This window comes from Malaclemys terrapin, chromosome 8 (genome assembly GCF_027887155.1).
Source record: "Malaclemys terrapin pileata isolate rMalTer1 chromosome 8, rMalTer1.hap1, whole genome shotgun sequence".
NCBI lineage: Eukaryota > Metazoa > Chordata > Testudines > Emydidae > Malaclemys > Malaclemys terrapin.
In genome coordinates, this window is record NC_071512.1 from 2,927,300 (window position 1) to 2,986,941 (window position 59,642).

Here is a 59,642-nt window from a genome sequence, read left to right on the forward strand (position 1 = left end):
CTGGCGGCAAAGCACTGATAAGCTCATAAGCATCCTGGAGCGCCAAGCGGACGCTATCCAGGAGCTGGTAGCCATGCAGAAAGAGGAGCAGTACCGCAAACGCCGCCACCCCCCCTACAGCCCTTGTCCCAAAACTCTGTTGTGCCCCATTGTCACCTCCAATCCACTTTCCCTAACTTCCGTGTTCTTTATGCCACCCGCTGCCTCCAACACCAGTATCTTCACCATCCAGCCCTGAAAACCACGACCCCCTTACCCTCTGCACTCAACCCCCATCACCATGCAGTATAGCTGCCCTGAAATGTAGCACTCACTGCCCAGCACACCAGACAGGACATACGTGAATCTGTGATTGTACCATTCCCCAATCCACCCCCTTGTTTCTTTTCAATAAATAATTTTTTTTTTTTTTCAATAAATGGATTCTTTGGCTTTGAAACCATTCTTTATTATTGCATAAAGTAAAAGACGCCTTAGCACAGGAAATAAACAGGCACTGCAAGTCTGCTTAGCAAACACTGATTCCTAAAGATTGGAATTACTGCACTTCACTCCCATGCAGGGCACCAGAAATCACTGCTGGTTTTCAGCCTCAAATTGCTCCCTCAAGGAATCCCTAATCCTTGCAGCCCCTGTAATAGCCCTGCTCTCAGGCTGTGCAAATTCAGCCTCCAGGTGTTGAATCGCGGAGGTCCATGCCTGAGTGAAGCTTTCACCACCTCCCTTCACAAATATTATGGAGGGTACAGCACGCGGATATAACCGCGGGGATGCTGCTTTCGGCCAAGTCCAGCTTCCCATACAGAGATTGCCAGCGGCCCTTTAAATGGCCAAAGGCACACTCCACAGTCATTTGGCACCGGCTCAGCCTGTAGTTGAACCGTTCCTTGCTGCTGTCAAGGCTCCCTGTGTAGGGTTTCACAGCATTAACGGGTAAGTGGGATCTCCAAAGATCACAATGGGCATTTCAACTTCCCCTACAGTGATCATCTGCTCTGGGAAAAAAGTCCCGGCCTGCATCTTCCTGAACAGCCAAGTGTTCCGAAAGATGCATGTGTCATGCACCTTTCCGAGCCAGCCTGTGTTAATGTCAATGAAACGCCCACAAGCGCCTGGAGAACCATAGAGGAATACCCCTTCCGATTAACGTACTCGGATCCTAGGTGGGGTGGTGCCAGAATAGGAATGTGCATCCCATCTATCGCCCCTCCAAAGTTAGGGAACCCCATTTGTGCAAAGCCATCCACTATTTCCTGCACGTTACCCAGAGTCACGGTTCTTCTGAGTAGGATGCGATTAATGGCCTTGCAAACTTGCATCAACACGATTCCAGTGGTCGACTTTCCCACTCCAAACTGGTTTGCGACCGACCGGTAGCTGTCTGGAGTTGCCAGCTTCCAGATTGCAATAGCCACCCGCTTCTCCACTGGCAGGGCAGCTCTCAATCTCATGTCCTTGCGCCGCAGGGTGGGGGCAAGCTCCTCACACAGTCCCATGAAAGTGGCTTTTCTCATCCTAAAGTTCTGCAGCCACTGCTCGTCATCCCAGACTTCCATGACGATATGATTCCACCACTCGGTGCTTGTTTCCCCGAGCCCAAAAGCGGCGTTCCACGGTGCTGAGCATGTCCGTGAATGCCACAGGTAATTTTGTGTCATACGCGTTACGCGGCTCGATAGCATCGTTCGACTCCTCACTGTCACTTTGGATCTTAAGGAATAGTTCGACAGCCAAACGTGACGTGCTGGCGAGACTCGTCAGCATACGCCTCAGCAGTTCGGACTCCATTTCCCCGCAGACAGATCGCGCTGCACACGAACTGTTGAAAGATGGCGCCAAAGATGGATGGAAACAAAGGGATTTCTGGGATGCGAAGTGATGCATCACGGGGCATTGGGACAGGACCCAGAATGCCCAGCACCCACGCTCCCTTCCCACAATCCACGGCGCCAGAATGGGAAGAGGTGCTCTGTGGGATAGCTGCCCATAATGCACCGCTCCCAAGAGCGCTGCAATTGCTGCAAATGTGGCCATGACAGTGCGCTGGGCAGCTGTCAGTGTGGACAGACTGCAGCGCTTTCCCTACTCAGCTGCACGAAGTCAGGTTTAACTCACAGCGCTGGACATCTGCAAGTGTAGCCAAGGCCAACATCTCTCAGAGGGGTGCAGGCATTATCCCTATTGCACAGCGGGTAACTGGAACAGACAGGTTAGACATCTTGCCCAAGATCACATAGGTCACCTACCCTGCTAGGAAGAGAATCCAGTGGCCTGGGCATAAACAATTTTTTTATTTTGGGAGGGTATGAGCTAGAATTAAATAAAACAGCTGCTGAGTATCACTTTAGTGAGTACCCTGTACCACAACTAAATTGGTCCACTTTTAATAAAATGAGATGAACTAGTTTGGAACAGAGTCTCTTTATTTATTGATGCAATCCCTATTTTTTTACTCCCCCCTAACTGCCAGTTGTCTATGTGCGAGTGGTCTCTACCCACAGTCTTCTGCTCTAACCACTAGGGTAAGAGCCCCTCGACACACAAATTAACAGATCAAAAAAAAAAAATCCCCTTGGAACAACCAGTGTTACACAGATTTTTATTGCTTTGCAGTTTCAGCACTTTTATACAAACATTTGTATTTGGAGAGCAAATTCCTTGTTAGAATCAGAGCAGCAATTCCTTCCTAGAAACGAAATGTTTAGGAAGACAGAGAACGATAATTATGAGCAAGTTATACACTTGTTTATAACCATTTTACCAGAGCATGGTATTCCGGTTGTGAAATAAAAATTTGCAGTCACTCCAGGTGTAGCCTTGTAGACACAAGTGATTTCAAGACTGAAGTGTTACAGCTGATTGCTGAACATCTCTAGTGTGCCATGACAAGACTAAAAGGTCAAGTGGCTGAAGAGGACAGATAACCTGTGTATCTGCTTCACTTGTTGTATTATGGCTTTAAGAATACTTGGCATTTATATAGTGCATACCTGTGAGATAAGCAGCTGTGGACAGTGAGACAGAGTGGAAGTAAACTTGCCACAGCCATGCAGCAGGTTAGTAGCAGCAGTAGGATTAGAACTAGGCAGCTCTTCACTCAGGCCTGAGTTCAGTCCATTAGATCATGCTGTTCTTCACGTATAGAGCTTAATATTGTGGTACCTGATTAGCAAGTCCCAACCCATTCAGCTACACTGGATACAAGCACTAGCAGAACCAAGGTCAGCCTGCCAACTCCCCTAATAATGCCCATTTTAGGTTTTAAATAAGTGGAACATTTCTCTCCGTTTCTAAACTTCAAGTGATCTATCAAGTAGAAGATACAATGATACAGCTGCACTTTGCTCTGAAGCAATTGCTAAAGGAGCAGAAACAGCTTTCATTTCTTTCCTGAGGGAGAGCTCCAATCTTTTGAGAGGAAAGAAGGATGGATATGTTTTTACACAAACTGATCAAACTACTTTTCATTCTCAACGAATACAAGGCTGACAGTCTCAGGTGTACTAATTTTCTTCAGCTATGTCATCCTACTGTATGCTATGAAGCTAGAAGCTAATAAAATAGCTATCCGGGAACATCAGAAGCCATTTCTCCTTCCTTGACAGGCTTTCAGTTCTGTCAGCTGAGAGCAAGAGCACTTATAATGACATCTAAAAGGGCTTGTAAACATCATGAGACAAGCCATCTCTGATGTTCCCCCCACTGAAGTAGTCCTTTCTCCTCCATCCCTAGCAGGGCTGGCTCCAGGCACCAGCTTGTCAAGCAGGTGCTTGGGGCGGCCGCTCCGGTGAGGGGCAGCACGTCCAGGTATTCAGCGGCAATTCGGCGGACTTAGCCTGGGAGCGAAGGACCTCCCGCCGAATTGCTGCCGCAGATCGCGATCGCGGCTTTTTTTGTTTTGTTGTTTTTTTGTTTTGGCTGCTTGGGGCGGCCAAAACCCTGGAGCCAGCCCTGATCCCTAGGAAACAAACAAGAATCACCAAGACACCAGTCTATCTCTAGTGCAAAAAAGACAAATTTGCTTACCTGCTTTTTCTTTTCCCGATGGGTTTCCTCTGCAAATTTTGGAGGCAGGATCAAACATGTCAGTTAGCAGAGATGGGGCTTAGCTGTATCCCCTAGAATCACTGCCAGAGTGTGTGTTTCATGTGCTGTAAAATACGCAGAGAACTAATGTCATGGAAGTCTTGTAGTTGAGAATGCTTTCCCTTAACACTTCCTACGGTGTCTGCAGAGCATAAACCACCTAATGTTGGCCAAATTACATTAAAATCTGAGGAGGTTAAGAGAAGAAAAACTGTTGTCAGATAAAGAAATATCTCTCCGCTGTACTGGTATCTGGCTTTACCATTTCTTAGAATGGAATTTTAATGCTGGTAAAATCCAAAGGATGGACTAAGGGAAGCGGCAGATCTAGATGTACAGGAAGGAATTTGGGGTGTGGGTGGAGAGCGTATTATTGCATGCAGTACCTGTCCAACAAAAGCAGCATCCGTCACCAAAGTCTGTGCATTAATTGTGCAGTGTCCATATGGCTGGAAGACCAGTTGGCTCCCTTACCAATCTTTTCATAGTTGGCCTGAGATTTTCCTGCCCAGAAAGCTGATGGGGATCTGGTCTGATGGGCAATAATAGATTATAGAAAGAACGTGTGCTTAGAATGATAAACTTCTTCACTGCATAATTTCAGCCATAAGACAACTGATGACTTAAAGGCCCTTTTTCCCCATTAGCGATATATGGCACAGACAGCTGTGGACTCTCTGAAGGTACTTTTGAAATTTACTTGGAATGAATGGGTTTTCCTTACATCCAGCTGATACTATTTTCCTCTTGAGGTACAGAGTTAGGACAGAAGGAAACAAATGCAACCTTGTGACCTATGAAGAAGTATTTATTTCAAGAATGGTCTAATCTTAGGACCATTTTGTAGGCATGCAACGCACAGGACTGGCTTCACAGACAGACTGTCACGCTGACGTAATGTTACTTTGATGGCAAGACAAAGATAGTGGCTGAAGCAGTTTGAGTGCCATTTTCATTACGGCATTGTAACTAACTGTTCTGAACAGAGCATACACACACACACACACACATGTTCCCTAAAGCCCAGACTTACCCCCTCGGGGGTTTGACATTTTTGGTAACAAAAAGGAACATGGACCTCACCTTAAGTGAGTTTCCTTGAGTTTGGCAGTTTGAAGATTTCCCTGCAGTGCCTCTGTCCCTGCTTCCCTCTGCCTTCAAGTGAAGCACTCCAGACCCACATGCTTCCACACTGGAGTTAATTGGTCACAACTGATCTGTCCTCAGAGTGACTCAGCAACAATTACAGAGCACTTTCTGCAGAGCACCTGAGAAAAGGATGAGCTGCACAGGTCTTAGAATCTGCCACCTTTTTGAAGGCATCAAAATACCAAGTTAAGCATCCGCAGTGCTACTTGGTGGATCTCTGAAGATTAAGCAGCAGGGCTGCTCCTCTCGAGAATCTTCTGATGCAAGATTAGTCAACTGCTCCCCCGTAGGATAGTGACAGGAGGCAGGTTTACGCCGCGTTCTATCTAGAACTCATCTGTCTGATGTGAAGGCATAGATTCCGCAAACTGAAGGAGTCTGTCTCTCAAGGGCTCTGGTCCGTGGGCAAGTGGAGCAGAGTCAGGTGGCATTTTTTTTTGCTTACTTGTGGAACTGGCTTTGCTTCTAGACTTCTCTACATTAGCTGCCATCAAGCCCTAGAAAACTGGGAAGAACTGAAGCCTTGAACGGAGTATTTCCCTTTGATAGGATGGTGTGAAATCTCTTTTCTACTGACTACAGAAGGGAAATATTTCTTATTTCTGTTACTGTTCTCCAGTGGTTTCCCAAAGAATTTTCCACCTGCACATTTTGAGAATGCTATGAGATGTTTGGCTTAGCCCTCTCCTTCTCAGGAACATAAGTTACCATAGCGGTCTCTTTGCTACTGCAGTGTATGCCAAGGACTCCGAGGCAAATCTCAGGGAGCCCAAGCATGAAATGAAGCTCACTTTGGTGGCTAAAAACTCTGTGTAGCACTGATTTCAGGTCTCTCTTTCATTTGGGTTTATTTTTGGACAAAGTCTCTCCAGGGTAGGTTCGACCCTGGAAAGTAGGCCGAAAACGTGATGTACACCTTTTCTAACAAACTAGGAAATTTCTCTCTATGGGAGGGGGAAAAAACAAAACAAAACAAAAAACCCTGCAGTTCACTCCCGACAGGTCAAAGAGCAATCCCAACTAAGGATTCTGCCCAAAGGCGGAGTTTAGAAAGTTTTGCCCAATTGCTCTGTAAGAAGGGGGTAGAAGATCCAACAGCCTATGTCTCTGTCTGGTGCCCAGTGCCTGCTAAATGTCAAAACCTATCTCCAAAATTTGCACAAGGGAAACTCATACCTAGAAATAGTGAACGTGGCCATGGAGAATGAATAGATTAGACACCCAGTAAAAAATACCTGGCAGGAGATAACAATGAAAACCTTTAGTGAGCCATCTACAGATAGGCTAATCTGTTTAGAACAGGAACAAACATTTTACACTTTCTATTAAAGCTGGTTCCATTTTTTTGGATCCATTTATTCTAATACAAGAGCCACATTTAAGCGACAGCTGATATCACAGAAGGAAAACGGTGGAAACAGTTCCTGCCCTGTCCACAAGGAGAACCAGAAGCACAGCACCTTCACCTGTACCTTACACTCACAAGAGACAAAAGTTCATAAGAAAATTTTGCAGATGGGTTTTAAAATCACAGAGTATCAGAAAGAGGAGGAGAAGAAAGTGCCAGCTCTAGGACTATAGCAAGAAGAGGACAATATTTAGAAACCTGTGCAGATATGAAAGGGGCAATTAAAGGAAGAAGGACCAGATCAAGCACTGAACTGTAAGAAAGAATTTTTAAATTGACAGCACAGATGGACCGCAAGACATTGAAATGAAAGCAGCAGCAACATGAATGGTGAGAGAGAGCAAAACAGTACATGTATTGGGTGGTTAGTCAACTGAGGTGGCGGACGAGATTTTGAAAAAGCAGATCGATAGCAATGCAGAAATCAAGGCACAAAACAAGCAACTCAAGAATGAGGATTTTTACTGTAATGTAAATAAGAAGCCTACAGAGAGATGTTAAACCTTGCAGATATCACCTTCTAAACAAGAGAAAAGGGTGGAAAAAAGTTGTTAGTTGAAGATATCAAGACTCATAGAAGCAGCAGCAACCAGATTGATGGGAGTATTATCAACAAGTAAGCAGTGGAGATGAAGAGAGAACATTCATCTTCATCATATCTAATTTAAGGCAAGTGGCTTTAGTCCAAGTGGAAATGGACTCAAGCAAGGTAGAAAGAATTATGGGTATATGAGAAAAAGGAAAGGAAAGAACACAACTAAATGTTACCCTATGATTGGGCCTGAACAGAGATGATCACACCCAGCGAGTGAGTTGGAAGAAAGACTAGGGGACCAAGAACAGAGCCCTTTGGCTGAGACAGAGAAATGGTTGTCCCAGGATACCCTAAATAACAAAACGAGATAAGAAAATCATTGGACTACAGTCAGAAAAAACAACTGAGGCAATGAAAAAAAGAAGTCAGTGACTCTCAGATGCTGAGAAGTCAAGAACAGAAGTAAAATTTTTGGCTGCAACCTCAAGCAACAATAAAGTGACCTGATAGAAAGCCAAACTGGAAAGGCTGAGTGAATTAAGGGCAAATATGAAAATAAGATTTCTGCTCCAAGATTTTAGAAAGGACTGCAGGGAGAAGGAAGAATCAATAGAAGGCTTTTTAAGAATAGGGAAAATAGCTCAAAAGAGGGATGGACAGAGCCTGAGACCAGAGAAGTCTTTTCAGTGCCCAAATTCTGAGATTAGGCAGAATCTTATTGAATTTGGTTTATTCCCACTACAGTCTTCAGTGACAGTGATTAATTCCATTTCATTTTCAGTCCTTATTATTGCAGACTGGATTTGAACTGGCAACTCTGAGACTTATCCTATCAGTCATCCAAGCCCCAATAGGTGCTTTATTTGAAAGGTCTTCAGAAGTTTCAAACAGCACCCCAGACAAAAGGCGGTTTTGAATGTCCAGAAACTCCTGTGTATTAGATGTATTCCTAATTATAAACAATTTATACATCACTTTTAACAGCAAAATTATACTCCTATGGTTTTATATAACCAGTAAATTCCAGGACTGACTTTTTATTGCATTATGACTCAGGGTATAAAGCATTAAGTTGTTCTTGCATCAGAATGCTGGACAGTCTTAATCTTAATTTTTAGTGGGGAAGTTGCTATGCAGCATCAGATAACTGAGATCAATACAGGAGAAATGTAATGGCCTATGATATAGATCCCAAGGCCAGAAGGGACCACTGTGGTCATCTAGTCTGACCTCCTGTAGAACGCAGGCCAGAGAACTGCCCCAAAATAATGGCTAAAGATCTGCTCTAGAAGACAGCTATTCTTGATTTTAAAAATGGTTAATGATAGGGAATCCACCACAAACCTTGATACATTGTTCCAGTGGTTAATTACTCACTGTTAAAAATTTACACCTTATTTCCAATCTGAATTTGTCTAGCTTCCACTTCCAGCCATTGGATCATGTTGTACCTTTCGCTAATAAACTGAGGAGCCCATTATTAAATATTTGTTACTCAAACTGTAATCAAGTCACTTCTTAACCTTCTCTTTGTTAAGCTAAAGAGATCAAGCTCTTGGAGTCTATCACAAGAAGGCAGGTTTTCTAATCTTTAATCATTCTCATGGCTCTTTTCTGAACCCTCTCCAATTTATCAACATCCTTCTTGAATTGTTGGCCCTGGAAAACACAGTATTCCAGCAGCAGTCGCACCAATGCCAAATACAGAGGTAAAAATAATCTCTCTGCTACTCAAGATACCCATTTATGCATCCCACGATTGCATTACTCTTTTGGCCACAGCGTCACACTGGGAGCTCGTGTTCAGGTGATTATCCGTCATGACCCCCGAATCTTTTTCAATGTCACTGCTTCCCAGGATAGTCACCTCATCCTGAATGAGGTACATTCTTTGTTCCTAGATGTATACATTTACGCTTAGCCATCTTAAAATGCTTGTTTGCTGGCACCCAGTTTACCAAGTGATCCAAATCACTCAATCAGTGACTGTCCTTTTCATTATTTACCACTCTCCCAATCAGTGTGTCATATGCCAAGAGATCAGACTAGATGACCTAATGGTCCCTTCCAGCCTTAGGCTCTAGGAATTTACCAATAGCTGTTGAACAGTTTATACATTGCAGTGGTTTGAGGCTATTCTTCAGTGATTTAGATACAAGGAGGGGGAACACTACTGAAATTAAACCACTGATTTGCTGGGGCTTAGCACTAATTGTTATGTTTCATAGAAACATTAAGTACACCTCTGAAATTCAATTCAACTGGAATTAGAGGGAGCATCATTCATAAAGATATACTATCCAGAAAGAATCACTAAGACTTGTGTTCCCCTTAGAACTGCTGGAGAGGCAGCATCTCACATTTCAATAGAGGGAACGTCAAAGGCGCTTCGATACAGTACAACTGTGCTAAGTACAAGCTATTTTTCAAATCTGACAAGAAAAGTACATAGTATAACAGTGCAATGTGAGACTGTGGCAAATGGCTGATAAATACAAAAGACTGGAGTATGATTTCTTGTGTTTCATGTAGAAGTTCCCAGTAAGAAAGTTATTGGATTGACTACTTTAACTGCTGGCTGGTGGTGCAGGCAGAAAGCAAGGCAAGTGGGGAAAAGCACAAGCTATGCCAATGGACACAAGTTCAAATCCTGACAAAGAGGGTTTCCCCCACCCCCACCCCTCCTTATTTAGATACATCAGACCACCTCAACATTCAGTCTTTGTTCAAAAGACAGGCTTGGACAACAGAGGGTGCTGCAGCTCAGGGTTGGGGTGCATTTACAGAGCTGTGCCCGCCACAGCAGGACACGGATGGTTAACGCCATTGCAGTTGTCCCTCTTTTGCATAGGCTGTTAATTCCCTTACAAATTAAGATACAAGAGTTATTCTTTGCCAGACTTTAAATTAACTACTAATATTACATAAGTTGTTGGTTTCATTAGAAACCAATGTCTCTTGCAATTATGAGACAGTATTTAGCATTGGTCACTGATTTTAGACTTGTATGCTGAGTCGCATGCTCTTTAAATGTGGGGTGACTATTTTGTCCCATAACCAAGCACACCGATGTCACCCCTCAACCCTCTTACATTTAGCCTGTTAAGAAGCCTCCTGTCCTGCCTTGAGGATTCTTCTCATTTCCTCATCTTGCAGAAGCAAACTCTTGCTGAACTTGCCTTCAACCCCTTGAATGGAAGAGGTCTAGCGAGGCTGATCTGGCGGCTGGCTCAAGATGCAGCAATTTCCCCTATCCTGTTATGGCTGAAGGAAGGGAACCAGTTATGATATCACGGTACTTCACAACAATGCTAAGTAGCACAGAGCTGTAGCTGCAATTCATGCTATGCGTTAAATATACTGACTAAGGCTCGGCCAAGTCAATGTGCTAAATGAACAAGCAAGACATTCTCTCCTCGGATAAATATCTGGTTTATATGACGTGTAAAGACCTGCTGATAATCCACTTTGGGCCTCCGTTTTTTCCGTGGCTGGCCTTTTGCATTAGCACCCCCTGCACTAGTACCCTCTGTCTGGGCAGTCCTGCTTGGCAGGTCAGCCTTATTCCTGACTGCCAGATGCAAGTTGTCATTAGTTGTCTTCTTTTCTTCAGCTCCACTCAAAAATTTCTGCATCCCACACTCGTCCTCTGCTCTCCCCCGTCCTGACCCAGCTTTCCGTCCAAACGTCTTGGATTCATTTGTCAGGGCTAGCTCCTCTGCTGCAGTCCTCGAGTCAGCTCCCTTCTTGATCAAGGACTCCTGCAGTTTGAGTCTGTCAAACAGCTGCAAGGGAACATTCAGGTAAACGATCACATTCATGAACAGAGGCGGCTCATTCTCCCCTCCTAAATGAAGCACTGAGCACCTGGCCCAGAATCAGCAGCCAGGACACAAGATTGGTGGAGAATTTTATCATCAACCGATATTAGATTTTTGCCAGAGTTAGACCAAGAAGTAAGGTGAATGGGTGTCTCACGCATACAGATCTGTCAGACTGACTATGCAAGAGTGCCTTTAGCATCTCATGACGAATAGGGAGTTTGGTTTTGCAGGGGCAATACTGCCGTGGAGGCAGTACTCAACACTATGGCAGGGAAGACAGGAGTCAGCATGTTGTTCAATGACCTCTAAACCACCCTCTACCCCAAAAACAATCAGATAGTTCTAAAAGAATCCCTATCCTCTCTGCCTCAGCCAGGAGACAAACAGCTGTGACGTGGAGCCTCGATATGTCAGGACTTCGTTCAGGGAGAACAGATCCTTGGTGCCCCATTGTCTCATTAAAGGAGCCCCAGAAAAGGGCCGTTTTGGGAGGTGAGTGGCCAAAACCAATAGTAACTATTCATAGAAATGCCTAGGATAGCAGAACTGATAAATAAAGAGTTAATTACTCTGAAAATGTAAAGGTGCTGAAGTTGGAAAAGAAATTATTATGCTGACATGTGAAACAAACACTGGATTGCTTGGCATGTCCAACCACAGGGTTTCTTAATGGAACCACCCCACCCCCCCCCATATGAATGGGCTTAAAAGGAACACTGGCAACTTGAATATTTAACTGATAGATTTCAAAAAAAGAGGGGGGGGGAAGAGGGGAGGAGAGAGAGAGAAGGGGGAATCTATCCAAACAGATTTAAATAGTATGCCCCCAATTTAAAAACAAATTCCTTATAATAAATTTGTTCAAGGATTTCTCGGCTCCTCTGCAGAGGTTTAGAAAGTCTTTTGAGCAGGTCCAAAGCAACAACATTAAACATGCATCTCCTGTCCCCCCTCATCCTCTTCCTCGCTGTTCATGTGTGTCTACTGCCTCCTCAGTTTCAGCTTTGCTGTAACTGGTAAATGCCCTCTTGTGGTGCTTGGGAAAACAGCAAGCATGTGAGCTCCAGAGCAGGACATGAGAGGGATATTCAGATATTCAACAGACTGACATTCAAATGACTACCAAATGAACAGTGAAACTGACTATAAACAATGCTGACAAATGCACAAAATAAACAAATTGTAATAAAAGTGTGTGTGGGGGGGGGCGGGGGAGTTTTCTCTCTGAGCTCTTTCAGTTCTAGTAATCTTCTAGGGTTATCTGTAAAAGTTACTACAGGTCTGTCTCATCTTACGCTGGGGATACATTCCGCAGTCAGCGCCTAAAGCGAAAATCGCCTATACTCAAAATTACATTGAGTGTAATGGCGGGCGGAATCGTCCGCGCTACAGAAACAGTATTTAAATTGTTATTTTTCTCTTTTTTTTTTTTGGTTTTGTTTTTGTTTTGCTGACCATGTAAAGCTGAAATCGCACATGTTAAATGCGCCTAAGATGCGACAGACCTGTACAATTTCAGAGGCAAATGCTACCTTTTTAACTACTACAAAAATAAGACATAGAAAGTCAGTTGTTAAGCTATTAGAAAGCTATTTACCCTGGTAAGAGTCAGCTGAGGTTCACTGTAGAACGCTTTGCCCAGTACAGGCTTTCTGTAGGTCTCATCTACATCTGTCAAGGCCTGGAAGAAGACAAAGGGAAAAGTTCAAGATAAAGTTCTAAACACTCTGACCTTCAAAACAGCTTTGTATCATACCTTATAAAGCCATCAAAAAGTGTCTGGTCTCAAGGACAATCTAGGAACAAGCACTACAGAGGAATGTGTTTCTTTAGGTATAAAAACAAAGGACCTGTAGCGCCCAGCAGATTCTTCTACATTACTTCTACATCCTCCCCATCGTCCTCACACACACATCCTTTTGTTTTATATCCCAAGAGAACACTGATTTTTCCCCAACCTTCTCCCACCTTCAGGGCTCAAAACCCTTTGATGGCTGCCTTCCCTCCATCCAATTTCCCCTCTCAAAATCTTGGGGCAATCTTGCCTTGCTCGCCTTTTGTAGCACTGAAACATGGTAGTCTGTCCCCTTTAAGGAAATGTGGCCTTGGGGTCAGCGCACTCTCCATCACCTGGTGTGGCCCTTTGAGATTTTGAGAGGTCTGATATAACAAAGGTGTAAGAGATTTTGGTAGAGAGGAAGTGGTCACAGGAATAGGTGGTGTTTGGGAGGAAATCCCATTACTGTTTCTTTAAGGACCTGGAACCAGGAGCCTTTCAGAATGGACAAATCAAGACTCCCTTTTCTCCCAGCCAACTGAGATGAGCTTTAGGAAACAGACCAGCATATATATGCTGCCTCTTCCCTCATAGCAGGAGTAGGCCTGCTTGCTGAACTCTTTGACCCTGAGAACTAACTGAGGAAGAGGGCCCAGCTGACAGAGAAGATGGCTAAGGCCCTACAGCTCTCCAAGGGGAGAACTGGGGAACTCTTGCCTTCAGGAGAGACAGAGGGACTGCATGAAGCACTACCCCAGCTCCATGGAATATGTGGAAGAAGAACTTAACATGTGGAAAAGACAGTAGTTTAAGGAGTGACATCAAATGAAAGAAAATCAGTCTCCTGAAGGGGGAAAAAAAAAAAAAAAAAAAAAAAAAAGAGAGGTTCAGAAGATCAAGGTAAGGAAAATGATCGGGGGAGGGGGGTAGGGGGGCAAAATGAGCAAGAAAAATTGTTTTGAGGCAAGACGGGAGTAGTTTCCAACACACCATGCCTAGATCCTGCAGAGAAGACTTTAGAAATTTCTGCTATCCCTTATATTCTAGCTCCCTGTGTTTGGTAACAAACTTTGGAAACTGTGAAATACATCCTAGCATTCAGTACAAGGGCAAAATGGGTTCATGACTGACAATACTACACTCCCACCTCCTCCAAATTTGCCAGTTTAGTCCCTCTCCCAGTGGATGTTTAGGTGTTTCCAGTGCAGAGGTTGTAAGTTAAGAAGTAGTAAAATAATTACCATATTCCAGAATTTGTCGAACGCAACCAAAAACCCTGTGCAGACTCCTCGCAGCCCCTTGAAAGTTCGGATGTGGACATTGACTTTTACACCATCTCTGACACAACGATGTAGCTCGCCAAGAGGGCTGCCTTCATGAACTAGAACAGATATGAAACACCATCAGTGAAGTGTATATTTTATACACAAACAACAACAAAATACAGAGGGCTCCGTTCTTTCTAGTAGTACGGAGAACCTGCTTGGAGGATACTATTTTATAACCAAATAAAATGGAAATCCAGAATTGTTACAATGTATTGCATTAAGCCAACTGTAATTCCCAGTGGAGCAGACCTCTACTTACAGTGGGATAAAAAGATTGTGGTATAGGACAGTCTCAATGCACACAACTGACAGTCAAAATGGCCTGACTATGGGCTTGTCTATACTGGCACTTTACAGCGCTGCAACTTTCTCTGCTATGGAGTGTGAAAAAACACCCCCCCCCCGAGCACAGTAAGTTTCAGCGCTGTCAAGCTCCAGTGTAGACAGTGCACCAGTGCCGGTAGCTACGTCCCTCGTAGAGGTGGGGTTTTTTAGAGCACTGGGAGAGCTCTCCCCCAGCGCTGTGCCACGACTACACAAGCCATGTTAAAGCGCTGCCACGGTGCTTTAACATTGCCAGTGTAGACTAGCCCATAGTGAGGACAGGAAACAATTTTGCTATGTCTGAAAAACACCCACTTAATCTGAATGTTCAGATAAAAGGAGTTTACAAGGAACAATGCATAGGGCAAGAATCCCATCCCTGCCTAGAATGCTCAGGGTACATGTTCCATGTAAAAACAAGTGTAATGATGCAAGTCCCAAGAAGGCAGCCATCTTATGGGAGTACTGCTTCTCTTTACAAGGAAGCTTTGAAATAGTGGCTCACTAGAAGATCTTTGACCAACTAAGTTGAATCAGTGTGTAACTTACAGAGAGCTTCTTGGTTCAACTGAGACTTAGTGGCTAGCAACCACTAATGCAGTACTCTCCCCAGCATCATACATCCCTCAGTGTATTTCACAGTGGGTTACTTGAGTGGACCATGCTGCACAGTATTTATCTAACGAAGGTTTACTTCATTCCTTGAGGTAGAAGGGAAAGGACTAAACTCCAGCCCCAAATGAGAGTTTGTTCAACTGCAGAACAGCACTTGTTTTAGCCTTAGTGAACAGCCATTAGCGAGGAAGCAGAGCCAGGGAAAACTGCATAACATACCTGCCACAACATGCAGTTTGTCTACACACTGGCCCAGTAATTCACCTGGGGTGCAGCTCCATGACAATACAGTGGTCTGCATACAGCTGTCACCTACACTACCACTGGTGAAGCTGTACCAATGGTGAATTATAGCTGTCAAAATGTAGCTATGAATTAGCCATGCAATTTTCATTAACATTCAGAGGGAAACTGCACAACTTAAAACCTCAAGACTCTGCATATTTATTAATAACAATACTACCTAGGAAATGTACCCAATCATGTAGCTTCTTGTAAAACCTGACCCCAATATTGTGACTATTTTAGTCTAACATGTACAATTTATAAGTTAAATGCACACAACTGAACTTAAACTTCATTTGACAGACATGTGATTTGGTTTTTGGTACAGGTGTCCAAACTGAGCACCTTACTGCTCACAAAACTACAATGCTGTTCCCCTGACTGTGTGTGTGAATTTATATTAACACACTCTGAACAATAATAATTATAGTTCATGAATCTTTGATCTACAGTTCTATCATCATGTCACTAGACAACTCAGCACTGTATTTATGCCCCTGGAATGTACAGTTACTGACCAAGAAATAGCAGTGTGTCACAAACACACTGTGGTTATAATTTAACAACTAGCTGCACAGGATGAGATCGGATGCCTGACACACAAGTAGTATTTTTCGAAGGCACAGCAGCTGCTTTTCACAAATTAGTCACCTTAAAATCAAAGGGGAGAAAGTAACGACAGTGCAGAGACCTCTTTTAGTGAGCAATGTGTTTGAATTATGCTGTTGTCCACATCAAGCAACTTGTCCAAGTTTCCCCACAGCATCCAATCACGCACAAGTTCCCCACCCCCAAACTTCACCAACCCCCCCCTTCCTAGCCAACTCCACATTTGAATCTTACCTAGTCAGTTCCGCTACCTAGTTCTCCCAGTTGCTGCTCCACTCAATACTCAAAGCTCTCCAGTACCCCAGCATGCTCCTTTGCCCCACCAACCAATTCCCTGCCTCTCCAACCTACTTCCCTACCCCTGCCAGTAGGCCCCCAGATCCCCTTCCCTTCTCACCGATCCAATCCCCCACAGCTCCCCCTCATTGCTTCCCCATCCTAGCCTGTATCCCCCCAGCTCGCCTTCCCCTCACACCTCATAACCCCCTCAACTGTTCCCCCAACTGCCCCTCACCCAGCCAGTATCACCCCACAGCCCCCTACCCCATCCAACACTTCACAGCTTCTCCTCACCCCATCCCTCCATTCCCATATACATCTCACTACCCACCCCAGCCATTCTCTCTCCATCACACCCTGCCCCATCCAATGCCCCCAGCCATTATCTGCATACTCCTTCCCCTCATCCCACCACCCAGTATCCCCCACCCCCAGTCCCTTCTCTCCACACCCCACTCCTCACCCTGTCCTGCCACCCCCAGGCAATATCCACCTCCCCCCACCCAATATCACCCCAGCACTCCCAGGCTACAACCCCCACAGCCCTTATCCCAGCCAATACCCACAGACCCCTTCCCTCCACCCCATCCAACACCTCCCAATTCCTCATCACCCCCCTCCACAGCCAACAACCCCATACCTTTCCCCCACCCCGCTGCTCCCCCATCTCCCCAGAGCCAGCACCCCAAATAACCCTTCCCCACCCCACTGCTCCCCTCCCTCCACAGCCAGCATCCCCATAACCCTTACCCCACTGTTCCCCCTCCCCCCACAGCCAGCCCCCCATAACCCTTACCCCACTTTTCATCCTCCCCCACCCCACTGTTCCCCCTTGCCACAGCCCCTACCCTCATTTGCCTCCCCCCACAGCCAGCATCCCCATAGCCCTTCCCCCACACCACTACTCGCCCTTGCCACATCCCCCACTGCCAGCACCCCCATAACCTTTACCTCACTGCTCCCCCTCAGCCAGCCCCCCCACAGCCCTCCCCCCACAGCCAGCCCCCCCATAACCTTCACCCCCGTTCCCCCTCCCCCCACAGCCAGCCCCCCCATAACCTTCACCCCCCGTTCCCCCTCCCCCCACAGCCAGCCCCCCCATAACCTTCACCCCCCGTTCCCCCTCCCCCCACAGCCAGCATCCCCATAGCCCTTCCCCCACACCACTACTCGCCCTTGCCACATCCCCCACTGCCAGCACCCCATAACCTTTACCCCACTGCTCCCCCTCAGCCAGCACCCCCGTTCCCCCTCCCCCCACAGCCAGCCCCCCCATAACCTTCACCCCACCACTCCCCATAACCTCCAGCCCCTGTTCCCCCTCCCCCCACTGCCAGCCCCCCATAACCTTCACCCCCCGTTCCCCCTCCCCCCACAGCCAGCATCCCCATAGCCCTTCCCCCACACCACTACTCGCCCTTGCCACATCCCCCACTGCCAGCACCCCATAACCTTTACCCCACTGCTCCCCCTCAGCCAGCACCCCCGTTCCCGCTCCCCCCACAGCCAGCCCCCCCATAACCTTCACCCCACCACTCCCCATAACCTCCAGCCCCTGTTCCCCCTCCCCCCACTGCCAGCCCCCCATAACCTTCACCCCCCGTTCCCCCTCCCCCTACAGCCAGCCCCCCTATAACCTTCACCCCCGTTCCCCCTCCCCCCACAGCCAGCCCCCCCATAACCTTCACCCCACCACTCCCCATAACCTCCAGCCCCCGTTCCCCCTCCCCCCACAGCCAGCCCCCCATAACCTTCACCCCCCGTTCCCCCTCCCCCCACAGCCAGCCCCCCCATAACCTTCACCCCACCGCTCCCCATAACCTCCAGCCCCCGTTCCCCCTCCCCCCACAGCCAGCCCCCCCATAACCTTCACCCCACCGCTCCCCATAACCTCCAGCCCCCGTTCCCCCTCCCCCCACTGCCAGCCCCCCCATAACCTCCAGCCCCCGTTCCCCCTCCCCCCACAGCCAGCATCCCCATAGCCCTTCCCCCACACCACTACTCGCCCTTGCCACATCCCCCACTGCCAGCACCCCATAACCTTTACCCCACTGCTCCCCCTCAGCCAGCACCCCCGTTCCCCCTCCCCCCACAGCCAGCCCCCCCATAACCTTCACCCCACCACTCCCCATAACCTTCACCCCCCGTTCCCCCTCCCCCCACAGCCAGCCCCCCCATAACCTTCACCCCCCGTTCCCCCTCCCCCTACAGCCAGCATCCCCATAGCCCTTCCCCCACACCACTACTCGCCCTTGCCACATCCCCCACTGCCAGTACCCCATAACCTTTACCCCACTGCTCCCCCTCAGCCAGCACCCCCGTTCCCCCTCCCCCCACAGCCAGCCCCCCCATAACCTTCACCCCACCACTCCCCATAACCTTCACCCCCCGTTCCCCCTCCCCCCACAGCCAGCCCCCCCATAACCTTCACCCCCCGTTCCCCCTCCCCCCACAGCCAGCCCCCCTATAACCTTCACCCCCCGTTCCCCCTCCCCCTACAGCCAGCCCCCCCTATAACCTTCACCCCCCGTTCCCCCTCCCCCCACAGCCAACCCCCCCATAACCTCCAGCCCCCGTTCCCCCTCCCCCCACTGCCAGCCCCCCCATAACCTCCAGCCCCCGTTCCCCCTCCCCCCACTGCCAGCCCCCCCATAACCTCCAGCCCCCGTTCCCCCTCCTCCCACTGCCAGCCCCCCATAACCTCCAGCCCCCGTTCCCCCTCCCCCCACAGCCAGCCCCCCCATAACCTCCAGCCCCCGTTCCCCCTCCCCCCACAGCCAGCCCCCCCATAACCTTCACCCCACCGCTCCCCATAACCTCCAGCCCCCGTTCCCCCTCCCCCCACAGCCAGCCCCCCATAACCTTCACCCCCCGTTCCCCCTCCCCCCACAGCCAGCCCCCCCATAACCTTCACCCCACCGCTCCCCATAACCTCCAGCCCCCGTTCCCCCTCCCCCCACAGCCAGCCCCCCATAACCTTCACCCCCCGTTCCCCCTCCCCCTACAGCCAGCCCCCCTATAACCTTCACCCCCGTTCCCCCTCCCCCCACAGCCAGCCCCCCCATAACCTTCACCCCCCGTTCCCCCTCCCCCCACAGCCAGCCCCCCATAACCTTCACCCCCCGTTCCCCCTCCCCCTACAGCCAGCCCCCCCATAACCTTCACCCCCCGTTCCCCCTCCCCCCACAGCCAGCCCCCCCATAACCTTCACCCCACCACTCCCCATAACCTCCAGCCCCCGTTCCCCCTCCCCCCACTGCCAGCCCCCCATAACCTCCAGCCCCCGTTCCCCCTCCCCCTACAGCCAGCCCCCCCATAACCTCCAGCCCCCGTTCCCCCTCCCCCTACAGCCAGCCCCCCCATAACCTCCAGCCCCCGTTCCCCCTCCCCCCACAGCCAGCCCCCCCATAACCTTCACCCCACCGCTCCCCATAACCTCCAGCCCCCGTTCCCCCTCCCCCCACAGCCAGCCCCCCATAACCTTCACCCCCCGTTCCCCCTCCCCCTACAGCCAGCCCCCCTATAACCTTCACCCCCGTTCCCCCTCCCCCCACAGCCAGCCCCCCCATAACCTTCACCCCCCGTTCCCCCTCCCCCCACAGCCAGCCCCCCATAACCTTCACCCCCCGTTCCCCCTCCCCCTACAGCCAGCCCCCCCATAACCTTCACCCCCCGTTCCCCCTCCCCCCACAGCCAGCCCCCCCATAACCTTCACCCCACCACTCCCCATAACCTCCAGCCCCCGTTCCCCCTCCCCCCACTGCCAGCCCCCCATAACCTCCAGCCCCCGTTCCCCCTCCCCCCACTGCCAGCCCCCCATAACCTCCAGCCCCCGTTCCCCCTCCCCCTACAGCCAGCCCCCCCATAACCTCCAGCCCCCGTTCCCCCTCCCCCTACAGCCAGCCCCCCATAACCTCCAGCCCCCGTTCCCCCTCCCCCCACAGCCAGCCCCCCCATAACCTTCACCCCACCGCTCCCCATAACCTCCAGCCCCCGTTCCCCCTCCCCCCACAGCCAGCCCCCCATAACCTTCACCCCCCGTTCCCCCTCCCCCTACAGCCAGCCCCCCTATAACCTTCACCCCCGTTCCCCCTCCCCCCACAGCCAGCCCCCCCATAACCTTCACCCCCCGTTCCCCCTCCCCCCACAGCCAGCCCCCCATAACCTTCACCCCCCGTTCCCCCTCCCCCTACAGCCAGCCCCCCCATAACCTTCACCCCCCGTTCCCCCTCCCCCCACAGCCAGCCCCCCCATAACCTTCACCCCACCACTCCCCATAACCTCCAGCCCCCGTTCCCCCTCCCCCCACTGCCAGCCCCCCATAACCTCCAGCCCCCGTTCCCCCTCCCCCTACAGCCAGCCCCCCCATAACCTCCAGCCCCCGTTCCCCCTCCCCCTACAGCCAGCCCCCCCATAACCTCCAGCCCCCATTCCCCCTCCCCCCACAGCCAGCCCCCCCATAACCTCCAGCCCCCGTTCCCCCTCCCCCCACAGCCAGCCCCCCCATAACCTTCACCCCACCGCTCCCCATAACCTCCAGCCCCCGTTCCCCCTCCCCCCACAGCCAGCCCCCCATAACCTTCACCCCCCGTTCCCCCTCCCCCTACAGCCAGCCCCCCTATAACCTTCGCCCCCGTTCCCCCTCCCCCCACAGCCAGCCCCCCCATAACCTTCACCCCCCGTTCCCCCTCCCCCTACAGCCAGCCCCCCCATAACCTTCACCCCCGTTCCCCCTCCCCCTACAGCCAGCCCCCCCATAACCTTCACCCCCGTTCCCCCTCCCCCTACAGCCAGCCCCCCCATAACCTTCACCCCCCGTTCCCCCTCCCCCTACAGCCAGCCCCCCCATAACCTTCACCCCCCGTTCCCCCTCCCCCTACAGCCAGCCCCCCCATAACCTTCACCCCCGTTCCCCCTCCCCCCACAGCCAGCCCCCCCATAACCTCCAGCCCCCATTCCCCCTCCCCCCACAGCCAGCCCCCCCATAACCTCCAGCCCCCGTTCCCCCTCCCCCTACAGCCAGCCCCCCTATAACCTTCACCCCCGTTCCCCCTCCCCCTACAGCCAGCCCCCCCATAACCTTCACCCCACCGCTCCCCATAACCTCCAGCCCCCGTTCCCCCTCCCCCCCACAGCCCCCGTTCCCCCTCCCCCCACAGCCAGCCCCCCCATAACCTCCAGCCCCCGTTCCCCCTCCCCCCCACAGCCCCCCGCCCCCCTTACGCGGCATCCTGGTGAGGACGTTGCGCGGGGCCCGGCGGGGCCCGGCCCGGCCGCGAGCCGCCGCCTCGCGCTCGGGGTCCCGGGGCACCATGAGGCTGCGGAGGCGCTGGAGGCGCTCGGGGTCGGCGGCGGGCGCGCGGCGGCGGGCGCGGCGGGCGGCGGGCGGGCCCCGGCGGGCGGCCGGGCGGCGCAGGCCCCGCTGGAAGCTCTCGTACTCGGCCAGGTTGTTGAAGCAGGGCGCGCCGGGGAAGGGCAGCGGCGTGCGGGCCGAGTACAGCGCCAGCAGCGGGTCGAAGCGGGCCGAGCTCACGTCCAGGCGGCTGGGGCTGGGAGACCGGCCGGGCTCGGGCTCGGGGCTGGAGCCCGAGCGCCGCCGCCACCGCCGCGGCTCCGCACCGGCCGCCTGCTCCATGCTCCGCTCGGGCCGGGCTCGGCGCCGGGCCCCGTGTAGCTCGCCGCGGCCGCCGCTAGGGGCCGCCCTAGTGCCGCCCCGCGCCCGGCACCGCCCCCAAGCTAAGCAGGCTCCGGCCCGCACCGCGCTGGGATGGGAGACGCAGCGCGGCCGGGCTGGCGGGAGGGCGACCAGATGTCCTGGTTTTATAGGGACAGCAGGGCCGGCTCCACCATTTTCACCGCCCCAAGCAAAAAAAAAAAAAAAAGTCACCACTGTGCCACCCCTTAGCATGTCACGTATCAGGGGGTAGCCGTGTTAGTCTGTAGCTACAAAAACAACAAGGAGTCTGGTGGCCCCTTAAAGACTCACAGATTTACGTGGGTATAAGCTTTCGTGGGTAATGCATCCGAAGAAGTGAGGTTTTTTTACCCACGAAAGCTGATGCCCACATAAATCTGTGAGTCTTTAAGGTGCCACCAGACTCCTTGTTGTTCCCTTAGCATGTGCCACTTCAGGCATGTGCTTCCTCCGCTGGTGCCTGGAGCCGGCCCTGAGGGACAGGCCCGATATTTGTGGCTTTTTCTTATATAGACTCCTATTACCCCCTACCCCCGTCCCGATTTTTCACATGTGCTGGCTGGTCACCCTCGCTGGAGGCCAAGCAGGCATACTGCAGGGACAGCCACTGTTGGAAATAGCGCACATGGCCAGAGCCCGGAGGCCTTCAACAGGCTCCCTGCCCCAATGCAGTGGTTATCAACCAGAGGCACATGTAGTCCTGGGGTACACCGAGCAAAGGTCTTCTAATCTAGGGCGTACATCAGCTCCTCTAGATATTTGCCTAGTTTTACAACAGGCTACGTGAACTAGACTTAGGTCAACACGAACTAAAATTTGATACAGATGACTTGTTTCTACTGCTCTGTACGCTGAACTGTGCCTACAATATTTATAGTCCAGTGATTTTATTTTATAATTCGATGGTAAAGATGAGCAATTGTTCAGGACTAGTGTGGCTGTGACACTTTTGTATTTTTATGTCTGAATTTTGTAAGTAAGTCGTTTTTAAATGAGGTGAAACTTGGGAGTGCGCAAAACAAATCTGACTCCCGAAAGGGCTACAGTAGTCTGGAAAGGCTGAGAGCCACTGCACTGATGGTTTCAATACAGATGAGCCTTGCTCTGTGCTTATCACTTCATCTAGTTGAAAATCAGGCCAGCAGCCCCAGCCCTCCTAGCTGGTAATCAAGCTCACCAGCACTCAGATAAAGATGCTCTAGTTTTAATATGGCTTCTCTAATTGCTGCCCCTTTAATTAATTTCTCATACCCAAACCCCTCTGTGTATCACAGCAGCTGTGCCCGTGTAAAACATCAAGTCCCTCCCCCAAGGACCTTTCACAGGTCATGCACTGGCTCTTTCATATAGGTGAGCACTTATGTTGCACAACTGAAAGGCAGCTGGGTAAAGGTCAGTACAAAAAGCTTTTTGTTATTTTTTCCTTACAGTACATATTGCAGAAGTGTTTTCTGCAAAGGAAAGTGACACAGTTTCAGTCCCTGGAGCCCATTATAGTCACTTTTAAGAGACTGCACCCCCTGCTATTAAACTCTATAACTAGTTCCCAAAGGTCAAATGCTTCATTTTATGGCAATAAAACATAACTGAGAAAAGTCCTCTGAACAACTTCAAAAGGAAGGGTCCATTTCTTAAGTGGGTCACAGTGAAACTTTACCTGCTCTCTAGAGGCACGGTGTGAACACAGTATTGGGCCGCTGGCACATACTGGTTCTAATTCTGTCCAACACTCATCCAGCTTTTTTGACTTGGGCATTTTCAATTTCCTCTCGTTTTGAATAGCAAACTTTAGATAGGGCCTGATTTTTGTAGGTCCTCAACACCATTTACTTCAGTTAGTTATTTGTTCAGCACCTCTCAAAACAATGTGATCCAAAATTAAAGGCCATTTTTGAAAATATGACTCTTACCTATGGCCTGCAGTTTCCACCTATCTGTGAAAGGGGACTATTTATCTATTCTACACTATTCTGAGGATTGGTTAATGCTTGTAAAATGCTCTAAGGATATAAAGCCCCATGTGAGTGATAAGTATTATCAGCTGGAACTATGTTCTCAAAAAATTCTCTTTCCACTTTATTCTGGAGTGAAAAATCCAAATTTTACTATATTTTTGTTGAAGATTCATTTATTATATGAAGAGAAACCTCCAAAAGTCAGTTACTGGATACTGACATGAGACATTCTGGAGTCTAATGGAGTTTATATCTCAGACCAAAAAAAAGTATAGAGGGCTCACAGATGCTAGGAAGACTCTAAATAACTTTGGTGTAGTGATTAATTTGGAATGAATGATGTGCTGCCCACCCCACAATCCCCCAAGTCTGCCTTTTCCTATTAGCTTCTTGGTGATCCCGTATCCATACTACACATTAAGAAAATGGGATTATTTACACTCGCTTCTATTTAAGTGCTTATGATCCAGCTGGCTTGAATGTATTGTTTTCATTATACCCAGCCTATCCCCTTAACAGGAGTGGGGGTGGAGAGGGAAATGGCCACAGTAGTAAAACACCTTGACGCCGTAAACTTTTATTAGAGCTTTTCAGGCAGGTTGTGAATAAATAATAGTAAAAAAAAAAAAAAAAAAAAATGCATATTGCTGTAGATCAGCTCCCTTCCTGGGGGAAGGAGGAGGAGGAGAAGTGGCTGGAATGTTAATTAATGAGAGACAAGTCCAGTGTCAACCTTCTTTAGTCATAGTTGCTCCTTGCTTTCATTGTCTATCCCCAGCCTGCGAAGCATGAACAATCCCTTACCAAGTACTTGTCACCATAGTTTAACCAGACCTAAAGAAGAGTTCTGTGTAAGCTTAAAAGCTTGTCTCTTTCACCAACAGTTGATCCAATAAAAGATATTACCTCCCCACCTTATCTGACAGTTAAACTACACTTCTACCCCGATATAACGCTGTCCTCAGGAACCAAAAAATCTTACCACATTATAGGTGAAACCGCGTTATATCGAACTTGCTTTGATCCGCCGGAGTGCGCAGCCCCGCCCCCCCCCGGAGCACTGCTTTATCGCATTATATCCGAATTCATGTTATATCGGGGTAGAGGTGTATGTCATTTTGAAACCAGTATAGTTAAAATGGTACCATCCCTAGTATGGATGCTTGTATATCAGTATACAGGTATAAGCACTTTTATAGCTTATCCCCCTAAATATACTGGTATAACTGTGTCCACACTAGGGACTGAACTGATTTAACTACTTTGGTAACAAGTATTCCTCTAACCGAAATAGTTAAATCAGCACAAAAACTGTGTGTGAGCCAGGCCACCAAATTCCTTCAGGTACCCACTCCACAAGGTAATTTCTCCCCATCCATCCCATGACTCATCTCTGCCTCCTTTTGTAGCAGGAATTGTCATCAATACCACTTCATGGATCAAACACAAGAGTAACATAAGACCTTCCCAACTATAAGCAATAAGATCTTCTCTCCCTCTCCCCCCTCTCTGCTAGTTTCCATAGTCCTAGCCAGCAGGAGCCAGGGAGTTTCCCAGTGAGCAGAAAAATGAGAGCATGACCTACACACACCTCCTACCGTGACAGAAGACTGTATGAGAATTTTATTACAACATTTGGCCATTTGAGACCGTCACTAATAACTAGCAAAGCTACAGTGACGATAAAGTCTGAAGAATAAACATGGGAGTGGAAAGGGGAGAATTACATTTCTGCATCTTTAAAAAAATACAAAAGTAATTTACACATGAGAAAAACCCTTTAAAATTAGTTACAGCAAATTGTTGGGCTACTTTGTGTATCCTCGATATGGGCCTGAGATGTTGACTGCTAGAGAATTTTTGTAACTAAGCTCCCTGGTTATGGAACTTGATTCAAGGCACTATTCCAAGTCTTTAGTCTGTTTCAGAGTATAAAACAAAGCTAAAGAAATAATCTTTCTGCTGCTTTTAACTGTTCCAAAGAGTGGATTGTTTTAGGTGAATAACTCTATAAAGCACCCTGTGACTTTAATGTGAAAGATGCTACATAAATGTATGATGATGATGTTATAAATCAATGCAAATATGCATTTAACAAGGGTTAAATTTTGTAATTTTATATAAAAATTCTTCCCCTTTGAAAGTAACATGATTTTAGCTTCTGCAGGCAGATATATCTACATGACAGGCAAGGACACTGTTTCTAAGACAATATCGCTCAAAATGTGGATGCTGAATTACAAAGTTAAATTATCCGAGCCTCACCGCACAGTCCTCACTTCCCAGAAGCTCATGCAGATAAGTTGTTTCCTGTTATTTGCACAAGAACTCAAACTGGGAAGGTCAGCTATCAGCTAGGATTTCTGGATACTCCTCCCAGAACTGGTCCCCAATGATGTCACAGTGCAGTGGGACAGCTTTAGTCCTGGTCCGTGCCACTTCAACTTCCTTCTCTTCACTTTCCTTTGGCAGTTTTATTCTTTTTGTAGTGACTTCGTTAACCTGCAAAGATAGTTGACACATGACTGCATTTATAAAAGGGTTTTGAAGGTTTCATAAATTGTTGGTTTTGCCTTGTTTACATATTAACCATAAGCCACCACTTTGTCCCCTCTGCCTCATGACACCTTTTAATTTTGTACCAGAACCTGCAAATCTAGGCATATGGTGTCACTCAGGTACCAAAAATAAGTCATACTGAAACAATTTTTCCAGTCAAAACTCATTCCATGCAGGTCATATATTTACAGGGTTTTGCTACTGAATGGATCAGATTACAAGAGTGCCACTAATTAATGCCATACTGATGATTTTCACAGTAATTGTTTCAGGATTCATTTTTCATTCAATATCTACACCTGAAGTTTTTTAGCTTATCACATGAGTATTTTCAGAAAGACAAAAACAAAGGTGCAGGTGAGCTGTTCGCTCTAAGCCAAACACTGAGATGACGTTTCAATATAAAGGCAAGCATCCCCAGGTGTATATATTACTATATGGTGAGACACTCATTAAAGGCATTTATTAATATAATCAAGAGATAGGTATTCATGCAGGTTAGCCCGCTGGATAAAGAAACAGATGAAACAGTTGGTCATTCTCACATGGTCTGAAGAGAACACCTATAAATACTTGGAAAGCTGGGAAAGAATATATTCACTTTTATGAAAAAAGTAGATATAAAGCCCCCCAGAAGGCCTCATATTGTCGAAGAAAGGGATGTGCAAGAAACAAGGAGACAAGTGGAACACTATGTCAAACCAAGGAGTCTCTCCCTATAATATATCAGTCCTCTTGGTAAAGTGCCATAGAAATCACCAGCCACAAAAGAAAACTGAGTTAGCTGTTAGTCATTCTTTTTATATATAACAAAAAGTAAGAACAGTGAGAAAATAATTGTGGCAGACACTCAACCAACATTAGCTAGGCCCTAATCACAAGAAACACACACATGCAAGACTGACTTCTGTAACACATGCATCCACAGAGATGATAATAAGTCTATGCCTAGGTAAACAGTTGTACAGATATTTTATAAGTGAGTCAGATTTCAGACACCAGTTTTCATATTATTCAGTTAGACAGATATATCTATAACACCTCAAAATAACTCATTTTTAACACCTTTTGTTCAAAACCCCCATTTCCTTAGTATCTAGAATATATATATCTATAGATAGACAGTCATAGCCACAGAATCTGAGGTCACGACATGTAATCATAAGAAACATCAGGGGTGGGGTTATACTGTGGTTTGTGAACTGCACATAGTTGTTGTTATTATTTATATTGTTGTAGCACCTAGGAGCACTAACCATGGACCTTGGTGCTGTACAAAGAACAAACAAAAAGATGGTCCCTGCCCCCAAAGAGTGCAATTTAAGAATAAGACAAAAGACAACAAATGCTTAAACAGACTGATGGGAGAGTACAAGGAAACAATGAGACAATATTGGTCAGTATAGTAGGTGGTGGTCCCAGCTCATGAACAGCCTAATTGTTGTCAATATTTTTGTAGGCACCATGGCAAAGGAGAGTTTGAAGGCGGGATCTGAAGGCGAATGAGGTAGTTTTACAAATGTTTATGGGGGGCTCCTCCCAAGCCGGAGAGAAAGCACAAAGGTGCTTGTTTGAAAATTTAACCCATGGGCAATGGAGGCTGACATCACAGGCCAGGGGTGGCCAACCTGTGGCTCTGGAGCCACATGCAGCTCTTCAGAGGTTAATATGCGGCTCCTTGTCTAGGCACCGACTCTGGGGCTGGAGCTACAGGCACCAACTTTCCAATGTGCCGGGGGGTGCTCACTGCTCAACCCCTGGCTCTACCACAGGCCCTGCCCCCACACCACCCCCTCCCACGAGCCTGCCTTGCCCTCACGCTCTCCCTCCCCTTGCCTCTTGCACACCACGAAACAGCTGATCGGGAGGTGTGGGGAGGGAGGGGGAGGCGCTGATCAGTGAGGCTGCCGGTGGGTGGGGGTGGGTGGGAGGAGCTGGGAGCGGGAGCTGATGCATTACTGTGGCTCTTTGGCAATGTACATTGGTAAATTCTGGCTCCTACTCAGGCTCAGGATGGCCACCCCGTCACAGGCCAACTGGAGGCAGGAGTCTACCTGTCTATATCGAACGAGAGATGGTAAGTAGTGTGGGGGGCTAGGCATGCAGTTAAGATGCTTTTACCTTCTGCCATATTAGTACAGTTCCTTTCCTATACATCAAGGGCTCATTGTTGTAGTTAATGTTGAATTCAGAAAATAAAATCTCATTCTTGTCTCCAGCCAAAGTTCCCTGAAATTGAGAAAAAGACAATAAAAAGTGCACCTTATAGCCTCAATTTATTTATAAATATTATTTTTTATAGCACAGAAACAAGTGGGGTAAATGTTGAGTGTAAGTAATTAATAACAACAACATGTGTACATGCATCTGACGAACTGGGTATTCACCCACGAAAGCTCATGGTCCAATACATCTGTTAGTCTATAACGTGCCACAGGACTCTTTGCTGCTTTTATGTACACAGGGTTTTTTTAATCTTCAAACAACTTCTTATCCTCACAGCATCCCCATGAAGTAAGTAAGCGTTCTCTCCTTTGGTAAAATGGGGATAGATAAGCAGAGCAAGGTGTGTTCTTCTTGATTTTATTAGGGCTGTCAAGCGATTAAACAAATTAATAGCGATTATTTAAATATTTTTGGATTTTTCTACATTCAAATAGACTGATTTCTATTACAACACAATACAAAATATACAGTGCTCACTTTATATTTATTTTTATTACAAGTATTTGCTCTATTAAAAAAATAGTATTTTTCAATTCACCTAATAAAGAGATTGCACTACAGTACTTTTATCATGAAAGGTCAACTTACAAATATAGAATTATGGACAAAAATAACTGCATTCAAAAATAAATGTAAAATTTTAGGGCCTGCAAGTCCACTCAGTCCAACTTTTTTTTAAGCCAATCACTCAAACAAACAAGTTTGTTTACATTTGCAGGAGATAATGTTGCCTGCTTCTTCTTTACAATGTCACCTGAAAGTGAGAACAGGCGTTCTTGTGGCACTGTTGTAGCCGCCATCGCAAGATATTTACATGCCAGACGTGTTAAAGATTCATATGTCCCTTCATGCTTCAACCACCATTCCAGAGGACATGCAACCATGCTGATGACAGGTTCTGCTCAATAACAATCCAAAGCAGTGCAGACCGACGCATGTTCATTTTCATCATCTGAGTCAGATGCCACCTGCAGAAGATTGATCTTCCTTTTTGGTGGTTCGGGTTCTATAGTTTCCGCATCAGCGGTGCTCTTTTAAGACTTCTGAAAGCATGGTCCACACCTCATCCCTCTCAGATTTTGGAAGGCACTTCAGATTCTTAAACCTTGGGTCAAGTGCTGTAGCTATCTTTAGAAATCTCACATTGGTACCTTCTTTGCTTTTTGTCAAATCTGCAGCGAAAGTGTTCTTAAAGTGAACATGTGCTAGATCATAATCCGAGACTGTTATAACATGAAATATGTGGCAGAATACGGGTAAAACAGAGCAGGGGATATACAATTCTCCCCCAAGGAGTTCAGTCACAAATGTAATCAACATATTATTTTTTTAACATGGAAGCATGTCCTCTGGAATGGTGGCCGAAGCATAAAGGGACACACGAACATTTAGCATAGTGGCATGTAAAGACCTTGCAATCCAGCTACAAAAGCGCCATGCAAATGCCTGTTCTCACTTTCTGGTGACATTGTAAACAAGAAGAGGCACCATTATCTCCTGTAAATGTAAACAAACTTGTTTGTCTTAGCGATTGGCTGAATAAAAAGTAGGACTGAGTGGATTTGTAGGCTTTGAAGTTTTACATTATTTTGTTTTTGAGTACACTTATGTAACAAACAATCTACATTTGTAAGTTGCCCTTTCAGGACAAAGAGATTGTACTACAGTACTTGTATGATGTGAACTGAAAAATACTATTTCTTTTATCATTTTTATAGTGCAAATATTTTTAATAAAAATAATATACACTTACAACACAGAATACAATATATATGAAAATGTAGAAAAACATCCAAAATATTTAATAAATTTCAATTGGTATTCTATTGTTTAACAGTGCGATTAAAACCGTGATCCATTTTGTTAATCGTGATTAATTTTGGTGAGTTAATCATGGTAGTTAACACAATTAATTGACAGCACTAATTTTTATATTTGTACACAACAAAAGAAGGTGGGGAACACCACCCTGTAAAGGCAAGAAGAGGAGAACAAGATTAATAAAGTGACCTGCCCAAGACCACATACTGAATCATTGTTAGAGCTGGGATTAGACTTCAAGAATTGCTGACTCACAGTTTTACACCCATACCACATCTATTTGAGGACAGTAACATTTCATATACACATTTTTAGGCATCTGATGCCATTAATTACGAAGTTAAAATCCTGTTTGGATTCTTTGCCAGTCAGGTTAAGATCTTTTCAATTCAACAGCAAAACAGAAATCCAAAACCAACATCATCTCCAGAGAAAAACAAGCACATACTGGGAAAAATGAATTGGTATACAGTGAACATATAAGCCAGCTGGCCTTCCCTAATGAGCAAGACATGTCTGCATAGGGCTGGGTAATTGGAAGTACTTGGCAACTGGGTTCTGTGTATGTTCCCTGTACATCGCTGATGTTAAAAGACAATGAATTTAGAAGGAGGTTCCTACCTTTAATCTGTCTTGTGCTTGGACTGGTGTCAAGCCACTTCGCTGCACAAGCATCCAAAACACTGTATTATAGAGGTTATTAACGTGGCCTGCAGAAATAGGAAATGGTGTCAAAGGACAAACAGACTATTTGCAAAGTCTAGATGACTAGTCACAGAATGGTTTTCCATTCCCACAAATTCCTGCAGCTAGATTTTTAAAATACCATTAGTAATATTTGTAGTTATGTAATATCATCGTAATCCAATCTCACACTTCATGGCATACTAGATCTCTGGAATGGTCAGAAGATTGATTCCTCACAGCTACATAAAGTATTTCATAATTGTTAAGTAAGATGCATTATGGCAGACAGAGTTTACCTTCCTCTGAAGCAACAGGTGTTAGTCACTGCCATAGGTTTGATACTAGCTTTGCAACAATGACCTGATCTGGCATGGAAAATCCTATATTCATCATTTGACTGTTGTAATTTTGCTACACAATATTGCTGAATCAGAATGTTTATACCCCTCAGTTAAAAAAACAACATTCAAGTGATGTTTCTAAAATTTTTGGTATTGACTCATTTTTAGTATTTTAGTGATGACAATCCGGTATCTGCTATGGATCCCATGTTATTAATGGCTGTGCTTGTAAAAATAATATGAGTATTAACACACAAAATATGTAACGTCACAGATAACACGTTGCTCTTTCTAAAACAGTGTCAGTGAAGTTAAAAGGGTAATAAAAATACAAATTGGGATGTTTTTGGAAAATTATTGTAGAATGTAAAATAATCTGCTTTCTAAGAACGTCAACCAACTCTTCTGCAGCTTAACAGCTCCAAGGATGTGTTGTTAACCAAGTAAACTAGAATCCCTCTGACATGCAGCAGCTTCTTTTTCACTGAGTGCACATATGCACACTGGCAATAAGGGGTTTGAGGTTTTCATCCCAGAGGAAAAAAACACCTAACAGTTATAAATTGTTATGCTAAAAATCAACTGTTCTCGTTTTCCTGATATCTAAAGATGCTTACAATCTGCTTGTCTCCAGCTGAGATAGTCCTTTAAATTCTGGTTACTGGGATACAAGACAACTCGTCCATCAAATCCTGGTGGATACAGGAGCGGCTGGTCCTTAAAATAATCCTTCCAGTAGAAAACATAACTGGAGGCAAACTGGGAGACGACGTGAGTCATGAACTTACTTGCAAACGCAAAGCCAACAGACACAGAGAGAGGAGAGAGACAGAGAATACATTAGATATTAAAAGAATTCTACCTTTCTATCTGTAATTATTTGGGTATCAGTGGTAAGGCTTCTGGTGGACAGCAGTGCTTTTCATACCGTGGCTCTATGGACCACCAATGGCAGGTAGAACCTTTTTGAGTGGTTGGTGGAATTAAATATGTTAAGAGCCAAGCAGTGGAGATTGGAAGAGGAGATGTTTTTTTTCAGTAACCTCTCTTTTGTAGAAGATGGTTTTTATTCACCCTTTTGCTGTTTGTTTGTTTTTAACTTTGTTATTGAATTTACTTTTCAAAAACATCATACACAGAAACAGAACATCAAATAGTCCGTAGCTAATTACAATCTTATATTATTTTTATATATATATCACCCACAAACACAAGTGAATTGCGTAGTTTTCACCTATATTGTACGGGTAGCATCTGTACACGTGTAAGGACAAAGATAAACAATAAGTGCACATGCCAGTTCTCAGAGAGAACTATTAAACATGGGGAAACTGGTAAGCTCAAAAGGAGAAATTACCTTGCTCTTCTTTTAAACCAATTACTTTTCTTTTTAAAAACAAAGCTGTATTCATCACTCTGTCCATAAGCCATGACAATATCCTCCAGCTCTTGCATCACAGTCTGGGCACACTTAGTCATCAGATGGAGGGCACGGTCATCGTTAGGCTTACTGAAGCCATGCTGCTCAGCAAAGCTTCAAAGAGAATAGAGGTTCAACAGGAAAGTAACCTTATAAAAGATATTCAAGAACCTAAATATTTGTTTTCATCACATTTCCTCAGAACATCGTTGGCATGAACAGGATTTTTGGAAGTCAATGAACTCCCTCCAGGTGTCAAAACCACTATGAGAAAATCTGTCTGCTTCTGAGTCCCATATACCACAATCTCCTCCTCAACAAGATCAGACACCAACTATTTAACTGCCCTTCAAATCAACTGGTGCCCCTATGTTATGTGGAGTCAATGGGAGGCGTATGGCTTGTCACTATTATGTCACTTTTTTGCTAAAGCACATTCAGACTTTATTCAATGGAGGAGACACATCAGCAAATTACCAGAGCTTGAGAACTTCACTGAATTTGTACAAAGTAAGAGTCAGCTGTGTGAGTGGTGCAGCCTGTGGAAACTATGGGCTGGTCCCCACTTAGTCCGGACTTCGGACTAAGGTACGCAAATTCAGCTACGTTAATAACGTAGCTGAATTCGAAGTACCTTAGTCTGAACTTACCGCGGTCCAGACGCGGCCGGAAGTCTCCCCCCGTCGACGCCGCGTACTCCTCTCGGTGAGCTGGAGTACCGGCGCCGACTGTGAGCACTTCCGGGATCGATCCGGGATCGATTTATCGCGTCTTAACCAGACGCGATAAATCGATCCCAGAACATCGATGACGTGCCGCCGGACCAGCCGGTAAGTGAAGACTAGGCCTATAACTACAGTGAAGAAGTGCTCCATCTGACTCTGAACAGCCTGTGGGAGCAACCCACAGCCTTATCACTTATGGAGATGATGGTCACACTCTCCCAAACCCACACACCACCAAAATAAGTCATTCCACTGCACACATTTCTGTCTTGGGGGAGAGGAGGAGAGAACAAACAACACATGACAGACATGTAGTCACGCTGCTTAATGCTCTACAGGAAGGCATTCATGGTACATCTGTACTACAGACACTAGAGCATCATAGCTTTAAGCACTGCAGCTGTGCCGCTGCAGCACCACAAAGCAGCCTTCCATCACTCCATCTCTCTAAGAGACGGTAGCTACATCAATGGAAGAATCCTTCAGTCAACCTAGCCATGTCTACACTGGTGACCAGGTCAACCTATCTACAGTGCTCAGGGCATGAAACGTTCACAGCCCTGACCGATGTAGCGAGGTCAACCTAAGTTTTAGCTCCAGACCAGGCCTCAGATCCTATGGTGATGAGCACAGTACAAATACCTATATAGAACGGAAAACATCTGCCGAACCCAGAGATAAATGTTCCCCGTGTATCAGTCCCACTCTCTCCTCCCTCCCCCCAAGGCAACAGTCATGACATTTCCCCGCTGCCTACAGCGGTTCCCAGCTGCCCCGAGGCCTATGACAACACGACACAGAGGTAGTCAATAAGCGGTGCGTGGGCCAAAGCCAGACCGCCAGGTGCCTCTGAATGGATCACAAAAACTTTTTCATGTACGTATTATCCTTGTTGCGATTGGTTTTGTATGATTTTCTCTGGTGGCTGGACCTTGACAAAACAGTTGATTACCAAGCTGAGTGAACGGACGGGCACCTCCGGGGACCCGCTGCTGCCCCCTTACCGAGCCCGTTAGCTACACCCAGGGTGGGACCAGATTCCCAATTTTATAGGGACAGTCCTGATATTTGGGACTTTTTCTTATATAGGCTCCTATTACCCCCCACCCCCTGTCCTGATTTTTCACACTTGCTGCCTGGTCACCCTACTAGACACAGTCACAAGCGCTGCCCGCCCCCCGGCCTGAGCCGCAGCACGCGGGGACCCGCCGTCTCCATGGGAACGGGGGGGGGGGCTGCACGCGCCCCACTCCCCTCAGGAGAAGGGAGCCCCGAGGCTCGCTCCAGGCCTGGGGCCCCGCCCTCACGCCCATAGGCTACAGCGTCGCCTCGGCAACCGCCCCTGCGCCACGCGGCCCCGCCATTGGCTGCCGCCGGCCCCACCCCTCCCGGAAGCGCCCCGCCCCTCGCACCGGTGGAAGTTGCGGCCGTCCAGCCGGGTGACCACCCAGCAGTTGGGCAGGCACGTATCGTCCGCCTCGAAGTCCCGCACGTACTCGAACTTGCTCTTCGCCATGGGGGCCCGGCCGCCGCTCAGCCGCGCCCTCGCCCCAGGCCCAAGCGCGGCAGCGGCAATAGCCCGGGCAGCTTCCCGCAGCCGCATGCGCTGCACCGGAAACCCACCCACCCACCGGAAGCGACCTCTTCTAGCCACCGGCTAGGCCACCTCTATGGTGTGACGCCTCGTTGGAGGACCGCTGCTCGCTCTAGAAGCGGGGGAGCGTCTGGTCCGTGCCGCTGGCCCAGGGCTCTGCGCAGGGGGGTGGACGAGCCGCCCCGGGAGCAGAGCCATCAGGCCAGATGCAGCCCTGACTCCCCTCGGCTGGGACTGGCCAGGCTCCCCACCCTCTGCTGTGGGGCCGACGGGGCCAGGGGATGCGTTAGCACGACCGCAGCACGGGCAAGAGGCGTGTGTGTCCGGGTCCCGCGTGTACCCCAGAGCGTGCCCGGCGGGGAGCCCGCAGGCTCCGGAGATAAACGCTCAGGAATTAAAATGCCCCGGAGGGCCAGGGCGCGCCACGGCTCAGCGCAGCCTTTCAGCGGCCTCGCGCCGGGCTGCAGGCGTCGCGAGCCGCCCCGCGTTCCTCCCGGGGTCGCCGCGGCAACGCCATTGTTGCGCGTCTCCATGGCGACCGCCGGGCCCGCGGGGCGGCACGTGGCGCCCCGCCGTTGCCATTTGCGGCGGCCCCGGGCGGGGCGCGAGGCGCGGAGGGCAGCGCGTGCCGCGGGCGGGGCGGGGCCCGGGGCGCTGAGAACGTTTGCGAAGCAACCGCAGGAAACAAACGGACGGCGACAGAGGGAGGCGGCTGAGCTCACAATCCCCGACAATCCCCCTCCCGCCGGGCCCCGCCTGCGCCATGGAGGGGGGGCCGCAGGAGGAGCCCCCCCGGCAGCCGCACCCCCCAGCCGGGCAGGCGGCACCCCGCTTGGAGCACCTCCTCCTGCACCCCCTCACCAGGCAGGGGGGCAGGGAGCCGCACCTCCTGCTCCTCCCCCCCAGGCCGGGGCCCCTCCCTCAGCTCCTGTGCCCCCTCCCCGGGCAGGGCGCCCCGTGCAAGGAGCTGCACCCCCTGCATGGGCAAAGTTCCCCCAGCAAGCAGCTGCTGCCCCCCCCGGCTGCGCTGGGACCTGGGGAGCAGCAGGGGGGGAGTGAGCCCCCCCGGGCGCTGCAGGGGAAAGCGGAGAAGCAGGAGCAAGAGGGCCAGCTGGGGTGCAGCGGCTGCAGCAAGAGAAAGAGGGGCGAGCTCAAGGCCGCCGCAGCCCGACGAGCAGGGAAAGAGGGGACCCAGCTCGCGGCCAGCGGCACCGTCAGGAGAGGAGGGGATCAAAAAGGGGGGAACGCAGAGGAGAGCCAGAAAGAGGTGATGGTGAAAGAGACTGGGGGGGGCAGCGTGGCCTCGGGGACTGGGAAAGAAGGAGCAATCAAGGCAGAGCAGGCAGAGGCAGCCGGTGAGGAGTGCAAGGGGAGGGAAGACGCTGTGTCGTCCAAGCCAGCTGGATCCTTCAGCGGCCCGACTCATGCCAGCAAAGATGCCCCCGCGGCTCAGCCGCCTGGTGGGTTTGGAGCACAGCATCCTCAAGACCTGAAGATCCCATTGACGCTCCATCCAGTACCCTCTGGGACCAGGATCCAGTTTCAGGGACCTCCACCTTCTGAGCTGATCAGAGTGACTAAAGTGCCCCTGGCCCAAGTGCCCCTTAAAATGCAATCCTTACTGGAGCCTTCAGTCAAAATTGAAACTAAGGATGTGCCCCTCACAGTGCTGCCCTCTGATGCAGGTATTATTCTATGGCAGTGGCATCGGAATGTCCAAAGCTTCAACACGTGTTGCCCCATAGTTGGAATTCTAGCAGTTAGGAAACACAAGTGGAAATGCTATTGAAGTACTGGCCTTTCTATGTAAACTGTATCCATATCATTTCCACCTGCACTGAGAGTGTAAACATACAGGGTCACATTCAACCTGGGTTTGAGAGGGTTCAGCTCTTTGACGTCTGTGCAGCTGCTTACTCCAGTTCTGACTTTAGCCCCCTGTAGCAGGTGTCTGATTCTTAACTATAAAGCCTAAGATTTTCAAGAATAGGAGCCTAAAAGCAGTCTTTAAAGTCCTTGTTTAGGCACCGGCCCGATTTTGAAAATGCAGGGCTTAATCTTTAAGAGTGGATTTAGGAGCTCAATTTTGACCTTTAAAATTAATTTCTGTCCTAATGGCTAATAGACCCTTGTCCTTTCATTGATAATGCAGGGTGTAAGTGATGGGTGCATTTAGAAATACCTTTCATAGAGGGACTGCTTGCTAAGTGAATTAGTAGTGGAGTGGAAACCTTCCACCTTTAGGTCATCAGCTCAAATCCAGCCCTATTGGTTGTGATTGGAAGTTGATTGCATCTGATGAGCATTTAGTAGATTCATCAGTCCTTCCAGCAAAGGTATCCACATCTCACAAAAAACTAGCACCATCTGGCAGACTTAGCAGAGAAGCCAAGAATTGAATAGCTATGGAACTGAAATAGCATATTACCACTGAATGTGGTCCCTGCAAGGTCAGGGTTTAGGTGCATTACTGTTGCACTGTGCATAAGCTTGCACTGATACTGTGGTGCCTTTATAAACATATGCATTACATAACACAATAATTAGTCAAATGAAAACAAACCCCCTACCATTTTTTTTATTATGGTGAAATTAGCTATGATCTGTATGAAAGAGAGAGAGACTATGCCACAATACATCCATTACATACGTCTGACGAAGTGGGTATTCACCCATGAAAGCTTATGCTCCAATACATCTGTTAGTCTTAAAGGTGCTGCAGGACTCTGTTGCTTTATGCCACAATAGCAGATAGTGTAATGTCAAATATTTAAATTAGCCTTTATGGAGTATTTCACTTGTGGCTAGTCATTACTCCAGTATTCTCTTAGTTGACGACACTTAAATGTTTTTTCCAGGGGCAATTCTCCAAATGTGTATGGAGGCTTGTGGGTTCCAGAATCTGGGGGTTTCTTTTGTTTGGGTTTAGGTGGATTCTTTCTTTAAATATGATTTACGGCAACATTGCATGTGCTGTCTGCCTAATGATATTTTTTCCTGATTTTTGTTATGTAGGGATACCAGATACCCCATTTAGCAAAGACAGAAATGGCCATGTAAAACGTCCAATGAATGCATTTATGGTTTGGGCAAGAATTCACCGGCCGGCACTAGCCAAAGCTAACCCAGCTGCCAATAATGCAGAAATCAGTGTCCAGCTTGGATTAGAGTGGAACAAACTCACTGAAGAGCAAAAGAAGCCCTATTATGATGAAGCTCAAAAGATTAAAGAAAAACACAGAGAGGAATTTCCTGGTAAAAAATGCATATACTTCCTTACACTGCATGTTTTAAAAGTTTGCATTACCCCAAAATGTTGACTTTATAAAGTGCTCATGGCCTAGTGCAGTATTCTGCATGGACTGATACAGATGCCCAGAGTGGGGGAAATGGCAGGCAGAGAGCCACGTGATAGGCAAATGAATCTAGTCCAGTAGGATTGGGAAAGGAAAAGCCATATAGGGAATGAGAGTCAGTACGCTAAATGGGAAGAAGAAAACCCTGTGTGGAGGTGGGTAAGAGGAGGGTCCCCAACTCCTAATGTTTGGTTCTTGGAGCACAGTATTCTGAACTTTGAATTCCCTGTGCTTCTAGAGTTATTTGTTCCTAAAATTGTAATATTCATTTAAGGCATTTTCCTAAAAATTAATTTTATCAGATACTATGGTGACAAGGACATCGAAATGCCTATAAATAGATTAAATAATTTTTTCAACCTTAACTGTGGACTAACAATTTCCTGTCTGGGAGTAATAATGTAAATAATAATAGCGTCCAATACCCATATAATTAAAAACAAAGAAATCTATATCTATAACACCAATTACAAATTAGATTATTAAAATTCAAAGATTTTCAAATCTAATTTATTTTTCATCAGTTATTCTGTTTCTTTATATTTTTCTTTTCACTCAGATTGGGCAAAGAAATTAAACTTGTCAGTTTAACTTTATAAACAATTTTTAGTGAGTTTCACTTTCTGTTTTCCATGCACAAATATAATGCTGCAAAGCTGTAGGAAATGTTCGGTTGCAAAGCTATAAGGGAATGTTAAAGCCAAATACAAATGTTAAATCTGAACAAAAATCCTCATTTTCATTGGAAACACATTTATTAATATTAGCTTAGAAATAGCAGGAATACCAAGGGTCTCATTCACCCCTTTTTACTCCAATTTTCGGCTGTCTATATTACACTATTGTAAATAATCCAGAGGTGAATCAAGGCTCAAATCTGGTTTTCTGTGTTTTGGCCGGAGGATTTTTGGAGATCTCAGATGTGGAATGAGACTTTTTTCAGCCTTTAACTGAAGGGGGCAGGGTAGTGAATCTTTAACAAAGCATTTTTCTCCTGAGTATTTTAAACGTGAAAAAAACAGAGTTTTTAAACTGAATAAAAATCACTAAACTATAAGGTGCTACATCCTTTATATCTGTGATGTCATAATCCGACTTGTTCTCCAGGCTGCCACAGAGTATTCCAGAGTAGACAAGATCTGAATTTCTTATGTTAAAAACAAACAGAAGACAAAACATAATATTAAACACCCCCAAACATTCAGGCCTCCTTTAAACATCATAACCGAGACAAAAAGTCTAATGAAACCTAATTGGTATAAATGACCTTCCATCATCTTTACAAGTCTCTTACTATTTGATTGGTGTATGTATCAGAGGCAAACCTAGTTCTGCCTGCAGTAATATATGCACAGCTCCCATTGGGTCAAATTCTTCCTTAACTATTACATCTCTACAGTCTCACTGGTGTAAATGAAATTTGCACAGGTGTATTTGAGAATTAGGGAGCCAGTGAGATTATAAATCCAGAGCCATATTTTTAATATTACCATATTTTTTCAAAATAAAGTCCAAGATGCATTGCCATTTTCTCCTGTACCCTCCCTTCATAATGTGGTGTTAACCTGCGCCACACTGGCCCCTCTGGTTTTCTGATCCTGTATCTCCTCCACCAACCACATAATAACATATGTTAATATGAAAAGAATGAGAGAATGTGCCAGTTTCATCATACTCTCTGATAGGGTGCTCAGTCTGCCACTTTATTGAAGTGAAAGGGAGTTTTGCTATTAACTTCAACTGGATGAGGATTTGCCCTTGTTGTGGATCCATACAGACTTTTCAGAATTGCGGTTGTCGTGGTTTTTCATGTCTTGTTACAGTGCAAGAAACTGGCCCACATGTCTATGAAATCTGCCTTAAGCTTTCTCATTTACTCTCCCACAGGCTGGGTTTACCAACCACGACCCGGCAAAAGAAAGCGCTTCCCATTGACTGTCTCCACTGTATTTTCCGGCACCTCTCAGAACATCATCACTACAAACCCAACCACAATTTATCCTTTCCGATCACCCACTTACTCCGTTGTCATTCCCAATGTACAGAACAGTATTGGACATCCTGTCTGTGAGTTTGTTCAATTAGTTTTGGTGAATTCATTCAATAATAATAAGAAAATTGTATCCTGTATAAGGTCAAGCGTAAGCCAGCATAAGAGTGTTTAAAGCAACAGTCCAGTGGCAAAGCTGCTTAAGAGGACAAGGTGAAATTTGTCAGAAAAAGCGTCACAGGGAAAGATGTTGATAATGTGAGGGCTGCATTTTTAAAAGCTGCATCTAAACGTGCAGGTGCAACTTTGCACACAATTTTCTAGATGTACAGTGTTTTCACAGCCACAGTTTTGCATGCACAGCAACTCAGCTTTGCATACACAACTGGAAAATAATTATGTATTTAACTAGCTAATTTGCAAACTGTGTTAGCCATGTTGGTCCCAGGATATTAGAGACATAAGGTGAGTGAGGTAATAGTTTTTATTGGACCAACATCTGTTGGTGAGAGAGACAAGCTTTCACGCTTACACAGAGCTCTTCATGTCCTGAACAAGAACTCTGTATAAGCTCAAAAGATTGTCTCTCTCACCAACAGAAGTTGGTCCAATAAAAAAATTACCTCGTTCGCTTTGTCTCTCTAATTTGCAAACACACATTCGGTTTGAGTACACAAATCCAAGTTTCTGTACACACCAAAACCTGGTTATGAGAGAAGTGTGCACAAAAAAGTGCATGTGCAAAATTGTGCCTACATCTAAACTATTGATAGTGTTGTTATGCTGCCTTGAATACCTTCTCTGTTTCATCCCAGAGATGGCTATACTTTAGTTATAGTTGAAGTGATTCCTGAATATATTGTTGTGAAGGACAAAATTTTCCAGAGTGCCTACATTCCAGTGACTTGGGATTTAGGCACTTTTGAAAATGTCCCCAAAATGCTTTGGAATCGTTCTGTAGGAGAGGCACACTCTAAATGATAACTTTAATATCATAAAAATGATACAGAAACATGTCTGTAAATTATGACAAAGTGAACAAACATTGCCTGGGTGTGTCCTTTTTCAAAACAAATGAAAAATAACAATTTTGGGGCAATTTGGTATTCCCACTTGATTCTGTTTCTTAGGGCCACAGTAGAACTAAGCAGGTTTACATCAGCTGAGAATGTATGCATATATTCTTTATGTATACATTGCAGGTCCATACTGGCTTGCTAAGTGGCATATGATTGTGAATTATAGGGGTGTTTTGCTGAAGATGCTCTGGAGAGATGGGTTAGAGAGCCCTGTAATGGCAGCATTTCAATAAAGCAGCGTTGGAGTTAACCACATGTCATCCTTCTTAAATTTGCTAATACACTTAATTACATTCAGATTTGGATATCAGTGTGACAAAGGTTGGTATATTACTCAGTAGAGGTGAGAAAACTGTCTTGGTTATCCAAGGACAGAAGAAATGTTGAGCTGTCTCTGTTTTTGGTTTGGGAGATGGAGGAGGACAATACAGAATCCGCCCGGGAACTTAGCATGTCTGTCTTCTTTCTATTCTATAAAAAGCGGCAAAGAGTCCTGTGGCACCTTAGAGACTAACAGAAGTATTGGAGCATAAGCTTTCGTGGGTGAATACCCACTTCGTCAGACGCATGTGGTGGAAATTTCCAGAGGCAGATATAAATATGCAAGCAAGAATCAATCTAGAGATAACGAGGTTAGTTCAATCAGGGAGGATGAGGCCCTCTTCTAGCAGTTGAGGTGTGAACACCTAGGGAGGAGAAACAGACTGATTCTTGCCTGCATATTTATACCTGCCTCTGGAAATTTCCACCACATGCGTCTGATGAAGTGGGTATTCACCCACGAAAGCTTATGCTCCAATACTTCTGTTAGCTATAAGGTGCCACAGGACTCTCTGCCGCTTTTTACAGATCCAGACTAACACGGCTACCCCTCTGATACTTTCTAGTCTATGTGTAGTTAGCTAAAGTGGTACTTATAAAATGCTCTTACTGGAACCCTTCCATTCATGATTGATCAATAATCATTTCTGTTTTCAAAAGGTGAAGCCCCTTCTACTATCCAGCTGCCAGCTCCTTCCATTCAACATCCAGGTCCAATTACACTTTTCCAGCCGAGTGTTGGAAGCACCACACCAGTGGCTGTCCGAGCTCCAAATCTGCCCCTTCACCCTGTAATTCCACCACAGCGCTTTGCTGGACCTGCACAGACAGAAGCTCATCATGTACCTTCCGGATCAAGTTGTTCTGTAAAGAGACCTATCCCAGTTTGCATTGAGAGCTCCAGCAGGAACCCGAGTAATGCCAGCACCACTCACTCCAGATTTCCTGTCTCTAATAGTCAACCCCCTAAGGAGTACTCAGGTGTTTCTACCTGTCCTAGAAGTGCACCAATTCCCCAGGCTCCTCCCATTCCTCACTCACATCTCTATCAACCTCCTCCCATTGGTCATCCAGCCACTCTCTTTGGAGCTCCTCCTCGATTTTCGTTTCATCACCCTTACTTCTTACCTGGACCCCACTACTTCCCATCAAGGTAATTAAGTCATTCATTTAAATTCTAGCGAGAGCATGTATATGCTAAAGGTCAATGAAACCTACTGCTTATAGAAAGAGGGCAAAGAACAGCAGACTGGTCAAATGACTCTCAGTGCAAGAATGCCAGGCTGTGTGGGAAAGTGGGCTTAATGCCACCTTAACAGCTCCCCAATTGTGGGACCTGGCAGCTCGAGGCTGCTCTCAGTTGTACCCAACTACCAATAGCTCCAAGCCATTGTGTGTTCCAAGCTAACAGTAAATAGAAGTGCTTGCTGCCCTCCCCGCCACCCAAGTCCCAGCAGTGCAATTGAATTCAACAAAAATATATTGAGTAAAAGTTATGGAAATAAAAACAAATAACTGGGCAAGCATTTGAGCTGGTTACATAGTACCCCAAACACCTTGGTGGGGTTGTCTCTATGAAAAGGGATAGTACTGAGGTCTTACCATCGGGAAGAGCCCTGGGGATGATATAGCAAATAAACCATAGTATATTCTTTGAACCTTTGGGTTAGTCAACTGGAGAAGAGCAACTTGAACCAAGAACTCTTGGGTTTGTACACCCCCGTTACAGTATTTCAGTGTTGACTAAACTGACCACGTGCAGAGGGACTGCTATTGGTTCAACAGTGACTGCCTGCAGGCTCCAGTGCCTTGTAGCAGCTGGTTGAGCAACAGCCGAATGTGCTGTTCAGGCCCAAGAATACCTGCAAGCCAGCTAGTGCATAGAGATCAATGAAGAGAATTCACACTGCACAAACTCTGTGTCACTTTGAATGGAGAAATGAGCGAGCTCAGTGTTCATTTTCATAGCTTATTTTTTATAAGTAGCCAATTTTCCTATATTTGATCACAAATGATTGCAACGATCACTCTCCAGCTGGAGGCGATGCTTAAAGATTTGGGGCCACATTCAGCCTTGACTTACACACAGCACTCTCCTATTGATCTCAGTAGAATGTGCCTGCATGAAGTCAATGGGGTTGCCTTGAGGGTAAATCAGGGCAGACGATGACCCATGAAAATTGAAAGACCTTAATGGACAGATCGTATCTGCAACACAAGTCAGTCTGTGGGCATGTGTTAAGTTCAAGAACCTTAAATAATAGACCAAAGTTATCATCACTTGAACAACACACTATAGCATTGATGCATTGGTGCCTGCCTTCACATTGGGCACTAAAGATGAGCTGAGCTTTGGCCTTTGGTCTCTGTCATTAGGCAGAGCTCACGAGCAGCTTGGGGGGTGGTTTTTTTTGCTCATGCCATAACAGTCTGTTTGGTGTTCTAAAACAATTCATCTTTTTTGTGTAGCACTGATTGTGCAAATGAATATGTGTGAAAAATTTTGTGCTAAAAATTAGCAGCTGGATTGAAGAAATTTAAGGAAAGACCTCTTGACCGTGTTTGTACCAGCTGCTTTTGGGATCCTATCCATGTGCTCTCTTAAGAGATGTGAATAGTACCATTGAAGCCTGGATCTGCATTGTACCAATACATATCGTTAAACTATAATATCATTAGAGAAGGGCTCTATTACTTGTTTCACACACTTTAGTTACTCTACAGTAATATATATATTACTGTATATATCTACGACACTGAATAAATTGTAATACACTTTGGCCCTCTGGGTCCTGAATCAGGATAAAAAATCAGTTATTAGTTGTTTTGGGGAGCAATTTTTTATCACCTTGTATGATTCTTTTTCTGGAGTTTCTCACTTTCAACTGTCAATTGCACGATGTCTAGGGTGACCAGACGTCCCGATTTTATTGGGACTGTCCCGATATTTGCTTGTTTGTCCCACGTCCCGACCGATGTTAGGTCGGGACACTGGACAAACAAGCAAATGCTCTGGAGCCCGGAAGTGCTCACGTCTCCCCCTGCCCCGACTCCGTCCCCTCCCTCCCCAAATCCCCGCCTCTTCTCCAGGCTCGCCCTTCCTCCTCCCTCCACAAGCGCTGGAGGGAGGCCCCGGAGACGCAGGGGGAGCGCGGGGCCGGGGTGAGTGAGAGTCCGGCCTGGGCCCGAGCAGGCAGGACTCAGTCGGGCGGTACTTGGAGGGAGAGTAGGGGGGCGGCCCGCGGGGCCAGGCGGCGACTGTTCTCCCCCCGGGCAGCGGGACTCGGGAGCAGCCGCTGCTGCAGCTCCCACTGCCGCGGGGGGAGGAAGCGGCCGATGGCCAAGCTCGGCGGCTGCGGCTCTGGCGCCCGGGCCCGAACCCCCCAAGCCCGGGCCTGCTGCGGGGACCCAGCAGCGCGCAAGCCCCTGGCCAGTGGCGTCTGGGCTGCTGCCCAGCTGGTGCAATCCCGTGGCGGCCCCGGGGCGGAGGCATCGGCAGCCCAGGCCCGTTTGTTCCCCTGCGGGACCCGAGCAGGACGGGGGGGCTGGGGCCTGCTGCCCCCACTCCGGGGCCGCCGCGGGATAGCACCAGCTGGGCAGCAGCCCAGACGCGACTGGTCAGGGCTGGGCGCAGCGTGCGCGCTGGGTTGCCACTGCATGCCCGGGTTCGGGCCCGGGCACCTGATCCGCAGCCGCCGAGCTTGGCCATCGGCCGCTTCCTTCCCCCGCGGCAGTGGGAGCTGCAGCAGCGGCTGCTCCCGAGTCCCGCTGCCCGGGGGGGAGAGCAGCCGCTGCCTGGCCCCGCGGGCCACCCCCCTCCTCTCCCTACCGCCCGACTGAGTCCTGCCTGCTCGGGGCCAGGCCAGACTCTCACTCACGGCACCCCGCTTCCCCTGCGTCTCTGGGGCCTCCCTCCAGCACTTGTGGAGGAGGGTTTTTTTTGTTTGTTTGTTTGTTTGTTTTTTCTCTGCCATCTTTCTTTTTTTTGCTCCCCCTCCACCCCCCCCGTGTCCCGATATTTGACCTGGGTGATGTGGTCACCCTAATGATGTCTAGCCATGTATCCTAGTGGGGTTCTCAACCTATGCACCATTTTAGGCCGCATATGCAGTGCTCTCTGTGTTATGTGCGCCATAGCCACACATATATATACTACCTGAATGGCCCTGAGGATGTTACATGGGCAACAGCTGTGTGCTGACTGGGCTGCGAACCACTGACGTATCCTCTTTACCTAGTATACTCTGAGGGACAGGATTCCCTGACATCCTTCTTGTTTACTAACAATCTAGCAGCTGCAAGACATGATTTAAAAAGGAAATAAAAGGAATTTTTTTAGCCGTCTCCAACTCCACTATAAACGGTGGCCTGCGGAGATCACATAAACTGGGTTAGAACATAAGAACGACCATATTGGGTCAGACCAATGGTCCATTTAGCCCAGTAGCCTGTCTTCTGACAGTGGCCAATGCCAGATGCTTCAGAGGGAATGAACAGAATAGGGCAGTTATCAAATGATCCATCCCCTGTCATCCAGTCCCAGAATCTGGCAGTCAGAGACTAGGGACGCCCAGAGCATGGAGTTGCATCCATGACCATCTTGGCTAATAGCCATTGATGGATCTATCCTCCATGAACTTATCTTATTCTTTTTTGAACCCAGTTATACATTTGGCCTTCACAACATCCCCGGCAATGAGTTCCACAGGTTGACTGTGCATTGTGTGAAGAAATACTTCCTTTTGTTTGTTTTAAACCTGCTGCCTATTAATTTCATTGGTTGATCTCTGGTTCTTGTGTTATGTGACAGGGTAAATAACACTTTTTTCCCCATATCATTCATGATTTTATAGACCTCTACCATATCGCCCTTTAGGTTATGATGCTTGGTTTTACTATTTGGGTATGTTTGATAAAATGCTTGATAGAGTGTAGGACACTATTTTATCTGTAAAAACAACAAGGAGTCTGGTGGCACCTTAAAGACTAACATTTATTTGGGCATAAGCTTTCATGGGTAAAAACCTCACTTCTTCGGCTGCATAGAGTGAAAGTTACAGATGCAGGCATTATATACTGACACATGGAGAGCAGGGAGTTACTTCGCAAGTGGAGAACCAGTGTTGACAGGGCCAATTCAATCAGGGTGGATGTAGTCCACTCCCAATAATAGATGAGGAGGTGTCAATTCCAGGAGAGGAAAAGCTGCTTCTGTAATGAGCCAGCCACTCCCAGTCCCTATTCAAGCCCAGATTAATGGTGTTAAATTTGCAAATGAATTTTAGTTCTGCTGTTTCTCTTTGAAGTCTGTTTCTGAAGTTTTTTTGTTCAATGATAGTGACTTTTAAATCTGTAATAGAATGACCAGGGAGATTGAAGTGTTCACTTACTGGCTTATGTATGTTACCATTCCTGATGTCCAATTTGTGTCCATTCTTTTGCGGAGGGACCGTCTGGTTTGCCCAATGTACATGGCAGAGGGGCATTGCTGGCACATGGTGGCATATATAACATTAGTGGATGTGCAGGTGAATGAGCCCTTGATGGTGTGGCTGATGTGGTTGGGTCCTCTGATGGTGTCGCCAGAGTAGATATGGGGACAGAGTAGGCAACGAGGTTTGCTACAGGGATTGGTTCCTGGGTTGGCTACCCCCTGATATTTTATCTGTGACATTACCGTAGAACCTCAGAGTTACGAACACCAGAGTTACAAACTGACCAGTCAACCACACACCTCATTTGGAACTGGAAGTGCGCAATCCGGCAGCAGCAGACACACAGAGAAAGCAAATACGATACAGTATTGTGTTAAACATAAACTACTAAAAAATGGGACAGTTTAAAACAATTTGACAAGGAAACTGTTTCTGTGCTTGTTTCATTTACATTAAGATGGTTAAAAGCAGCATTTTTCTTCTGCATTGTAAAGTTTCAAAGCTGTATTAAGTCAATGTTCAGTTGTAAACTTTTGAAAGAACAACCATAATGTTTTGTTCAGAGTTACAAACATTTCAGGAGTTACGAACAACCTCCATTCCCGAGGTGTTTGTAACTCTGAGGTTCTGCTGTATTTACACTAATAAATAAAATTGTTTTTAAAAAAACAACTTCTTGGGTGTATCCAGCAGCAACAGAGCTGCACATGTAGGCTGGTGTCTCTGTCATAGCCCTTGGGTATGACTCTCCTTGTATATAGGGTGGCTGCAGTGTTTATAGAGGTTAGTGTGTTTAAATATCTCACTACTGTATGAATTGGCTAATGCAGATCATTCAGCTTCAGTCCCCAATAGAAGTGAAGCCAGTCTGACGTAGTCCTTTTGCAGTACAACTTAGCACCATGGCAGAAAGCTTGATTTGTCGTCTCTTGGTCTCTCTCACTGCAGCACGTGCCCGTACAGCCGCCCTCCATTTGGCTATGGGAATTTCCCCAGCTCAATGCCCGAATGTCTTGGCTTTTACGAAGACCAGTACCAAAAGCACGAGGCTATGTTTTCTGCTCTGAATAGAGACTATCCTTTCAGGGAGTACCCAGATGAGCGCGCACAGAGTGAAGATTCCCGCAGCTGTGAGAGCCTAGAGGGAGTGTCTTATTACAACAGCCACAGCCATAGCGAGGAGGAATATTTAACCCCCATGCCACAGCTGGATATTGGAGCCTTGGAGAACGTTTTCACAGCAACCCCGTCCACACCCTCCAGCATCCAGCAAGTCAATGTGACTGACAGCGATGAGGAGGAGGAGGGGAAAGTGTTAAGAGATTTGTAATTTTTAAACCAAATGATAACAATACACAGGAGGCTTTTAAAATATTAAATAAACATTTCAGTCCTATAATATCTTTTTAGTCAGTGTGTTCAAGGAGAAACCCGAATCACCTCGGCGATAAGTGCAGATTATTTTAAGAAATCTGATCATCCTTTAGCATTTTGGGAAGCCAGATACGGACCTGGGGCTGTCTCTGATGTCTCTGGGTTTTCACCTGCTCACATTAGGTCTGCATTTGGGCCCAGAATCATGAAGCCATTCCTATTCAGGAAAGCATATAAGCATGTGCTTAGCTTTAGGCCTGTACTTAAGTGCATTTCTGAATAGGAATGGACTTAGGAATGTGCTTAAGTGCTGGCCTGAATCAGGACTCTGGCTTTCTGTGTTCCAGGACTTGCATTCATTTTGGCAGTTTTACTTTAGGAATTTTAGCAAGTGAAATAATTCTGTCTGTATGTCACAGATTCTTGAACAAAATGTAATTCTTGATGCAATAAAATGCACTGGGGGCTAGGGATTGGGGTCAGGAGTAATTCCCTCATGCTTTCAGATTTGCCGTTTGGCTACCATGGTATATTTATTTAACAACATAATTTAGTTTGTTTTTCTATATAATCTATATTTGTGCTGCCAACTGTTGTGTAATACATTGAAAATTTAGGGTCCAATTCTACCACCCATACTCACATTAAACAGTGTCTTATTGTGCAAGAGTCCCATTGATTTAAATGGGGACCATTTGGAGAGTAAGGTGCTATTCAATGGGAATCAGGGTGATAAAGTCTAGCCCTGTGAAATAACTTATACTGGTGGACTATGATTTGATCCCTGAGTATAGTTAACATTAATATCTATACAATACCTATTTTAAATTTGTTAGTTGGAAAATGTCTCCACTAAATTGTAAGAGCAGATGAGATACAGAATTTTATTGCCAAAACTAGTAATTCATGTCACTAAACAATTTTTTTCTTTCTTTTTCCTTTCTTCCCATTTCTTTCACTGGGAATCCCATTGTTCTGCTTCTGTTCTATTTAAATAAAGTCACATGAACTGCATGTTGTTAGTGCTGTATGTTGTGATGACAAACTTTATGGTGTATATGAAGAGGACCTGATAAGGGCCTGACCTGTTGCACTCAGACCCCTGTATGATCATAACGCAGATATTCTAATCATGTTCCTTGTTTAGCAGCTAGGAAAATCAGACCTGTTGCAGATTGAGAGCCTGATCCTGCTCCATTTGAAATCCAGGGGAAAATTTGCCATTGACTACAGTTGGACTGTTGAAGAGTTAAAATGGGAGTCTCCAGGGATAGTGTGTTCTAGAACATTGGACAGGTTTTCTCAATATAAATAGCATAGATACGTGTTGGATTTCCTATTGATAATCTATCCCAGGTTTTAAGGTGTCTAAGGCTTTACCCAGTTAAAGAACCTAGCTAGGTTCCATTTACACGACACATGGTGACCATGTTGTAACCAGGTCCCCTGATTCTATTATATCTGTAGTGTGGATGGGCCCTTAAGAGAAAAAGTCTTATAAATAGCTGAAAATGCCCGTTAGCTCCTAAATTGGCTTCTGACTGAAAGCTGATATGGCTCTGGAGAATGCATGTGGGCAAGTGCGCTAATTCCCACACAAGCATGTTTCCAAAGCGTAAGGCAGCTGTTCGCAGGATTACTCCCTGAATCTGACCTCCCTCTCCCCCCACTTTCCCGTTCATAGATTCCGGGGATGGTAAAAGGAGACAGACACTGGACTGGTCCATTACAAGGTGCAGGAAGCCAGAGCTGCTGCTTTCCATTAATAGTCTGAATGTTGTGTGTTCTCTTGGGAGGTTGAGGTAACTAACAAAGATGTCCTTTGCCTTTTGGGGGGAACTGCCCCGAGAGCTCGCCTTTGGCCATCATTTGGCCCGTGAACCTCAGTGGAAATTGGGAGCACTCAGCATCTACTCAGGGTCTGAGCCGACACAATTAGGGTCAATGGGAGTGGCACCCTCTTTTAAAAAGCACAAATGGTGGCTTGATTTTTTTTTCTTTGTGTTAGTCCCATTAAAAACAGACTAGGACCAAGCCCACATCCAGTAGTATACCATCAAACTATGGCATGTCTCCCTGTTTTGGAAAGGACAGCTGCTCTGGGCTCTGCAAATATTTCCTGCCATTCTGAATGGAAGGGGAAAAACGGAGGCTAAATCAGATGATTTGGGACGAGCTGAGCCCTTCTGAACTGTCACCACCTGAAATAGTGAAGTCAGCTGTTAAATTGTCAGTTGCTTCTATTGAATCCCAGTCTCCTCCCTTTGATAACGTCAAAAATATTGGGTGACAAAATGTTTTAATACGGAAGAATTTAATATTCTGTTCAAGTCTGTCAAGAATGTGGATGCTCCCTCAGTCAAGGCAAGTGTCTCAAATGCTGAGGTTTGACAGCAGCAAAGCAGTGTTCCCTTCTCTGTCTGGGACCGCCATTTTTGGTAATACTTCCTCCAGAGTCAGTCTTTTAACGGTGATTCCTTAGGCAGCCTTTCCTTTTCCCCAAAAGAGTTCCCCTGAAATATCACTGAGGTTCTTTTAATCTGATGCAAATCCAAGAATGGTCTGACCCAGCATGGCCAATGGTCCATCTAGTCCAGTATCCTGTCTTCCAATGATAGCTGGTGCCAGATGAACTGAACAGGGCAATTATTGAGTGATCCATCCCTGTCGGCCAGTCCCAGGTTCTGGCAGTCAGAGGTTTAGGGACACCCAGAGCATGGGGTTCTAGTCTCTGAAGAGGTTTATTACTTTAACAAGCATTCTTTCTATTTCCTTGTTTGAATGACTCCTAATTCATGATGAAGGAAGAAGAAGAATTCTTTGTCCTTATATAGTGTCTTCGATCCAAGGACATTAAAGTGCTTTACAAACACCAATGAATTCATATTAGCTTCACAGCAACACTATCACATTGGCAAGTGTCATTGTCCCCATTTTACAGGTGGGGAGATGGAGGTCCTTGTTTTTAGACCTAACTAACCATTTGCTGCAACCATCCTTGTTTTGTGTGCTCATTTATGGTCACTGTGCAGAAACACTTTTAAATTTGCCTACATCCCATGGGAAGTCCATGGTAAGGCTGGGAACAGAATCCAGATTTCCTAGGTCCCAATCTGGTGCTTTAATCACAAGATCAGCATTAGCTAGACAGCAGAACTGGGAAGCACACATAGAGGAGTTCCATTACCTCGATGTGACTATCAATGAAGTTACTAAATAGTCTACAGATGACCGTGCAGGTGTGAATCAAGCAAAATTCCCCTAGACTTCAGTAAGACTTTTCTGAAGAAAGGGGTACAGGAAGAGGCTTCAGAAGTGCTAGACAGGATGTGACTAATTCCTTTGCCACTGGCATTTAGCAGTGCAACCACAAGAGCCCTGTTAAGCCTAAAATACTCTGGGCCGCTCCATGTGAACATGTCTGAACAATAACCAATGCACAACTGAACAGTGTGAGGTTCTATTTTTATAGAGGGGGTTTCTGATGAGGTCAAAGTCATATAAGCAAAATCCAATGATAAAAGTACTGTCATATAAGCCACAAGTACTCCTGTTCTTTTTGCGGATACAGACTAACACGACTGCTACTCTGAAACCTGTCATATAATGTGTAATTATTGAATGTTTTTTTTTTTTTATTATTCTTGAGTGCTACCAAAAATCACAAATATCTCCTGACCGAACTCTATATTGATTACAACATTTTTGGCTCAATCTTCTGACTGAAGAGTAAATGTGGGAACTTTGGAAGAAGGTTTGCTGCATTATAGGAAGTTTTCAAAGATATGCCAGGCATTTACACAGCCATTGCATAGGTGTCTTTTCTATTTGCATTACCTGTTGTTCAATATAGGTACTAAGAGGACAAAGCCCCGTGGTGCTCTGTCTAACACAGAGCCTTGCATCTGAAGAAGTGAGGTTCTTACCCACGAAAGCTTATGCTCCCAGTACTTCTGTTAGTCTCAAAGGTGCCACAGGACCCTCTGTTGCTGTCTAACACACTGTCTTCTGTAAGAGTATCATTCCAGATTGTGATACAGACACAACTTCCGGGGTGGTGTGGATGACTGCATACCGGAGGGAGTGTGTGCCAGCGGTTAGAATGGGGATCTGGAAATCAGGAGTCCTGGTTTCTGTTCCAGCTGTGACACTGATTCATTGTTAGCTTCCTGGTTTCTGCTCTGACCTGTGAGACTCATTCATTGGATGAAGTGGGGAAAATCATTTAACCGCCCCGTGCCTCAGTTTACCAATCTGTCAAAGGTAACACTCCTCTGCTCCACTGGGGTGTTTTGAGGCCTTGCTGTGACCCTGTATTGATGCTACTCAGACGAGGACTACTTGCCCCATTGATGTCACGGGACTGCTTGCATCAGTAAGGGAGGAAGGGACGGGTACTATACTAGCTAGTTAAAGGATGAGTGCTTTGAAACAGTTGGGCGCCAGCCCCTGTGAAGCCGCGGTGTTCTTCTAACACAGTTTGTTCACCACACTGTGAAAAGTAGACAAGGGGGGGAAGATCCTGATACTACTAAAGCTGTGCCACATACTTTATCTTTTTCTTTCTTCGGACCAAGGATCTGCAGAACTTACTCAACACCGGCTGTCCTCTGCCCTTCCCCCAAGTCCGCTGCCATTTTGAGGGCAAATAAGATCTGTCTTATTTATTATGATAGTATCGAGGAGTCCCAGTCATGGATCAGGTCCGCATTCTACCAACTGCTGCACAAACATAGAAGAAAAAGTTGGCCCCTGCAAGTCTTTGTTCTCTCTCTCTCTCTCTCTCCCCCTGATTTGTGGAAAGCTTAAGGAGCTGGCAAGACACACAAAACCACAACTAGCCAGCTGCTATTGTAATATTTCCTAGAAGTAGTAGTAACTGTCACAACCGGGCTCATTAGCTCTCTGGAAGGACATCGGTCTGTTGGGTCCCCTTTGCTCCGATGCCATCTGGGCCCTGCCAGAGCCAGGGCACTGTTCCCAGCTCGGGGTCTCTAAGGGTCTGTCTATACTGCAGTTAAACACTGGTGACTGGCCTGTGGCAGCTCACTCGGGCTCGCGGGGTTTGGGCTATGGCCGTTTCATTGAGGTGTAGACGTTCCAGATAGGGCTGGAGCCCAGGCTCTGGGACCTTCCCTCCTGCATAGGGCCCCAGGCTCCAGTTTGAGCCAGAACATCGACATCACAATTAAATAGCCCCCTCGTCCAAGCCCTGTGAGCCCGAGTCAGCTGACCTAGGCTAGCCCCGGCTGTTTAACGGCAGTGTAGACATACTCTAAGGCACACTCCCCCGTGCAGCTCCCCTCTCCTTGGGATGTAGGGCTCTGCTGCCTGGCCACCCCAGAACCAAAGACTTGGCCCTGTGGATCCCCCAGCTGCATGGGCGTTCCGCCTTTCTGCAAGCTCCCGGAGCATCTCGATGGAGTTAACCCCTTCAGCGACCATGTGGAAGCAAACCAGGAGCACGGGCTTAGCAAATGGATTTCTTAACCACAGGCACTTTTACGCTCAGGAAAGCTCTAGAGTGTCCCAGATCTTGGCAAACTAACAAACCGTCCTGAGTTGTACACCCTCTTACTCTGTCCTCACCCCTTCGGTTAGCCTGAGGTCTGGTCAGCCTGTCAGACTAGGCAAAATTCCTCCTGCCTTTTCTCGCTCACTAGCCTGGTCTTGTGGCGCCTGGCAGTGGGTGACCGCCCTTCTCAGAGAGCATCCCCCCTTAAATACAGTCTGTACCCTGTTTGCCCTGTGCCCAGATGGGACATTCCAACCCCCACCCATGCGTGTCCCAGGTAGGGTGACCAGATGAGATGAAGAAAATATCGGGACACATGGGGGAGGTCTGCCGGTGGAGCGAGCAAAAAAAAAAAAATATCGGGACAAATTGCATCCCGACCAAAGCTCGGTCAGGACGCGGGACAACCACCCGAATATTGGGACTGTGCCAATTTTATCGAGACGTCTGGTCACCCTAGTCCCAGGTGAAGAAAAACCATTATACCCCGAGGTGGGCGCATCACGGAGAGTCATTCACAGGTAACCCTTCTGCCAGGTGAAGTCGGCAGCAACAAGGGCCGGATTCACTAGCTAGAGGTTTGTCTTACCTCTACAAAACAGAACTGGCTCGAGCCAACTCCCCCTCAGTAATCTGGGAAAACTTACCACCACCGCCAGACGCCTCTGAGAGGCGATACTTCCCCATTTATGGGTAAAACAAATTAGAAGTTTTATTACTAGGAAAAAGGAACCAAGCATTGGTTTTGGAAAACCCCACCACCCCATTCAGAAACATAAGCAAACCACCCACTCCAGCGTACGCTGGGCAGCGTCCTTTGCCTCAGCTCCTCGCCCTGTAGTGTGAAAGTCCGACAGACCAGTGTTCCTTTTGCACCCCACTGCCCTCTCCCTCCATTGCACCCCACTCGCAGCGGAGAGCTCAGAGGTACGTGGGTGTGAGTTCACCTCCCACCCTGGGGCAGGGAAGACATCAAGTGATGCTTCTGCTGCTCTTGCTGCTGCAACTGGCCCACAGTTGCAGCTGTTCGCTCGGCGTCCCTGCCTGGGGCCCGCCTCTGCGCCGCCGTTCACTCCGCGGCTGTTGGCTGCCGCACTGGTGCTTTCTGCGCTGTCCCCTGCCTCGCTACTGCAACGTCTGCGGTGCCACATCTCGAGGTCCCGCTGGGACGGGTTGGATCACAGAAACCCCCTTGGGAACTGCCACCTGATATGCCGAGACTATCTCTGAGCCCGTTTTCCCTGCCAGCTTGGGGGTTAAGGGCCCTGCCTGGTTCGAGCCAGACACGCTAGCCTGCTGCAAACCCAGACCGAGGTCTGAACTACGTCCCCCAAAAACTGCAGGCTTAACTGAAAACAGCATAAGAAGTGCTCCTGTCTCCAGCACTCAGATGCCCAGTTCCCAATAGGGTCCAAACCCCAAATAAATCCATTTTACCCTGTATAAAGCTTATACAGGGTAAACTCATAAATTGTTCACCCTCTATAACGCTGATAGAGAGATATGCACAGCTGTTTGCCCCCCCCCCCCAGGTATTAATACATACTCTGGGTTAATTAATAAGTAAAAAGTGATTTTATTAAATACAAAAAGTAAGATTTATGTGGTTCCAAGTAATAACAGACAGAACAAAGTGAATTACCAAGCAAAATAAAATAAAACACGCAAATCTAAACCTAATACAGTAAAAAAACTGAATACAGATAAAATTTCATCCTCAGATGTTTCAATAAGCTTGTATCACAGACTGGACGCCTTCATAGTCTAGGCACAATCCTTTCCCCTGGTACAGCCCTTGTTCAAGCTTAGGTGGTAGCTAGGGGATTTCTCATGATTGCCCTCCCCCTTTGTTCTGTTCCACCCTTTATATATCTTTTGCATAAGGCGGGAATCCTTTGTCCCTCTCTGGGTTCCCATCCCTCCTTCTCATTGGAAAAGCACCAGGTTAAAGATGGATTCCAGTTCAGGTGACACGATCATATGTCACTGTAACACCCCAAGCCTTCATTCCTCCCAGCCTGACTCACAGGAAGGCCTGCAAGCAAACAGAGCCATCCACCGTCAATTGTCCTGGTTGATGGGAGCCATCAAGATCTGGGCCGGCTCCAGGCACCAGCCCAGCAAGCAGCTGCTTGGGGTGGCCAACGGTGAGGGGCGGCATGTCCGGGTCTTCGGCAGCAATTCGGCAGCGGATCCCTCGCTCCTTCTCGGAGCGAAGGACCAGCTGCCAAATTGCCACCGAAGACTGAAGCGGCGGCGGTAGAACTGCAGATCGCGATCGCGGCTTTTTTTTTTTCCTTTTTTTCTTTTTGCTGCTTGGAGTGGCAAAAACCCTGGAGCCGCCCCTGATCAAGATTCCAAACCACCATTAATGGCCCACAGTTTGCATAACTACTTTAGGACCTCAGAGTTATATTTCATATTTCTAGTTTCAGATACAAGAGTGATACATTTATACAAATGGGATGACCACACTCAGTAGATTATAAGCTTTGTAATGATACCTTACAAGAGACCTTTTGCATGAAGCATATTCCAGTTACATTATATTCACATTCATTAGCATATTTTCGTAATATCATATAGAGTGCAACGTCACACCTGCCACTTACCTCAGCTCTCAGTGCTCACGACTAGTCCAGGCAATGCAACCCCTTTCCCCACAGCAGGTCTAAGGCTTAGGGTACATCTATACTACCCACCGGATCGGCAGGTAGTGTTCAATGTATCTGGGATTGATTTATCGCGTCTCGTCTGGACGCGATAAATCGATCCTTGAATCGACGCCCGTACTCCACCTCGGCAGGAGGAGTAAGCGCAGTCGACGGGGGAGCCGCGGCAGGTGACTCACCGCCATGAGGACGGCCAGGTAAGTCGAACTAAGATACTTCAACTTCAGCTATGCAAATAACGTAGCTGAAGTTGTGTATCTTAGTTCAAACCTCCTCCCAGGCTGGTTTTTCAACCCACAACACACAGTGGCAGCTAGCACATAAAATTGGAGACTGGCTACAAAAATGGAAGTCACAAAACAAAATGGAGTTCACAGTTCGATACAGACATCTCCCCCCGTCACAGTAACCATTAAGGGGCCTGAACATTCTTTTAACAGAGACGTTTATAACAATCTCAGTAGCATCGGGAAAGCTCCTGGAATTAGGGCCAGACAGAAAATCATTACAGCCTCTAGCAAAACTTTCTTCCAAATGGAATCTTAATTTTCCATCATCATGATTTATTGGTATACTCAGGAAGACAACACAGATCCAGCATGCATATAGAAACCATCTGCAAACTGCTCCTTTCTAAGTGGGTTTGCTGATCACTCTCCTACAGTCATTTTTACTCTAGAGGTGAAAGTAGAGGATTTTATGGATCATACAGATCAATAATCTTCTGAAGAGTTTGGACAGCAAATAATGAGTTTACTTGGCCTCCTGAGACACCACAATATCAAATCACTTTCAAAGTACCAGAACCAAATGCCTTCAATCTCTATCTGCCTGTGCACTTTAACACTCAAGTTACCACTCAAGAAAGAGATCTTGGAGTCATTGTGGATAGTTCTCTGCAAACATCCACTCAATGTGCAGAGGCAGTCAAAAAAGCAAACAGAATGTTGGGCATCATTAAGAAAGGGATAGATAATAAGTCAGAAAATATCATATTGCCTATATAAATCCATGGTACGCCCTCATCTGGAATAGTGCATGCAGATGTGCTTCCCCATCTCAAAAAAGATATATTGGAATTGGAAAAGGTTCCGAAAAGGGAAATAAAAATGATTAGGGGTATGGAGCATCTGCCATATGAGGAGAGATTAATAAGACTGGGACTTTTCAGCTTGGGAAAAAAGACAACCAACAGGGGATATGATAGAGGTCTATAAACTCACGACTGGTGTGGAGAATGTAAATAAGGAAGTATTATTTACTCCTCATAACACAAGAACTAGGGGTTGCCAAATGAAATTAATAGGCAGCAGGTTTAAAACAAACAAAAGGAAGTATTTTTTCATACAACGCACAGTCAACCTGTGGAATTCCTTGCCACAGGATGTTGTGAAAGCCAAGACTATAACAGGGTTCAAAAAAGAACTAGATAAATTCATGGAGGATAGGTCCATCAATGGCTATTAGCCAGGATGGGCAGGGATGGTGTCCCTAGCCTCTGTTTGCCAGAAGCTGGGAATGGGCGACGGGATGGATCATTTGATGCTTTCCTGTTCTGTTCATTCCCTCTGGGGCACCTGGCATTGGCTAGTTGGACCTTTGGTCTGACCCAGTATGGCCATTCTTATGTTCTTACATTCTTACTTCTGATTTTTAAACATAAAATTACATGCCTAAATCTTCAGGTCATGATCTCTACCTACGTTTATCATGAATCACAGGAGGACAATTCATAAAGAAATCCACATCTATGGGAGCACATCTTGCGGGGTGGATGAAGTTTTAGCTGGTGTAGATCTCTTCACCTCAGCTCCACTCCATAGCTGCCCCTCTTACCCTGCTCTGTCCCCCTGAGCTCCCTTCTCTTCCCTTCCCATGTAGCAAATCCCCTCCTAAGAAAACCCACCAAAAGGAAGAAAAAAATCGTGGAACTAACGTCACGTTAGTTTGCTGCCGTCCCACTGCTCATGCAGCATGTGTGTCCAACCCCTTCCTCCACCTGGGTCTGTCTTGTCCATTTAGATTGCCGGCTCTTCGAGGCAGGGATCGTCTCTTTCTAGATTTGTACAGCACCTAGCACAATAGAGACCCATTTTTGGCTGGCCCTTAGGCACTGCCCTAATAAACATGATTAATCATCCTCATCTTCGGGTAAAGTGTGGACATTCATGCTGGGAGTCTCTAGAAAATGTAAGCAAAAGTAGATAATATGATGTGTTTCCTTGAATCAATGAATAGAAAAGGGCAGAAGGGACCATTATGGGCCCTGGGAGTTTTTCGCCTTCCTCCGCAGCATGGGACATGGGTCACTTGCTGGAGGATTCTCTGCATCTTGAAGTCTTTAAATCATCATTTAAGGACTTCAGTGGCTCGGACATAGGTTAGGGGTTTGTTACAGGAGAGGGTGAGTGAGATTCTGTGGCCTGCGTTGGTCAGGAGGTCGGACTAGACCCTTCTGACCTTAAAGTCTATGATTCTATGATCAGCTAGTCTGGCCTGCAAAACACAGGCCACAGAATCGTAACCAGTAATCCCTGCATAGACCCCAATAACTTGCCCTCATTTCTTCTGGTGTAGAATTGAACTATGAGGAAATGCTTCTCTTTGCCCTAGAAGGCCTAGTCTTTGCTTGAGCAACTCAAACTCTATTGTGTTTTC

The 59,642-nt window shown here is 47.1% G+C and overlaps 3 protein-coding genes across 5 annotated transcripts; 1 reads left to right on the forward strand and 2 right to left on the reverse strand.

Annotated features, from left to right (window-relative positions):
* Positions 1–2,585: 2,585 nt before the first annotated feature.
* Positions 2,586–21,872, reverse strand: LSM11 (LSM11, U7 small nuclear RNA associated). Its single transcript, XM_054037171.1, has 4 exons — positions 21,443–21,872; positions 14,021–14,160; positions 12,600–12,683; positions 2,586–10,963 (listed from the first exon to the last, which is right to left on the reverse strand). Exons 1-4 carry the CDS (start codon positions 21,852–21,854, stop codon positions 10,559–10,561), a joined length of 1,041 nt encoding a protein of 346 aa, XP_053893146.1. The 5' UTR covers positions 21,855–21,872; the 3' UTR covers positions 2,586–10,558.
* Positions 21,873–25,464: 3,592 nt separating this feature from the next.
* On the reverse strand, positions 25,465–35,270 carry THG1L (tRNA-histidine guanylyltransferase 1 like). 3 transcript variants are annotated; one of them, XM_054038474.1, is made up of 6 exons: positions 35,061–35,270; positions 32,861–33,037; positions 32,121–32,290; positions 31,097–31,185; positions 28,550–28,657; positions 25,465–26,371 (listed from the first exon to the last, which is right to left on the reverse strand). In XM_054038474.1, exons 1-6 carry the CDS (start codon positions 35,249–35,251, stop codon positions 26,213–26,215), a joined length of 894 nt encoding a protein of 297 aa, XP_053894449.1. In that variant the 5' UTR covers positions 35,252–35,270; the 3' UTR covers positions 25,465–26,212. The 3 variants fall into 3 exon arrangements, with proteins under 3 accessions (XP_053894449.1, XP_053894450.1, XP_053894451.1); XM_054038475.1 differs by lacking the exon at positions 35,061–35,270 and having other exon boundaries at positions 32,121–32,286; positions 32,861–32,948; XM_054038476.1 differs by lacking the exon at positions 35,061–35,270 and having other exon boundaries at positions 32,121–32,195; positions 32,861–32,927.
* A 735-nt stretch (positions 35,271–36,005) lies between these two features.
* Positions 36,006–49,811, forward strand: SOX30 (SRY-box transcription factor 30). Its single transcript, XM_054037889.1, has 5 exons — positions 36,006–36,927; positions 38,258–38,497; positions 40,486–40,665; positions 42,649–43,141; positions 48,372–49,811. The coding sequence occupies exons 1-5, from the start codon at positions 36,006–36,008 to the stop codon at positions 48,751–48,753; spliced, it is 2,217 nt and encodes a 738-aa protein (XP_053893864.1). The 3' UTR covers positions 48,754–49,811.
* The last annotated feature ends 9,831 nt before the right edge of the window (positions 49,812–59,642 follow it).

Excerpts from the sequence above, each read along its gene's own strand:
- THG1L (XM_054038474.1), bottom strand. The coding sequence starts at position 35,251 with ATGCGGCTGCGGGAAGCTGCCCGGGCTATTGCCGCTGCCGCGCTTGGG. Across the intron at positions 33,038-35,060 it reads GACGGCCGCAACTTCCACCG|CTTTGCTGAGCAGCATGGCT; the intron begins GTGCGAGGGGCG and ends TTCTCTTTGAAG. Across the intron at positions 28,658-31,096 it reads AAGCACAAGACAGATTAAAG|GGAACTTTGGCTGGAGACAA; the intron begins GTAGGAACCTCC and ends TCTCAATTTCAG.
- LSM11 (XM_054037171.1), bottom strand. The coding sequence starts at position 21,854 with ATGGAGCAGGCGGCCGGTGCGGAGCCGCGGCGGTGGCGGCGGCGCTCG. Across the intron at positions 14,161-21,442 it reads CGTCCTCACCAGGATGCCGC|TTCATGAAGGCAGCCCTCTT; the intron begins GTAAGGGGGGCG and ends TATCTGTTCTAG. Across the intron at positions 12,684-14,020 it reads TCGACAAATTCTGGAATATG|GCCTTGACAGATGTAGATGA; the intron begins GTAATTATTTTA and ends GTCTTCTTCCAG.
- SOX30 (XM_054037889.1), top strand. The coding sequence starts at position 36,006 with ATGGAGGGGGGGCCGCAGGAGGAGCCCCCCCGGCAGCCGCACCCCCCA. Across the intron at positions 36,928-38,257 it reads AGTGCTGCCCTCTGATGCAG|GGATACCAGATACCCCATTT; the intron begins GTATTATTCTAT and ends TTTGTTATGTAG. Across the intron at positions 40,666-42,648 it reads CAGTATTGGACATCCTGTCT|GTGAAGCCCCTTCTACTATC; the intron begins GTGAGTTTGTTC and ends TGTTTTCAAAAG.